The sequence below is a fragment of the Entelurus aequoreus genome, linkage group LG01, assembly GCF_033978785.1.
Source record: "Entelurus aequoreus isolate RoL-2023_Sb linkage group LG01, RoL_Eaeq_v1.1, whole genome shotgun sequence".
In the NCBI taxonomy this organism is placed as follows: domain Eukaryota; kingdom Metazoa; phylum Chordata; class Actinopteri; order Syngnathiformes; family Syngnathidae; genus Entelurus; species Entelurus aequoreus.
The window spans coordinates 70,138,719-70,200,996 of record NC_084731.1 but is presented as its reverse complement, the minus strand read 5'-3'; the positions used below and the strand labels follow the sequence as shown (position 1 = coordinate 70,200,996).

Here is a 62,278-nt window from a genome sequence, read left to right as displayed (position 1 = left end):
CCACTAGGCTGATGAGTGCAACATCAGGCAGTCATGAATGCTAAGCATAACAATAACATACATATACACACAGGGTCCATTGCCAGAGTTAATGTGGTCAACATATTTAAAATAAAAACTAAACGAATGGTTTCTTAACAAAACCTCTACATATAAAGTGCTTTTTTTGATTGATTGATTGATTGAGACTTTTATTTAGTAGATTGCACAGTACAGTACATATTCCGTACAATTGACCACTAAATGGTAACAATACGTTTTTCAACTTGTTTACCGGTAAGTCTGGGTCCACGTTAATCAACATTAAACTGCCTCAAGTTGTTGCTCGGATTAAATAAAATGACACAACTTTTCTTCTACATATAAAAAAAGCAACATTAAACAGTTTCAAGTCAACTCAGCCTCAGATTAACTCCCCCCCCCCCCTCCCCCCACCCACCCCCCAGCCTTTAACCATGGTGACTTTCACTCAATCTTCATGTTTTTTGCCACATTGTCTGCAGAAAGAGCAGACCTGCTTGCAGCAGTGTTTCCCATAAACTGCCAAGATACCTGTGGCGGTGGGGGCGTGGCCATGGGCGTGGCCACCATGACATCATCGAGTAATTTGCGTAATTAACTACAATGATATGATTTTCTCTAAAAAGGCTAAAAAAATGTATACTTACTAATTAATAATAACAGTTTTGTTTTAAACGTCCATCCATCCATCCATTTTACAATATAATTACAACACTTTATGTACATATTTATATACAGATTTGAACAATAAGTTATTCACTGAAATATATTTAATTGTGGTTCTTACAAAAAATATATCTTATAAAAATATAAAAGCTAAAATGTCTCTTAAAGCTCTGCCCCTTTAGTTAGTGTACGGTATACTAAATCATTTAACTTTAGCCTACTACTACAACCATATTATTTACCAGCAACATAAAGTGAAACAGAGGCAGAGGTGTCCTGCCACAGTCAGTAACAAATAAACAGAAAACAGTAGTGGTGGTAGATAGACACAAAGCTTCATCAAACATCTGATCCACTGAACAAAGAGCTCCAAAAATCTTGATCCTACACTTCTCTTTTGTAAAGTAAATCTGAACAGCCGATATGGGCATCTACATCAACTATATGATTTGCCTGAGAAGCTGGACAGGACAAAAAAAGAAAAAAAAAAAATTTTTTTTGTGGCGACCTTAATTATTTCGTGGCGGGCCGCCACAAATAAATGAATGTGTGGGAAACACTGTGCAGTTACAATGTCTCATCCATCCATCCATTTTCTACCGCTTATTGCCTTCGGGGTCAGTGAGTCAAAATCTAGTTTTTAATGCAATATGGTCTTAAATCTGCTGCTATAAAAACACCAACGGCATTTGTTATTACTTTAGCCCTGCTTGACTCGCCAAGGAGAGGCTGCTTGAATGCGGTGTTTGCACCACGCTCGTCTTTCTCTTCGTTGAAGCGATGTTCACTTGGGGGTGGTGACGCTTCAAATGGGTTAGCATGTTTGACGTGTTGCCAGAAGCATACCCTACTGCTGCTGAACAATGTCGGCAAACCTCCGTCCTCCATTGTTGTATCGCACCGCAAAGCCTTAGTGTTCACAAACGGGAGATCTTAACGAGGCAGGAGAGTCTTCCAGCTCTGGCTTTTACATGTTGTAGTCCGGTCGCTGCTAGCATGCCGTGTGTTGTGCCTCGGTGTGCATTGTTTACACAACGTTCGGTACGCTACTTAATATGTCCGTGTGGAAACTCGTTCGGTACACCTCCGAACCGAACCGAAACCCCCGTACCGAAACGGTTCAATACAAATACACGTACCGTTACACCCTTAATATATATGTATATATATATATATGTATGTGTGTATGCAGATATATGTATATGTATATATATGAAAGTGAAATCACAGAAATTGTAAATTCACAGAAAAACAAGAAGTCAACAGACTGCTGTGACTTGGACTTTTCTCTGATCAAGGAAATTGTTGATTTTATAGCTGTTCCCTTCACTTATGTATGTAATATTTCTTTTATGAAAGGTGTTTTCCCAAAGAAAATGAAAACGGCAAAAGTTATTCCCATCTTCAAAAGTGGAGATAAGCATCAGTTCACCAACTATAGGCCTATTTCTATACTCTCACAATTTTCAAAAATCCTTGAAAAATTATTTGTGTCAAGATTAGACAGTTTTATTGATAACCATCACTTGCTAAGTGAACACCAATACGGTTTTCGACCAAACAGGTCCTCTTCCATGGCAGTGATGGAACTAGTTGAGGAGGTAACCACTGCAATTGATAAGAGGGAGTTTGTTGTTGGTGTTTTTATTGACCTGAGCAAGGCCTTTGACACCATCGATCATATATTGCTTTTAAACAAAATGCAGAGGTATGGTTTTAGAGGTCTTGCTCATGATTGGTTGAAGTTATCTTGGTGGCAGAGAACAGTACGTGCATATGAATAATGTAGATTCAGATAAAAAGATTATAACACATGGAGTACCCCAAGGTTCTGTACTGGGACCAAAATTGTTTTTATTGTACATTAATGATATCTGTAAAATCTTTAAAAAACTCAACTGTATTCTCTTTGCTGAGGATACAAGTCTGTACTGTTCTGGGCAAGACCTTGGCCAACTCTTAGGGACTGTAGAGAATGAACTCCACATACTAAAGCAATGGTTTGATGCCAATAAACTATCAATCAACCTAAATAAAACAAAATATATAATTTTTGGAAATAGGAAAAATAACAAACAGTGTCATATAAGAATTGATGATATGGAGATAGAAAGGGTGTATTCAACAACATTTTTGGGTATCCATATAGATGATAAATTAAATTGGAAACTGCACATAAATATACTTAAGACAAAGATGGCAAAAAATATTGCTGTGTTACATAAAATCAAAAACTCCGTAAATCAAAAGGCTCTTATCATGTTATATAATTATTTTGTACTCCCTTATCTTAATTATTGTGTCGAAATCTGGGGTAACAACTACAAATCAAACATCAACTCTATATTCTTACTTCAAAAGAAAGCAATTAGAATTGTAAATTATGCAGATTATCATGACCATACCAATGCTCTGTTTATTAAATTAAAAACATTAAAACTGCACGATCTTGTTGACCTCAACACTGCTATTGTGACGTACAAAGCTCATAACCACATGCTGCCTGGATGTCTACAGGAGAGGTTTAAACCCAGAGAGAATCCCTATGACCTCAGAGGTTCAGCTGTCTTCCAGAAAGCTAAGATAAGAACAAGTTTAAAAAGTAGATGTGTTTCTGTCAGGGGGGTTCAACTTTGGAACAGCTTGGATAATTCCTTAAAATGTTCCAGTTCTATTCACACATTTGAAAAACACTTTAAGACTAATGTCTTGAAAAAATATATCACTCTTGAATCAACACAGTAGTTAATACTATGATCAATGTTAATTCAAATACTAAATGTGGGTTATAAATAATAATGGAAGTACAATTGTTTGTATATAGTATATAAATTGGTACAAAGGTTTAACATGTCTACAAGGATATTTCACATGCCTTTACTGTGTATATAATTGAACTGTGTTTATGTTATGTATAATGTGTATTTATAATATGTTGTACAAAGGACATTTAATAATTTTTCGGAAGTTTATTTTGTACTCGACATTGTTTATAGGGTTAGGCGCAATAAGTGTTCAACTTCAGCCTAAACCCTTTCGGTCTGCAACATTTTCATTTTCAATTTATGAATGTACAACTGTTTGTTTATTTTGTTGACGATTGACCGAAGAATAATAAACTTGAAACTATATATATGTGTGCCTATATCCTCTTGCCAACATGCATTTTCAATATAGATATGTATAAATATACTTTATATGATCTGTTAAAGTAGCCGATATTATTCTTGTTATATTTTTGTTTGAAAAATGTAACTTTGAGCAAGTTGCAAGCAGGCACTTTTTACTGAAGATGGACAGACTCGATAAATGAGTCGGTCCACAGACGTGTTCGTCAACTTAAGTGGGTTTGACTGTACCACCGTCGGGCCTCACACTCGCCTGTTTGCGTGTCTGCAGGTCTTTCCAACGCACATACGCCAGCACGACCCTCCAGCACGTCCAGCACAGGCAGCAGAGGCAGGTAAGGATCTGACACACCTGCCAGAATGATGTGCAAGTCCATACGGAAACACCAGATCTTGATGCTCTAATATCCATCCTCAATAGATCAAGGGTGTCCAAACCAAGGGCCACATACTGAAAAGTCAAAGTATGCAGGGTCCATTTTGATATTTTTTGACGGCGTGGCGAAGTGGGTAGAGTGGCTCTGCCAGCAATCGTAGTGTTGCTGGTTACTGGGGTTCAATCCCCACCTTCTACCTTCCTAGTCACGTCCGTTGTGTCCTTGGGCAAGACACTTCACCCTTTGCCTCTGATGGCTGCTGGTTAGCGCCTTGCATGGCAGCTCCCGCCATCAGTGTGTGAATGTGTGTGTGAATGGGTGAATGTGGAAATACTGTCAAAGCGCTTTGAGTACCTTGAAGGTAGAAAAGCGCTATACAAGTATAACCCATTTATTTAAAGAAATACTAAAAACAGATATTGTGTATTAGTAACTATGTATATTATTACTAATTATTAGTTAAAACATTTCAGCTTTTTCTCATTACATAACCATTTTTTTGCTCTTTTTCTCCCATTTTTACCATTGTTTTTTCCCGTGTAAAAATAGAATAAAAATAATATGATTGTGTAACTGCATAACTCAGTAGTCAAAAATTCTGCCTGTAAGAGATATTAATGTTCAGTTACATATTTAGCAGTGTTTATTATTGTTATTGGATTTTTTCACATTATTAATAAGTTTGTATTTTTTACATTTTTCATTTAATCTAATATTTTATTTGAGGGGTGTCCAAACTTTTTCCATCAAGGGCCACATACTGAAAAGTCAAAGTATGCAGGAGCCAGATTGATATATTTTTTTATTTATAATAATTTAATAGTCAAAAATTCTGCCTGTACGAAAATATTAATGTTTAGTAACACATTTAACCATGTTTTTAATGGTTGTTATACTTTTTCATAATAACGATATATGTTTTTTTTTAATTACCTAAACTTTGTTTATATTTTATGTATATTTTATTTTCATTTTGAGAGCTTCTAGTATTTTAGATTAGGGCTGCTTACTGAAAAGTCAAAAGTATGTAGGGGCGGGATTTATATTTTGTTTTATTTAAACAAATGCTAAAACAGATATTGTCAGCTTTGTATTATTGGTGACTAAGTATATTATTACTAATTATTAATTAGAACATTTCAGCTTTTTCTCATTACATGCCCATTTTTTGCTCTTTTTCTTACATTTTACTTTTGTTTTTCTCCATGTAAAAATATAATAATAATATTAATATGATTGTGTAACTGCATAACGTAGTAGTCAAAAATTCTGCCTGTATGAAAATATTAATGTTCAGTTACACATTAACAATGTTTTTAATGGTTGTTGTATTTTTTCACATTAATTAGTAGTTTGTATTATTTACATTTTTAATTAACTAATAAACATTGTTTATTTTTTAAGTATGTTTTTTATTTTTATTTTGAGAGCTTCTAATATTTTAGATCAGGGGTGTCTAAACTTTTTCCACTTAGGGCCACATTCTGAAAAGGTGACATATGCAGGAGCCAGATTGATATATTTTATTTAAAGAAATACAAAAAACAGATATTGTGTCAGCTATGTATTATTAAGTATATTATTACTAATTATTAGTTAAAACATTTCAGCTTTTTCTCATTACATACCCATTTTTCGCTCTTTTTCTTACATTTGTTTTTCCCGTGTAAAAATAGAATAAAAAAAATAATTATTTGATGGTGTAACTGCATAACTTAGTAGTCAAAAATTCTGCCTGTACGAAAATATTGATATTCAGTTACACATTTACCAGTGTTTTTAATGGTGGTTGTAATTTTTCACATTAATTCACAAGTTAATGATATTTTATTTTTTAATTAACTAACTAAACTTTGTTTGTATTTTAAGTACATTTTATTTTTATTTTGAGAGCTTCTAATATTTTAGATCAGGGGTGTCCAAACTTATTCCAAGGACCGCATACTGAAAAGTCAAGTTTGATGGATCCGTAATGAAAAAAGAAAAAAAAAGTTTAAAACTGATATTATGTACATTTACAGACAAAACTCTGTTTTATAGGTGCCTAAATATATTAATATAAATTATTACTTTAAAAATGTCAGCTTTTTCTCATTACATTCCAATTTCTTACTTTTTTCTTACATTTTACTGTTGTTTTTTAGATAGATATGTTCCTATTTGAAAATACACAACTTTTCAAATTTGAGCAGATACATTAGGTATATTTGCACAATAATAAACATTTAATAAAGTAAAATCCACTTATAGTACATTAACATCGGCATGGGCAGAGAGGGGGATAAGGGAGGGGCTGTGTGTGTGTGTGTGCTTTTGGAAGAGGCGCCTTTCAATTAAGTCCGCTTTGGCATCTTTTTCCAGAAAAGTCATTTCTCATCACAATTAAAAACTTGCTTTGTCATAGGGCTGGGCGATATGGTCTTTTCTTAATATCTCAATATTTTTGGGTCATGTCACGATACACGATATATATCGCGATATTTTGCCTTAGCCTTGAATTAACACTTGATGCATATAATCACACCAGTATGATGATTCTATTTGTCTACATTAAAACATTCTTGTTCATACTGCATTAATATATGCTCATTTTAAACTTTCATGCCGAGAGGGAAATCACAACTAAGTCAATTTAGCAAAACGGTATTTATTAAACCGTTATTAAGCAGTGGCACAAACATTCATGTAATTTCAAAACAGAAAGTGCAAGATTGTCAGAGACATTTTAAAACAAGCTATTAGTGCACTTTTGTGCATGGTGTCACTAAGATGACATATCAAAACAACACTAAATTAAAGTGCACTTTTTTGTACAGAACGCCACTACAATAGTTTAAAACAAAGTGCACTTTTGTGCATGATGTCACACAAGATATTTCAATAAGTGTCAAATAAACATGAGCTGCATAATAGGAAATCAAATAGCAGTGATGCTACTTTTTGTAGCAACGCTTTTGCCGCATAATTGTTCGACATATTCCCGCTTGAAGCCAAACCACCGCCAGACGATGGACCCTGTGCTGTTTTTCTTGGGAATTAATTATTCCTTCATTTGTTACCAGATTCGCACCTTCTCTCTCTCGTATTACCACTCGCAACGCACCGTTAGCATCACAGCTAATGTTACCCATGTAGCTACCTCTCTGCTCGGGGAGGGCGTTTGACGTTGCACGCGTGACGTATGTAAGAAGGTGCACTTGTTTTTTATGTCTCTGTGAGAAAGAGAGACAAGAAAGAGTGGGAAACGCCTGTAGTGTAATGCCCGCAACTCAAAGCAACTGTGCGAGAACATATACTCGAATAGCACAATATAGTAATTTTTTATATCGCACAGAGACAAACCCGCGGTATGTCGAGTATATCGATATATCGCCCAGCCCTGCTTTGTCAATCTATTCAATGTCAGCAAGCACAGACACAAAATGAAGGCATGAAACAGTTCTACACAGAGATGAAAGAGGCATATGTGGCGCCATCTAAAAGTTTGTAAATTGATAGTAAGCAAACAGAGGGGTCGGTAAATGCAGGTAGCACTGTATTTATTTGTGCATAGTCACATGGCTGCTTGTTTTTTGTCATTTAATCTCGTCAAAAAAGGTGTTTTACCTTCTGATTGATTGATTGATATATTTTTATTTGAAATATGCATAAAAACAAGGGCAAGCCTGATCCAATACAGTGCTATAGCCTTAACAGCCATTATAACAAAATGAAAACAATGGAGAGAAAAAAACGAAAACAAATGAGCATTGGACTTTCTTTTTTTCTTTTCTTTTTTTTTTACATATTTGAAAAGGAGTGAGAAGAAGTTTACACTTATTTAATCCCACCCCTTTTCTTTAAATCATAAATTACTCTGAGCTAGAACTACCTGTTCACTCTATGTACAAACATAATTAACTTGTATATACATAAATTATAGATATATACATACATATGCACACTACACACATACATAGCCACACCATTACCACTATCCATCCATTTTCTACCGCTTACCACTAATGATCATGGAAATGGTATCATGCCACCACAGCAACACCACTGCCTCAATGGGCAGCCCCATACTCTTCTGTAACACCTTCAAGTGTGTTTGAGAGGCATTCATCTGGAAACTAAGGAATTTACCTGATTTTCTTTTTCTGTTTGGTTCTTTCCTAAAGTGGTAGCTCTGCAGGGAGAACGGCGTCAGGGGCGGCGGCTGGAGTGCGGGTCAAACAGGAGCCCGGTACGGAAGACAACTATGGCTGTCCTGGTTCGTCCATGAAGGCGGAGCTAGACGCAAACGGCGGGAGGAGCGCCTGCATGGTGAGTAGACTTTGTGGGTGTCAATGTTTGTGTAAGTTTTTTAACCTGTCCTGTCCAGCCACAAATCATCATGTTGATGTAGATGATCATATCTGCTGTACACATTTACTTTACAAAAGAGCCTTGCCTTTTTTGTATTTAAATCTATTAAATAGATTTTTTAAATGATTTGAGCAGGAGGGGATAGAAAGAAGGGGAAAAAAAGAAGACGAGGAGGGAGACAAGACAAAAACGGCAACATCAGCAAATTGCTTGTATTCCATCACATGACTTCTTCCCGGAAGTGAAAAGTGGTGGTGGTCAACCAAATCAAGATGGCTGTTGTGCAGCAAGCAGCGCGTGAGCTATCTGAGTACACAATAGGCTTAAATATTCCTGCAGAAAATGCAACTATGCAATGGAAAAATTCCTATACTTAATTAAGATTTGTGTAATGATATCAAGGATTATACGTCGATGGCGTTCCCAAACATGTGGAACTATTGTGCTCCAAATGTCATTTTACATGATAAAACAGATGAAACTTGTAAAAGCATGGAGGTCTACCACTTCTTTGTGTGTGTCTGGGTCAAGGACATTGGTAGCAAGACTCTTCTGGATAAATATGCATCTTTTTTGCTCGGGTAAGGTTGCATTTCAGGATTTAACTTTGCGTCTACCGCCATGTTTGTTGTTGTTGTTGCACGCGCCTTTTACGAGTAGTGTGTTTTTCCTCTTTATCAAAAAAATAAATAAATACAATAAAATATATATATATATATATATATATATATATATATATATATATATATATATATATATATATATATATATATATATATACACATATATATACATTAATATATACTCAAGCGTTTTTAAAGCCAAAATGGGCTCGGTCAAGGCGCACCGTGCAGAGGAAAAGCACATGGAAGCAACTTGATGAGCTACCGTCACCTGGAAAAGATAAAGCCAGCTAAGCTAAACGTCCTTTTGTGAGTTATTTACATTATTAAAAGTTCAATTGTGAGGTATATTTCCTGCTTTACTGCTTCCCAGAAAGTAAAAGTTAAAAGACAATGTGGATGTTCCCGCACAATTATTTGCACTTAAAAATATTTGTTTGTAGTAATAAATATGATTAGAACATGTTCACATTATGTTTGTGTTCTATTACAGTAAGTGTGTTTATCCTAAACATTGCTGCCACTTCATTTTACACAATATAACATTTTTAAGTCTTTTTAAATTTTTGGACATGTGCCACAATAATCTCCTACCGTGAAATGTGTTTAAAGAAAACTATTTGCTGCCAAAAATCCAAATATTAGCCGCACCGTTTTAATAGCCACATGGTTCAAAGTAGACCTGGAGAATTTATCAATTTTCGATTTCAATTATAGCTTCTCAAGATTATGAACATATAATAATAAAATAAAAAAAACGATTAATGGGCCGCGCAACATACATGCAAATTCCGGATCTTGTGACGGTGAAACAGATGAGGAGCGAATGAGTGGGGGAAAAATGCATGTCTACCAGAAGTTTGGGATGGTTACTACTTTTTATTTGACACAACGCTTGTATGCCTAATCAATAATCACTACACTCAATAGAAAAAGTAAGACATATGATTTCTGCGTAAACACAGTCGCCGTCACATGGAAGCAGCTGATAAATGTAAAATAATATCAGGGCAATGTTTTTTTCTCCTGGTTGAGCTGTAGGATGTTTTAGAGCGACCTCCATTGACTCCATTGTAAGCTGACTTTCATGTAGGAGTTACAATGCATAAAAAAAGGAAAGACATGAGTTCTTGTCTTACATCAGTTCACTTTTTTTCACAATCCATAAGGATTGTGGAAAAAGGTTCTTAAATGTTCTACAGCTCAACCAGGACAAAACCTGTTTCGTTATAGGTCCTGAAGACCTGACGGAGAAACTTTGACCAACATTACAAGATTTTAAACCAACACAATCTATACAAAATGTTTGACTTTTATCCTAACCTAACCTATCCCATAACCCCAGAGGGTTGTTGGGGCACCACAGACAATCTGTTGACCAGATCTCTCCATCCCTCTCTGTCCTCAGCAGCTCTCATTGCCTCAGTGAGTTTCAGGTGAGTCCATTCTCCGATGTTGTCTTCCCATCTTTTCTTTTGTCTCCCTCGTCTCCTGCCACCTTGTACGGTGCCTTGCAGGATGGTTTTTGCAAGGCCTGAGGATCTGGTGATGTGTCCGTACCACCTCAGTTTCCGCTTTATGACCGTGGTGAGCAGGTCATCATGTGGGCCGATGGCTTGGCTGATCTTTTGCCGGACTTCTTAGTTTGTGACATGTTGTGTGTAGGAGATACCCATGAGTCTTCTGTAGCATCTTATCTCCATGTTCTGAATTATTTTCTGCTGCTCTGCTGTAAGGGTCCAGGCGTAGAGGAAGATCGACATTACAAGTGAGCGCTGTAATCTCACCCTGTATGCCAGACTGATGTTTGTGTCTTTCCATATGAGCTTGAGTTTTGCCAGGGCAGCAGTTGTTTGAGCACTTCTGGCAAGGACTTCCCGTTTGGATCCTTCATTGGACACGATTGCACCGAGGTACTTGAAGCTTGACACCGTGTCCAGTGCCTGTCCATTGACTTTGATGTCTGAGCGGATGCCATTGTTGTTGTTGGTCGTCATCATTTTGGGTTTTTCTGCATGGATTTCCATTCCATAGGCTAGGGAGGTGGTATCAAGCCTTTCAACTAGACTGGTAAGTTCTCTTTCTTCTCCAGCTAACCCATCGATATCCTCTGCAAAACGGAGGTTGGTGATTGGTCTGCCTCCAATGCTGACAGTTCCTTCATGATCTGCTAGGGCATCCGTCATGATACACTCCAGAAAGCTGTTGAAGAGAATGGGAGAGAGAAGGCATCCTTGGCGCACTCAATTGTTGTCCTGAACAAGTCTCTGATAGCGCCGTTGTAGAGAGCTGCGCTGGTAGCTTTATTGTACAGATGTTGAATGACTGACAAGGTTAGGACTGATGTTGTATTTCCTCATGGTGACCCACAGTGCAGCATGCCATACCCGGTCAAAGGCTTTCTTAAAGTCTACAAACACATGGTCAATCAATCAATCAATTATATTTTATATAGCGCTTTTCTCTAGTGACTCAAAGCGCTTTACATAGTGAAACCCAATATCTAAGTTACATTTAAACCAGTGTGGGTGGCACTGAGAGCAGGTGGGTAAAGTGTCTTGCCCAAGGACACAACGGCAGTGACTAGGATGGCGGAAGCGGGGATCGAACCTGCAACTCTCAAGTTGCTGGCACGGCCGCTCTACCAACCGAGCTATACCGCCCCGGTAAAGGTGTTGTTGATGCTGCAGGTGTCTCTCACAAATGATTCTCAAGTTGAAAATCTGTTCTGTGGTGCTCCCCCCTGCTCTAAATCCAGCCTGTTCTTCAGCTATGATCAGTTCAGCTTGGGGTTTTAACCTATTTAGTATTATTTTCAGTAGGACTTTGCTGGAATGGCTAATAAGACTGATGGTGCGGTAGTTTTGGCACAGTTGGAGATTGCCTTTTTTCGGAAGTGTGATGATAAGTGACTGGGTCCATGATGTAGGCCACTCACCACTCTGCCAGATTTTGTTGCACAGGATGGTGAGGGTGTCGATCATGGCTTCTCCCCCTGCTTGTACGAGCTCAGCTGGGATGTTGTCCACTCCGGCTGCTTTTCCTTTTTTCAGTGCTCGGATTGCTGCCTCAACTTCTTCACGGAGGATGGGGAGTGTATCTTCATCCTCTGTGGATTGAGGACATGTCAGGATTGTTGGATCTCAGCTTGCCATGTGGTTGTAGAGCTCATAGCAGTATTCTGTCCACCTGTCTAGGATCTTCTGTTCTTCCGCTAGGCTTTCACCGGTCTTGCTCTGGATTGCAGAGACTCTGGTTTGTTTTGCTCTTGTTAGCTCCTTAACAGTTTGACTGTTAAGGAGACTTTTATCCCACATATTAAAAATGTTACAAAAAGAGGTTTCTATCATCTTAAGAACATAGCTAATGTACGCTTGTATTTACTGTCCTTTAGACTACTGTAACGCTCTCTGGCCTTCCCAAAAAGAATATCAGAAGTCTACAATTATTACAAAACTCAGCTGCACGCGTGCTGACGAGGACCAGAGGGCGGGAGCATATTACACCAGTTTTAAAGTTGCTGCATTGGCCTGTCCGCTTCACGGTGGATTTTAAAGTACTATCATTAGTTTTTAAAAGTCTGCCCTGTTATCTATCTGGCCTGCTTTTACCGTATCAACTCTCGCAGATGCTTAGGTCTTTTATCTTTACCAAGTAGCAAAACAAAGACGAAGCAGCACTTAGTAAAAAAGTTCAGTTCCCCCTAAAACACGCAACATACAGTAATGGTCAAAAGTTGACATACACTTGTAAAGAACATAATGTCATGGCTGTCTTGAGTTTCCAATAATTTCAACAACTTTTATTTTTCTGGGATAGAGTGATTGGAGCACAGACTTGTTGGTCACAAAAAACATTCATGAAATGTGGTTCTTTTATGAATTTATTATGGGTCTACTTAAAATGTGAGCTAATCTGCTGGGTCAAAAGTATACATACAGCAATTTTAATATTTGCTTACATGTCCCTTGGCAAGTTTCACTGCAATAAGGCGCTTTTGGTAGCCATCCACAAGCTTCTGGTAGTATTTTTGACCACTCTTGACAAAATTAGTGCAGTTCAGCTAAATGTATTGGTTTTCTGACATGGACTTGTTTCTTCATTATTGTCCACACATTTAAGTCAAGACTTTGGGAAGGCCATTCTAAAACCTTCATTCTAGTCTGATTTAGCCATTTCTTTACCACTTCTGACGTATGTTTGGGGTCATTGTCCTGTTGGAACACCCAACTGCGCCCAAGACCCAACCTCTGGGCTAATGATTTTAGGTCGTCCTGAAGAATTTGGAGGTAATCCTCCTTTTTCATTGTCCCATTTACTCTGTAAAGCACCAGTTCCATTGGCAGCAAAACAGGCCCAGAGCAAAATACTACCACCAACATGGTTGATGGTAGACATGGTGTTTCTGGGATTAAATACCTCACATTTTCTCCTCCAAACATATTGCTGGGTATTGTGGCCAAACAGCTCAATTTTTGTTTCATCTGACATCACATGGTCAAAGACAAGACCTTCTGGAGGAAAGTTCTGTGGTCAACTTTTGACCACGACTGTATCTGACCTGCTTTTACCATATCAACCCTCGCAGATCCTGAGGTATTTTACCTTTACCAAGTAGCAAAACAAAGACTAAGCAGCACTTAGTAAAAAAAAGTTCAGTTCCCCTTAAAACACACAACGTAGATAATGGTTTGTGGAACATGATTGGCAGGATGTCAGCACCTAAACCACCAGGAAAGTTGATTGCTACCTTCCTGTATGGTCACATCTGAAAAGGTGTGACAAAGTCAGTTGTAATAATTAGTTTAATTGTGTATAACATGCTGTAATTGTCCCCACAGATAAGCGGTGCTGAGAACACAGCCAAAGGGGGTGGCATCAAAGCAGAGCCTCTGTCTGAGAACTCTTGTCCTGGGCTTAACCGCTGCGGTGCTGCCCCCTCATCCTCCTCCGCTTTGTGCACACAGCTCACCAACGGCAACGCGGCCAAAAGCAAAGAGGACGACCCCAACGAGGACTGGTGCGCCGTTTGCATCAACGGCGGCGACCTGCTGTGCTGCGACCGCTGTCCCAAAGTGTTCCACATGAAATGTCACGTGCCCACCATCAAGATCTTCCCCAAGTGCGTGCTCCCCCTCACAGGACTCTGGGTGGTCTTCCTGTCTTGACTTAGTTTTTTCTCCCAGGGGGGATTTTCTCTGCACATTCTGCCGGAGCATATCGAGTCCGGAGATAGAGTACTGTGACGACAGCAAGAGAGTCAAAAGTGATAAAGTCCTCAATCTCGAGGACCAGAGGGTGAGTAGCACACACTTCCTCTTTGGGAAAAGTCACATGATACGCACACAAACTGTATGCACAGTTCATGTACAGTGGTACAAAATTGGTCAATCCAATAAATCCCAAACACATTTTATAGAGAATACATAGTTTCAACAGGTCCTTAAAAAGCATTAAAAGTCATTGAGAGACTTGGACTTCCTTTTATTGTCATTCAAATTTGAATGACAGATGAGAACGAAATTTTGTTGCATTAGCTGGTTGTAGTGCAGGTTAAAAGACCAATAAGGTGCAGATATAAATAAATAGATTACTGTACAGATAAATATATTGCACTTTTGCATATGCATCCACGTTTATGGATGTATGTTATATTGTCTTTATATTCCAGCCTGTTAATCCGTTTTTGGGGGGAATTGAGGGGATTATTATGATGCGTTGAAGAGTCTTATGGCCTGAGGGAAGAAGCTGTTACAGAACCTGGAGGTTCTGCTACGCAGGCTGCAGAACCTCTTTACAGAGTCCAGCAGTGAAAACAGTCCTTGGTGGGGGTGGGAGGAGTCTCTACAGATTTTAATTAAATGGATTTTGCAATAATTAATGGAATTAAAATGCATTAAATATGGGCCTCAAAGTAGCAGTGTAATGAAAAAACAAGTAGACTTTATATGCTTAATTGTGTTTGATTGTATCCATTAAACCAGGGGTTCTTAAGCTTTTGGACCCTGTGGCCCGACTTTTCCCACTCAAATATTAACACTGAATTAGTCATCTTACTCTTGATTTTCATCCTATTCAATAAATATATCTAACTTACTCACATTTTGACAGGATACACCTTGTCCAGTGACATGAAACAATGTGTTCATCACAAAGATTATTATCAAGGCTTCGGTCAGGCTGTCAATAAAATTAAAGTGCAAATTGAAATACAGCTTCATCACTCTAGTCATAATTTTTGCACTTAAGAAACCTGTCAATACATGTGATTTTTTTATTATTTAATTGTGTGAATGCTAAACATTCACACTATTAGGATTCTACACCAAAAAATATTTTATTATTATTACATATGGGCAATATACAAACCTCTGCCAGCATGTTTCTTGGTTTGGAAAATGCCCTAATTACCCGGAATTACCAGGCATTTCCCCCCATTGAAAAAGAATGGGCAATATACAAACCTCTCCATTTCTCAACCGATGGAACCATTCCAACATCCACACCCTCCATTCACCTTGAACAGTCAAACTACCATTTTCCATGTTCAAAAAAATTCCAGGAATTCCCTGAACTCCCGTTTTTTCAAAGCCCTATTCTCACCTTTTCCTGGAAAGTTTTCACAGTGCACATTTTTCAACCAAATCCAACCATTCCTCCTTCAAAACATTCCTCTTAGTTGGGACAACAAAAGTTTTTTTTTTTTCATACAAATTCCCTGTTTTCTTGAAAATTCCAGGAATTCCAAAATACCAATTCTCAACTCAAACTGTTACTACGTCAACATTTTTAAATCGGTTCGAAAACTCCCAACACCAACCCATTCATATCATCTAGGACAATTGTGCTAATATCAATTCTTTCTAAATTGTTCGCATTTTTTAAACCCGGTTCTGACCTTTAAAGGCCTACTGAAACCCACTACTACCGACCACGCAGTCTGATAGTTTATATATCAATGATGAAATCTTAACATTGCAACACATGCCAATACGGCCGGGTTAACTTATAAAGTGCAATTTTAATTTTCCCGCTAAACTTCCGGTTGAAAACGTCTTTGTATGATGACGTATGCGAGTGACGTCACTAGTTAAACGGAAGTATTGGTACACCTTTGAATCCAATACAAAAAAGCTCTGTTTTCATCTCAAAATTCCACAGTATTCTGGACATCTGTGTTGGTGAATCTTTTGCAATTTGTTTAATGAACAATGAAGACTGCAAAGAAGAAAGTTGTAGGTGGGATCGGTGTATTAGCGGCTGGCTGTAGCAACACAACCAGGAGGACTTTGACTTGGATAGCAGACGCGCTAGCCGACGCTAGCCAACGCTAGCCGACGCTAGCCGACGCTAGCCGCACGGATGATCGGGTGAAGTCCTTCGTCCTTCCGTCAATCGCTGGAACGCAGGTGAGCACGGGTGTTGATGAGCAGATGAGGGCTGGCTGGCGTAGGTGGAGCGCTAATGTTTTTATCATAGCTCTGTGAGGTCCGGTTGCTAAGTTAGCTTCAATGGCGTCGTTAGCAACAGCATTGTTAATCTTCGCCAAGCTGGAAAGCATTAACCGTGTATTTACATGTCCAGGGTTTAATAGTATTGTTGATTTTTTGTCATTTTTCCAGTCAGGGGTTTATTTCGTCTGTTTATATCTGCATTTGAGCCCGATGCTATCACGTTAGCTCCGTAGCTAAAGTGTTTCACCGATGTTTTGTCGTGGAGATAAAAGTCACTGTGAATGTTCATTTCCTGTTCTCGACTCTCATTTTCAAGAGGATATAGTATCCGAGGTGGTTTAAAATGCAAATCCGTGATCCACAATAGAAAAAGGAAAAAGTGTGGAATCCAATGAACCCTTGTACCTAAGTTACGGTCAGAGCGAAAAAAGATACGTCCTGCACTGGACTATACGTCCTGCACTGCACTATAGTCCTTCACTCTCACTTTCCTCATCCACAAATTGTTCATCCTCGCTCAAATTAATGGGGTAATCGTCGATTTCTCGGTCCGAATCTCTCTCGCTGCTGGTGTAAACAAAAGGGAAATGTGAGCAGCACTCCAGCTTGTGATGTCACGCTACTTCCGGTAGGGGCAAGGCTTTTTTTTATCAGCGACCAAAAGTTGCGAACTTTATCGTCGTTCTCTACTAAATCCTTTCAGCAAAAATATGGCAATATCGCGAAATGATCAAGTATGACACATAGAATGGATCTGCTATCCCCGTTTAAATAAAAAAAATTCATTTCAGTAGGCCTTTAAACCATCCACACACTACTTTTTTGAGATATCAAACGCAAAACATGATTTCCCTTTCCCCAAATTCCCGGTTTTCCCAGAATTTCCCCCCATTGACAATGAATGGGCAATATACAAACTTCTGCCAGCATGTTTCCAGGTTCGGAAAATTCCCTGATTACCCTGAATTCCCAGGAATTTCCCCCCATTGAAAATTAATGGGCAATATACAAACTTCCACATTTCTCAACCGATTCGAACCGTTCCAACATCCACACACTCCACTCACCTTCGACAGTCAAACTACCATTTAACATGTTACAAAAAATTCCAGGAATTCCCAGAACTCCTGGTTTTCCAAAGCCGTTTTCACCTTTTCCTGAAAAGTTTTCACAGTGCACATTTTTCAACCAAATCCAACAATTCCGCCATCAAAACATTCCTCTTAGTTGGGATAACAAAAGTAATTTTTTTTTTTCATACAAATTCCGTGTTTTGTCAAATTCTGGGAATTCCAAAATACCAATTCTCAACTCAAACTGTTACTATGTCAACATTTTTAAACCGATTCGAAAACTTCCAACACCAACCCATTCATATCATCTAGGACAATTGTGCTAATATCAATACTTTTATAAATTCCCGGTTTTCCCGAAATTCCCAAATTTCCAGGAAATTGCCATTCAAATGAATGGACACATTCATAGTTCTACAATGCCCTAAATTCTCAAAATGTTTCGCATTTTTTAAACCTGGTCCTGACCATTAAACCACTCACACACTATACTTTTCCGAGATATCAAACGCAAAACATGATTTCCCTTTCCCCAAATTCCCGGTTTTCCCGGTATTTCTCCAGATTGACAATGAATGAGCAATCTACAAACTTCTCCATATCCCACATTTCTCAACCAATTGGAACCGTTCCAACATCCACTCACTCCATTCACCTTAGACAGTGAAACTGCCTTTTCCATGTTCAAAAAAATTCCAGTAATTCCCAGAACACCCGGTTTTCCAAAGCCCTATGTTCACCTTTTCCTGGAAATTTTCCCAGTCAACATTTTTCAACCAATTCCAACCATTCTGCCTTCAAAACATTCCTCTTAGTTGGGACAACAAAAGTAGTTTTTTTTTCATATAAATTCCCTGTTTTCTTGAAAATTCCAGGAATTCTAAAATACTCAAACTGTTACTACGTCAACATTTTTAAACCGGTTGGAAAACTTCCAACACTAACCCATTAATATCATCTAGGACAATTGTGCTAATATCAATACTTTCATTAATTCCCGGTTTTCAAATTCCCAGGAAATTCCTATTCGAATAAATAAACACATTCATAGTTTTGCAATGTCCTAAATGCTCTACATTTTTCACATTTTATAAACTCTGTTCCTACCTTTAAACCATGCACACGCTCTACTTTTCTGAGATATCGAACGCAAAACATGTTTACCCTTTCCCAAAAGTCCCGGTTTTCCCAGAATTTCTACCCATTAACAATGAATGGGCAATATACAAACTTCTGCCAGCATGCTTCCCGGTTAAAAAAATTCCCTGATTACCTGGAATTACTAGGAATTTCCCCCCCTTGGAAAATGGATGGGCAATATATACAAACCTACATAGCACACATTTCTCAACCGATTGGAACCGTTCCAACATCCACACACTCCACTCACCCTGGACATTCAAGCATTTCAGTTCTGCTCACGCGTATCGACGGTGTGGCTACTGGAATTGCAAATTGTCATTGCTCATGACCTTCTTACATCTGCAGCGGTGTGAGCGCCTCCTGCTGTACATCTTCTGTCACGAGCTCAGCGTGGGCTTCAGGGAGCCCGTCCCCAGCTCTGTGAGTAACACAAACACACAGTTTACTCTGTTCACGTACATACTGAAGGTGTTTTCTCATCCGCTGATTCAGGTGCCAAACTACTACCGAATCATCAAGAACCCCATGGACCTGACTAAGGTGAAGAGAAAGCTGCAGCTGCGCAGCTCCCAGGACTACAGCACCATCCAGGATTTTGTGTCTGACATGCGCTTGGTCTTCAAAAACTGTGCAAAGTACAACGAGGTGAGCGGCATGACTTTCTTTGGCCTGCTCGGGGAATGACGTCGTGTGTGTGTGTGTGTGTGTGTGTGTGTGTGTGTGTGTGTGTGTGTGTGTGTGTGTGTGTGTGTGTGTGTGTGTGTGTGTGTGTGTGTGTGTGTGTGTGTGTGTGTGTGTGTGTGTGTGTGTGTGTGTGTGTGTGTGTGTGTGTGTGTGTGTGTGTGTGTGTGTGTGTGTGTGTGTGTGTGTGTGTGTGTGTGTGTGCGCGTGTGAGCGTGTGAGTGAGCGTGTGCATGACACGCATGACGCAGTGATCAGTAGGAGTGTAACGGGACCCTATGGCGGGTTGATAGGTACCTTGGTTTTAGGGTGGTAGTAAGGAAAACAAACCTAACACATACAACTGCTAAACATTTATGTCAAAAACAACTTCAAAACTCATGTAAACTTACTGTATTTTCCGCACTATAAGGCGCACCTAAAAACCTCCAATTTTGTCAAAAGCTGACAGTGCGCCTTATAATCCGGTGCGCCTTATATATGGACCAATATTGAGCCTCCAACAGGTAAAAGTGTCAATCAATCAATCAATCGCAACTACGGTAAGCAGCCGCCGACTTCATTTTCCCCCGTAGAAGAAGAAGAAGCGCGCGGTGCATGCTGGGATATATGACTGCGCGAAGCGTGCCGTTTCATTTCCATTCGTTTGTTTATGTAAAGACCCCAAAATGGCTCCTATTAAGAGACACTCTTACGACGCAGAGTTTAAACTTAAGACGTCAGAATGCTGGTTTGTAATCTATTAATAAAGTTTGACTGACCTATCTGACTGTTTTGTTGACATTCCCTTTAGCGCAGCTTCATCTAATGGATGCATAACGTAACCCCAGCCTCTACTGTAGCGTCAATTCTACGCGCCTTATAGTGCAGTGCGCCTTATAATGCGGTGCGCCTTATATATGAACAAAGTTTTAAAATATGCCATTCATTAAAGGTGCGCTTTATAATCCGGTGCGCCTTGTAGTGCGGAAAATACGGTATATAAAACTAGCTAAGCACTTTGAGAGCGCATACCACCTCCAGACCTTATCACCCAATAGTTAAAAATCCTGAATCCACACCAAAGTCAGGATCAACCCCCAAAATGTAATCGCTTGTTTCTGACATTTCCTAAAAATGTCAGCAAAATCTTCCCAAAAGTGTTTGAGCTAAGTCGCTAACCAGCACAGACAAATGCAAGTAAATGCCCCTGCCGGAGGTAATTGACAGGAAATGTCACTTCCAAACATAACACAAGAGGGTTCACTCTGGAGATATAACGATAAACTGTATAATGATAAACCGCATACAACTTCCCACGGTTAGTATTGCCATTTTAAATTAATATTAAATAGTGGTTAAAGTGTCCGCCCTGAGATCGGTAGGTTGTGAGTTTGGCCAAGTCATACCAAAGACTATAAAAATGGGACCCATTACCTCCCTGCTTGGCACTCAGCATCAAGAGTTGGAAGTCACCGCTGCTGCCCACTGCTCCCCTCACCTCCCAGGGGGTGAACAAGGGGATGGGTCAAATGCAGAGGACAAATTTCACCACACCTACTGTGTGTATGACAATCATTGGTACTTTAACTTTAACTTTAATGCGCACAAAATTTGTTGAACCCTCGCCTCAGCCGCAGGTACTCGCTGTTCCTCTTGCCTGAACTGTGCACTGAGTTGTAAGACAGGGAGACGATCAGGAGCACGGAAACAAGCTCACTAGTTAGCATAGTTAGCATCATCTAGCTAACTTACTTGTTTTCGCCCGCGTTCGATCTCTTAACCATAAAGTTGACGGCTTTCTACTTTGCTGTGAATCATATTTGGATGATTACAATCCCAACCAGTTGTAGTTGTAGAGTATTTATTAGTAGCTAGCGAGAATATATATTTTTGACGTGACAAATGTAAACAGAGGTCACAGCACAGGAAGTATATTACCTGAGGGGGCGTGGCTACAGGATAGAGTTGCCAACAATTTCTGACTTCTTTGCATGCTTATGATATAATTTGACATTTTTAATGATAATAATGTTAGTAATTTTTCTGTGGCAGATGACATGGGACATATAAGTGTCAAAATGACAGCCAAAAGAGGTTGGTAGTTGAGAATAAATCTAAAGGTAAAATATTGTGTAGAAATGCACCCAATTGCAGGACATGTAGTCTTGATTTTCTATGTTTTCTTTCTTCAGGGCTTGCATGGCAGCACTTTGTACCGATAGACCTTTTCCACTTTTTTTGGTCAATTTTCCTCTTTTTTTTGTAGATTTTCCTCTTTTTTGTCTCAAACGGTGCTCCATGTCTGTACTGGAGAAGCAAATAGCACTAGCTAGCTTATATGCTAACCTGAATACAAGAGACATTAAAGGGGAACTGCACTTTTTGTGGAACGATTTGTTGGAATCGTTCACAATCCTTATGAAAGACATGACAATTTTTTTTTTTAATCCTGAATACTAATTAATGCGATCAAAAGCCCACTTACAATGGAGCCTATCGGAGCCGTTCAGTTCTGCCTATAAAGCCCTTAAAAAACATCCAAACACCTCCATTAGGGTTTTGTATACATGTCAGTATATATGTAATGTAGTAACATTTATAATAACATTTGATATTTACGTATATTTATAATTTCAAAAACGCATCACAAAGTTTGCTCTTTTTTTTGTTCTTCATCACTGATTATTACTCACTGCAGACTTTGAGATCCAACAAACATAATACAACTTCACTTACTGTACAATGTCTGCTGTCATTAGGATGCCGACTGGTAGGATTTTCATATAATCCCGTTTAGATGAAGAATGTCTCATAATCCTCGTGAAGAAACGGGGGGCACAACCAGGCATCTTTTCGTGTCGTTCTGGCCATTTTCGGGTCCTAAGTGGCTGTCAAAGTGTGCCAACTTGTCGGAATAACTACTCAGACTTCTTCTGTCCAGGTGAGAGGCATGATTTATGATCTAGAATAAACTTACAGGGAGCGAGGAAGCAGCAGACACTCGATGATGTAAACATAGGCACACCCGGAAGTGATAATGGCGCCGCTATAAAAAGTTAATCTGCCTTAGCGCTTATAATAACAAAATCACTAATACTTGTTAATATTCAAGTCACCAAATGTAAAAATGGAGTATTGTTGGCGCATTTTAAATGGTTATTTTTATTGGATTTTATGGGCGGAATAGTGGAGCCCCCATTGGCTCAGCTGTAAGCAAACTTCTATTTATGTTTATTTAATATTCAAAATGCATTTTAGAAAATCCATCTGTCGCCATGTCGCTCATAATGATTGTGAAAGATAGGCAAAATTTCACAAAAAAGTGCAGTTCCCCTTTAACCTCTTTCCCCATTAAATAAACATACACCAATATAAACTTCTATAAACACTTACTGTCTGAGCAACTAAGATGTTAGAAAAGAGTGTCGTTCTATACTGCAAGCATTACGACAACAGGAAGTGAAATTGCGTGACGTCACATAAACCGTTTTTTTCTCTTCATTATTTGAAAAACAAGCTTTTATAAATTCAAACGGAATACGATAAACATATTCAAAAACTCAAAAAGAAAAATAATAAGGCTCTTAAGACTCCCAAACAATATTATTATATGACATATTACTAAGTGTATTGCGCAACTATTTATTTATTGTATTACATTTTTTTAAATAAAACCTGGTTATAAGTGTATAAGTACTTTTTGAGCACATTCTGCATTTCTGTGACAACAATGTGTTTAAGTACCTATTGAGCACATTCTACAGTACTGCGATGATAATGTTAAAATACTTATTGAGCTCATTCTACAGTACTGTGACGATAATGTGTTTAAGTAATTTTGAGGACATTCTAAAATACTGTGATGATAATGTGTTTAAGTACTTTTTGAGCACGTTCTACAATACTGTAATGATGTGTACACATACTTTTTGAGCACATTCTACAGAACTGTGACGATAATGTAAAGTACTTTTTGAGCATGTACTACAGTACTGTGACAATAACGCTAATTCTGGTCACTTTAGTGACAATAACGTGATGTCGTTACATCCCTAGTTCACTCTATGCGTAGGTCTCAGCAGCTGACTTCTTTTGTTCTTCACTGAAATTAAATCAAAGGACTCTTGTCAGTCGTTCACTCTCTTTGTCTCTGTGGGTGGAGGCGGGGCTGGTGCATTACCATACACACACACACACAAATAAGAAGAATCTAATCACTTGTTCCTTATCCTGCTTCTGACATTTCCTGAAGGTGTCGAGAGAATCTGACCATAGCTTTTTCACTTGTGTTGCTAACTAACTAAGGGTCCTATTAATGCGCTGAAGTGGGAAAAATAGTGCGCAATTGCGCCCTTGAATGCAATGAACGCCACACTTAATTTAAAAGAGACTCTCAGGCCCCGTTTACTCTAAGCCGGATAAGGTTATCCAGGGTAAATCACACCTAACCTTATCCGTGTCCACACGCAACAATGCCACCGCTTAAGACCCCCGACCCCCTCCGTCCGCCGGCGCAACGTGACCTAGTACGCATGCGCGGAAAATGCGCACGTCATAGTCATCTCCAGTGTTGCTTTGTGTGCAAGTTCTTAAATTTAACTTATCTGAACAATATCCAGTGTTGTGGTATTTCAATTAACTGGAATCCAGTGTGCTGTGGGGCCCTATTGTAGTGAATCACACCTGAGACATCATAAATTAATCAAATCTTTAGTAGACATGTAAACAATGTGATAAAGAACATTTAACATTAATCAAACTAGGGATGTAGATATCTGGTCAGGACACTCCTCACTCTTTTTCCTTCACCTTCATTGTCCATTCCTTTTTGGTGACTTTATATACTCTGGACCTAGACGTTGAGTCTGCGACATACATGGCGGACAATAACTGATACAGTCTGCTTTGCCAGTCCAAAAGCGTTCACTGTTGCCACTCTGATCACAAAGCAAAAATTGTTACGCAACCACAGAGGAAGGGGACATCCTGGGACTAACCGATGCTGGATACAACGATTTCATCCGTGATCAGTGAACTTGGACTATTTATTGGAAATTAATATTTAACGTAGCGTATATCAACTGTCACTAGACCTGGACCGATACTCCATAAGTCAATTCATCGAACGATATGTGAAAATTAACTGTGTACCTTTGCCAGCCAGAGCATCTATTTTTGTTAGGGGCTGTAATAAAAAAAAAAAAATTATTAAAAAAACCTGATTTGTAACCACACGTTGATAAAACTGTGGACCGACTGGCTAGCTAGCTCGCTTAAATGTTAACATAAAAGCAAGGGACACAAACATCCTTTCTTTTGACTTGTGTTGCTAACTAACTACGTTGTCGTTTCCCCAGTAAAGAAACGTCATAACCCAATTTAAACTTGTGTAAACACATAACTTTGTAAACAACTAAGATACAGTATAACATTAAACATGCTGTTTAGAAAAAGGACTCGATTTGACCTTTACCGCAGCAGTTCAGCGTCTCGTGGAAGACATTATAACATTAAACATGCTGTTTAATGTTATACAATGCCCTAAATTCTCAAAAGTGTTTGCATTTTTTAAACCCGATTCCGACCTTTAAACCATCCACACACTATACTCTTCTGAGATATCAAAACAAAACATGATTTCCCTTTCCCCAAATTCCCGGTTTTCCCAGAATTTCTCCCCATTGACAATGAATGGGCAATATACAAACTTCTGCCAGCATGTTTTCCGGTTTGGAAAATTCTCTGATTACCCGGAATTACCAGGACTTTTCCCCCATTGAAAATGAATGGGCAATATACAAACCTCTCCATATCCAACATTTCTCAACCGATTCGAACCGTTCCAACATCCACACACTCCACTCACCTTGGACAGTCAAACTACCATTTTCCATGTTCAAGAAAATTCCAGGAATTCCCTGAACCCCCGGTTTTCCAAAGCTCTATTTTTACCTTTTCCTGGAAAGTTTTCACAGTGCACATTTTTCAACCAAATCCAACCATTACACCTTGAAAACATTCCTCTTAGTTGGGAGAACAAAAGCTAGGTTTTTTTTCATACAAATTCCCCGTTTTCTCAAATTCCAGGAATTCCGAAATAACAATTCTCAACTCAAACTGTTACTATGTCAACATTTCTAAACCGATTCGAAAACTTCCAACACCAACCCATTCATATCATCTAGAACAATAGTGCTAATATCAATACTTTCATTAATTCCCGGTTTCCCCAAAATTCCAGGAAATTCCCATTCAAATTAATTGACACAGTCATAGTTCTACAATGCCCTATATCCTCAAAATTGTTCGCATTTTTTAAACCCGTCACTAGACCAGTTCCAATATTTCATAAGTCAATTCATCGAACGATATGTGAAAATGAACAGTGTACCTTTGCCAGCCTGTGCATCTATTCTTGTTAGGGGCTGCAAGAAGAGCACTTGCGAGTATTCAAATAAAATGATTTTAAAAAAACGTGATTTGTAACCACACGTTGATAAAACTTTGGACCGACTGGCTTTAGCTTGCTAGCTAGCTTAAATGTTAACATGAAAACAAGGGACATTAGTGTCTTTTCCCAGTAAAGAAACATTGATTGATTGATTGAAACTTTTATTAGTAGATTGCACAGTGCAGTACATATTCCGTACAATTGACCACTAAATGGTAGCACCCGAATAAGTTGCCTGGAGGTGTTCTTTTAGTGCGGTTTTGAAGTGGGATAGAGATGCCCTTTCTTTTACACCTGTTGGGAGTGCATTCCATATTGATGTGGCATAGAAAGAGAATGAGTTAAGACCTCTGTTAGATCGGAATCTGGGTTTAACGTGGTTAGTGGAGCGCCCCCTGGTGTTGTGGTTCTGGCGGTCATTTACGTTAAGGAAGTAGTTTGACATGTACTTCGTCACTGACTTTCTTAAGGTTGATGTGGGACCCAAATAGGATGGATTCCGTTTTACTCAAGTGTATGGATAGCTTGTTGTCAGCGAGCCAGGTGCAAATTCTACAGAGTTCAGCACTGAGGATTTTCTCCACCTGTGACTTGTACTTGTCGGATACCAGCAGGGCCGAGTCATCAGCAAACAAGAACAATTCACAGTCGCATGCTGATGACATGTAGTTTATGTATATTAGGAACAGTAAAGGCCCTAATATACTGCCTTGGGGCACTCCACAGCTTACTGAGAGGGGGGACACGGTGCCGTTCACCTCTACCACCTGTTTCCTCCCCTCCAAGTAAGATTGCATCCAGCTCCATGAGGTTTTATCAAATCCGATTGCTCTGATCTTATCCAACAGTATAGCATCATAACCCAATTTACACTTGTGTAAACACATTACTTTCTAAACAACTAAGATACAGTATTACATTATAAACATGCTGTTTTGACACAAAGTGATCGATATAAACTCCCCAGTGTCAAGTTGAAACAGACTATATAGACAGACAGGATATATTTTATGTTCAGCAGGAAGTGACGCAAAAACCAGAAGTTTAAAAAAAAATTAACAAATTAAAATGGAAGAAGATAAACATAATTGAACACACACATACAAATAATATGGCTCTTATAAAGCCAGAACAATATTTCATGTTTACTCTGCCAAGAAAGTACTTTGTGTGTCTATTGACTTAGTTAATTATTTTTTTTAAATACAACTTGGTTAAAGTATTTGATTGTGTGCATAATTTTGGTCACAATAACTTTATTTAGCCATTTTATTTGTTTTGGTTGTGTATATTTGAGCTCTGTAGTCTCGGTAGAGTCCTTGAGGGTTCATAGGAGTTTGCCCAACCAGTCTACATGTGCTTTGTGGACTTGGAGAAGGCATTTGACCAAGGGAAGTCCTGTGGAAAGTGCTCAAGAGAGTACGGGGTATGGGACTCTCCGATTGTGGCGGTCCGCTCCCTGTATGATCGTGTCAGAGCTTGGTCCGCATTGCCGGCCGGCAGTAAGTCGGACCCGTTTTCAGTGAGGGTTGGACTCCGCCAAGGCTGCCCTTTGTCACCAATTCTGTTCATAACTTTTATGGACAGAACTTCTAAGTGCAGTCAGGATGTTGAGGGGATCCGGCTTGGTGGCTGCAGTATTAGGTCTCTGCTTTTTGCAGATTATGTGGTCCTGATGGCTTCAACTGACCAGGATCTTCAGCTCTCACTGGATCGGTTCGCAGCCGAGTGTGAAGCGACTCGGATGAGAATCAGCACCTGCAAGTCCGAGTTCATGGTTCTCGCCCGGAAAAGGGTGGAGTGCCATCTGCGGGTTGGGGAAGAGATCTTGACCCAAATGGAGGAGTTCAAGTACCTCGGGGTCTTGTTCACGAGTGAGGGAAGAATGGATCGTGAGATCGACAGGCGGATCGGTGCGGCGTCTTCAGTAATGCGGACCCTGTATCGATCCGTTGTGGTAAAGAAGGAGCTGAGCCGGAAGGCAAAGCTCTCGATTTACCGGTCGATCTACGTTCCCATCCTCACCTATGGTCATGATATTTGGGTTATGACCGAAAGGACAAGATCACGGGTACAAGCGACTGAAATGAGTTTCCTCCATCTGGTGGCGGGGCTTTTCCTTAGGGTGAGAAGCTCTGTTATTCGGGAGGAGTCGAGAGGAGTCAGATGAGGTGGTTCGGGCATCTAGTCAGGACACCTCCCTGGGGGAGGTACCTATCACATTCCTGACATAATAACGAGATTGGGTCAGGTTATGCTTATTCTCTTTTCCCCACACAAGTTTCTCATTAGCGAGTGGCTTCCAGCAGTAGCGTTCCACAGACCAGGGACACCAAATGAGATGTTTTAATTCCCCAGCCTTCCTATAAATGAACTTTAAGGAATCAATTATTCACACCAGTGAGCTTCAAAGAGTGTAAAGTTTGGCATACTTTTGCAAAGCTCATCTTCCTTTTCACACTGAAGGCAATGACCGCCAAGCATCGCTTAATTTAGAAACTTTTTTTAAAAAATGAAAGCTCCCCCCCCCCCCCCCCCCCAAGGCACAACAACCCTGCCTTTTTTTGAGAAGTCAAAATAAAGGTAATTGGACTAATGGTACCCATTTTTTAGGCCTTTATTTAACCAGGAAAAAATTCCATTGAGATTAAAAAAACAATTTTTCAAGGGAGTCCTGGCAAGAACGTAGGGAGTGAGTGAGTCTTTTGATTTATTTATTTAAATTATTCCACACATTTTAATGTTGGTAAGTGCCGATCTGCACTTACCGAATTCTTTGGACTATCAAGCTCACCGGAATATAAATCACACCCACTACATTTTTGTGAAAAATATGTTTCCATATATTAGTCGCACTGGACTATGAGCCGCAGATATATACATTGTGGAATGAGTTATTTACACAGAAATATTTTATAAATGTTTATTTACATACCTTAATTGTATCATTTACAAAAAGGTAGGGAGCTCACACCACTTTTGTACATCTGCCTGTGTGGGAGACAGCCTTACTCTCTACAAAACTACTTCTTAAGACAGCCTCCATTGTCTTCGCTTCCTTTACTGTAGCAGTGTGGTGCGTTCACTGACACTTGGAAACACGGACTATTACTGTATGTGACCAACTTATTTGGCTGCAAAGATCGATCGAAAAAAGCTTTGATTTCTATTATGTTACCCGTATAATCATTTAAAGAGTGTAACTAATGGAAATAATACAAATAAACCCGGATGGCATGGAACTTGAAGTACGCAAACAGTTTCCACAAAGCCGACGCAATAGAGCACACGTGAGAGCGGTGGCGTGTGGGTGCCGTGAGTGTTTTTATTTATTTATTTCAAAGTGACGATCTGCATTTACCGATTTTCCCAATTATCGAGCTCACAGAGACATAAACCACACTCAGGCTCCAGCAAGGGGGACAAGCGGTAGAAAATGGATGAATATGTTTCCATATATTAGCCGCACTGGACTATAAGCCGCAGATACACTATATTGCCAAAAGTATTTGGCCACCCATTTAAATGATCAGAATCAGGTGTCCTAATCACTTGGCCCGGCCACAGGTGTATGAAATCAAGCACTTAGGCATGGAGACTGTTCCTACAAACATTTGTGATAGAATGAGCCGCTCTCAGGAGCTCAGTGATTTCCAGCGTTGAACTGTCATAGGATGCCACCTGTGCAACAAATCCAGTCATGAAATTTCCTCGGTCCTAAATATTCCAAAGTCAACTTTCGGCTTTATTATAAGAAAATGGAAGAGTTTGGGAACAACAGCAACTCAGCTACGAAGTGGTAGGCCACGTAAACTGACAGGGGGGGGGTCAGCGGATGCTGAAGCGCATAGTGCAAAGACTTTCTGCCACAGCGCTCCAAACTTCATGTGACCTTCCAATTAGCCCACGTACGATACGCAGAGAACTTCATGTAATGGGTTTCCATAGCCAAGCAGCTGCATCTAAGCCATAAATCACCAAAAGCATTGGATGCAGTGGTGTAAAGCACATCACCACTGGACTCTAGGGCAGTGGAGACATGTTCTCTGGAGTGATGAATCACGCTTTTCCATCTGGCAATCTGATGGACGAGTCTGGGTTTGGAGGTTGCCAGTAGAACGGTACATTTCGGACTGCATTGTGCTGAGTGAAATTTGGTAGAAGAGGAATTATGGTGTGGGGTTGTTTTTCAGGAGTTGGGCTTGGCCCCTTAGTTCTAGTTAAAGGAACTTTGAATGCTCCAGGATACCAAACCATTTTGGACAATTCCATGCTCCCAACCTTGTGGGAACAGTTTGGAGCGGGCCCCTTCCTCTTCCAACCTGACTGTGCACAAAACAAGGTCCATAAAGACAATGGATGACAGAGTCTGGTGTGGATGAACTTGACTGGCCTGCACAGAGTCCTGACCTGAGCCCGATAGAACATCTCTGGGATGAATTAGAACGGAGACTGAGAGCCAGGCCTTCTCGACCAACAGCAGTGTGTGACCTCACCAATGCGCTTTTGGAAGAATGGTGGAAAATTCCTATAAACACACTCCGCAACCTTGTAGACAGCCTTTCCAGAAGAGTTGAAGCTGTAATAGCTGCAAAAGGTGGACCCACATCATATTGAAGGAATGGGATGGCACTTCAAGTTCATATGTGAGTCAAGGCAGGTGGCCAAATACTTTTGTCAATATAGTGTATATATGTTGTGAAATTAGTTATTCACAGAAAAATATTTTATAAATGTTTATTTATATACCTTAATTGTATAATTTACAAAAACGTAGGAAGCTTACACCACGTTTGGTACAAGTGAGACCGCTTTACTCTCTACAAAACTACTCCAGACAGCCTTGATTGTTTTTGCTCCACTCACTGCAGCAGTGTGGTGCGTTCAGTGACACTTTGGAAACATTGACTCTGGCGTCTGGAGACTATTACTGTATGTGACACATTTATTTGGCTGCAAAGATTGATCAAAGAAAGCTTAGATTTCTATTCTGTTACCTAATTAATCATTTAAAGAGTGTAACTACCGTATTTTTCTGACTATAAGTCGCTCCGGAGTATACGTCGCACCGGCCGAAAATGCACAATAAAGGAAAAGAACATATATACGTCTCACTGGAGTATAAGTCACATTTTTGGGGGAAATATATTTGATAAAATCCAACACCAAGAATAGACATTTGAAAGGCTATTTAAAATAAAGAATAGTGAACAACAGGCTGAATAAGTGTACGTTATATGACGCATAAATAACCAACTGAGAACGTGCCTGGTATGTTAACGCAACACATCATAGCAAGAGTCATTCAAGTAACTATAACATATAGAACATGCTATACGTTTACCATACAATCTGTCACTCCCGATCGCTAAACCCGAGGAAATCTTCCTCCCCGGTGTCGCCTCTGGTATGTCCTTTCTTTCTGCTGCTCGATTGCCGTTCTCTGCTGCATATTTCACTACGTCCAGCTTGTAATTTGCAGTATATGATTTCCTTTTCGGTGCCATTTTTGTTCAGTCCTTCTCAGTTTTTATAAGTTACCGCCAATGTTGATGTGATCCATTTAAATAGCTACGGCGGTAGCATATAGCAGTTAGTATCCCATGACCCACAATGCACTTCTGCCATGACCCTCCCCCGCCGAATTCTTATTGGTTGACGTGTGAGTGACGATTGCTGACGTGTGTGTGACGATTGCTGCCATTTGCTTCGTCTCTTACGCGAATGAGATAAATAATATTATTTGATATTTACAATAATGTGTTAATAATTTCACACATAAATCGCTCCGGAGTATATGTCGTACCCACGGCCAAACTATGAAACAAACTGCGATTTATAATCCGAAAAATACGGTAATGGAAATAATAAAAATAAACCCGGACAGCATGGAACTTGAAGCACACTATAGACGCTATAGAGCACACATGAGAGCGGTGGCGTGTGGGTGCTGTGAATGTTTTTATTTATTTATTTTAATGAATCCACACATTTCAATGTTGATGGTCTGCATTTACCGAATTTTCCAGATTATCGAGTTTACCGGGATATAAACCACACCCACTAAATTATAGTGGGAAATATGGTTCCATATATTAGACGCACAGATACATACATTGTGAAATGAGTTATTTACACAGAAATATTTTATAAATGTTTATTTACATACCTCATTTGTATCATTTACAGACTTTCCCTCTTTTATTCACAACTTTCTCTTCTCACTTCGTGCAAAGACTCCACCGCCAGACAACCTAACTTGATAGTTGACACCGCTCCCGGATTGGCTGTTAGGGTGTCACTCCCACTGATCACTTCCTGCGTTGCTGGGTTAACAGAGAGCGAGTGTTTTGTTCATGCAACCAACCTTGCTTCCATACGTCAGCTTCCTTCTGACAAAGAAGGGATAGAAAAAAAATGTGAATGTTTTATTGAACACAGTTTTTATTGATACCGATTATGTGTCTAACGCGATATATATTGATACCGTTTTATCGCCCAGCCGTAGCCAGCCCAGAGAGTTGAATTGACAGTTTTTAAGATGATGTCGCTAACATTCTTTAAAACACAAAGAAGCCGAAGGAAGACAAGGTTTTGAGGCGTATTTTCCCCCGAAGCTTCGGTTGAACTCCAAATTTCCAACAGCCTTTCTGCTCCTGTTGTATTAACACCAAAAAGCATGTTTGAAAGGAAGTCACCATTTGTCCCCCTGCCACTTGACTTGTCTGTGTTGTAACACTATTGCCCCTTTTTAGATGTCTCGAATAATCCGGGTTTACGATGACGACAAACCCATTAATACACAGGTAAGACAAATGTCCTCCCTCCCTCTCGCTGAGGCTCTAGGAAACTTTGTTTTGATTTGGTCCAGAACAGAAAGATTCACTGCAATACTAGGAGTACTTCCGTCATACCTAGCTTCATTAATAACTGGCGGAAGGAGCAATCTCCTCATTATGCCATCATTATCGTTAGTTACCATCGATAATGGGAAGGAATGAGCTCCGTTTTAGTACATTTTGAATCAGTCATCTATTTATGCCAGGTGGCCAGTTATCAACAATAACTGGCGGAAGGAGCGATCTCCTCATTATAGTCATCAATATCATTAGTTACCATCGATAATGGGAAGGAATGATCTCCATTTTAGTACATTTTGAATCAGTCATCTATTTATGCCAGGTGGCCGGTTATCGACAATAACTGGCGGATGGAAGGATATCGTTGATTTTGTGGCAAAGCCTGTGCATGAGCTTGCTTGCGCATGAGAAACTTTTAGTGTGTGGAATATTTGGAGTGTATTCTCTTTATCTTTGGATGTGGAAGCTGCCTGTTATCGTTAATAACTGGCACGTGGAATGAATACACTGATGTTGACACATGGTGGAGTAGGGATGTAACGATAATGACAACTCCAGATGGTTCGTGTTACCGTTTTAAATCCAAATGATGGACAAATTGTGGTTAACTGCACTGGCGCCGGCTGGCTAGCTTAGATGCTTACATGAAAACAAGAGACATTAACGTCTTTCCCCATTAAGAAAGGACATACCCCAATCTAAACTTGCATAAACACACTACTGTCTAATACAGGAGCACAAAAAAAATCGATTCACGTTCGAATCGCAATTCTTATTCATCCAAAATGACTCATAATTTAAAAAAATCTGTTTAAAAGAACAAATCCATTTTATAGAATCAATTTTTAAAAAGACTGTTTCAGGCCATCTCCATACAACCAGAAAGAACTTTTCTAACCTTTAACCTGTTTTGAAAATGTTTCATTATAATTACTACACCAAATAATCGTTTTGAATCGATTCTGAATGGAATCGTCAGCCCAGTAATTGGACCAAATCGTTAGGTGCCCAAAGATTCACACCTACTGTCTGAACAACCAAGATATTCAATTGTGCACGTAGAACCTACGAGCCTTCTATACTCCGAGGAACACGAAAGGCAGGTGTTTTTACGCTGCGTTCAAGGACCGCTGGACAGAGTAGGACGCCACAACGCCTGCCAGAAATAATAAATAATAGTAATAAATGTTGTTTGTTTCACGCTTGTCAAATGTTAAAGTGCTACAGTACATAGCAATATTTAAAACAATTACAACTTAGCCATTAAAACAGATAAAAAACTAAAGCATAAGAAAACACAAAACATTCAAAATCGTGGCTTTTCTAACCGTTTAGTGGTAAAAAAAAAAAAAAGTACTTGGCCAAAGTATTTCAGTATTTTTTGAGCACATCCAACGATAGCGCTAAAATTACCAGCGCTAAAATTACCAAAATGTTCATACTGTTACATCGTGCTTTTAGTTGGATTATTTTGAGCCATTCCGTTCCTTTGACTCATCATTAATAACTGATGGGAGGAGCAAGTTCATAAATTCAATGACTCTTAAGGTGTGTTTGGGTGAAGCGACGGACCAAAATAAACTTACGACCATGCTAGTAGTCGTCCTCACCACGCTAACACAGTGGCTGTCCAGCTACTGTTTATTTCTACAAGGTCCCCGGTTTATGTTAAGTGGCTGGCGTAAAGCACAGTTGCATTAATTATACGACCCATGCTCACTTACGATGGTAATGGTAATAACTGCCTAATGTGAGTGCACAATGAATCCCACTGTTCACTATTTTGGTTGGGGCGGTGGTGGGCGTGGCTTATCACATCAAGCAGTAAAGCAACAGCGGCTCGCCTGAAAGCCCTGTGAAGCTTGTGTCGCCTACGCCAGAGGCCATTGGCTATGTGCACAGAGCTCCATGACCACGCCCACCATCTACCCAGCCGACATGAAGAAGGTTTTCCTGCACTGCTGCAGCCGGTTGCCTCGTTTCACCTCAGTGGAGTCTAACTCACAGACCACAACACGCTCCTTGGAGTCTTGTTGTATTTTGAGGACAAAAATTAATTTGTTCCGTTTTGGAAACGTGCTGTAGCGTAACAAAATGTGGAAAATGCTTTGAATACTTAAGTTTTTTAAATTTGAATACGTTAGCAAAAATCTCTAAAGTAAATGTTTTCACATCGTCATTATGATGGGGTATTGTGTGTAGAATTTTGAGGGAAAAAAATAATTTATTCAATTTTAGAAGAAGCGTTGTGAATACTTAGTTTTTAAAATTGTAATAAATTTCCAAAAATCTCTAAAATAAACATTTTTGCTTTGTCAGTATGGGGTGTTGTGTGTAGAATTTTGAGGACAAAAATTAATGTATTTCTATTTGGAATAAGGCTGTAACATAAAATGTGAAAAGCCCTTTGAATACTTAGTTGTTTTTTTAATTTTAATACATTTGCAAAAATATCTTTAAAAAAAAACAAAGCTTTCACATTGTCATTATGGGGTGTTTTGTGTAGAATTTAGAGGACAAAAATGAATGTATTCCATTTTGGAATAAGTCTGTACGATAAAAAAATGTGAAAAGCACTAGGAATACTTTTTTAAAATTCAAATACATATGCAAAAATCTCTAAAATAAACGTTTTCACATTGTCCTTATGGGGTATTTTGTGTAGAATGTATTCCATTTTGGAATAAGACTATAGCATAACAAAAGGTGTGACTACTTTTAGATGCACTGTATGTTAGCTGGGTGCATGTAAAGACAGCAGCTGAATGACAACAATCTGTTCATGGAGCCACAGTGAGGAGGGGGCGTGGTCACAGGTGGTCACAGGTGTGTCGGTGTGCTCTGTGCAGCAAGCTCCTGTGGGCACTGATCCTCACTAATCACATCTCATGTGTCTCTTCAACCCATCCTTCACCCCGCCCTCCTTCCAGGAGGGATCAGAGATGGCCATCTCGGGCAAGGCGGTGGGCCTGTACTTTGAGGAGAAGCTGCAGGAGATCTTCCCCGGACAGAACTTCCCCGTCACGGCTGACGACGACATCCCCGAGACGCAGGAGCGGCAGGCGGACGAAACTGAGGACTCCGAGGACGAGTTTATCCAGCCGCGACGCAAACGATTGAAAACGGACGAGAAGTTGGTCCACATCAAGTGAGGACGGACGAGGCGAGGGGGTGGAGGAAAAGAAAACTGTTTTCCTCACATCCCCCCTTTTGTGACAAAAAGGACAAACAGCCTGGAGTGGTTTACTGGCATTTGTAAAAAAATACTACTAATAAAAAAAGACTCAGCAGTTTCATAAAGCTTTCACAACTTGGCTTGTTGGAAGATTTGAAGTGGATTATTTTACAGCAACAAGGACTTCCTTCTTTTCATCCGTACATGACAGCATTGGCGTCATGACCCAGCGTGTAAGGTACAGTGTTTAGTTTTTAGGACCAGGGGGATCCTGTGGAGTGTGTGACCTGATGAAACAAACACCGTGTGCATAAGAGATGAAAATATTCCTGCAGTGTTCCTCATTGGGTGCATCCTCAAAAAAATGCTGTTTTAAAATATATTAAAAGAAAATATATGTCGTGGAGTCGTATATAACTCAATGTGTGCTATGTCCAGCCAATTGACTGGTATTGTCTAAGATGCTTTTCTTGATTGTTTTCAAGCTGCTGGGCCTCCTTTGAAGTCTCCTTGGTCCCTTCCACTGTAAACTACTACTGTTAGAACATTCAAATGTTTTACAAGTTACATTTTTATCTGGTTCCTGTATATGACTGCCAGATATTTTTTTCTTTTATTTTGCTTTCTTGTATTCGCTGGGCTACTGATTGTTTTCATCTTTAATGGCCCCTCTACATATGACGTGAGAAGAAACAATACAGCACCATAGTTTGAAATGCAATTCATTGGCATTATCCTATTGAAGAGTTCCAGTAAGTCATAAAAGTGTCGCGCTAAACAAAGTTATAGCCATCACTTGACGTTGCCAATGTCAACAGAAATGGCTAACAAAGGTAAGCCATTAATATAAGTAAAAGGCAAAAGTTTATAATGTAATGAACAAGATAGTCATCTAATAACGTGCTAAAGTCTTTTATGGAACCCGGAAGTGATTTTAACACGTGACCATAGTAAAAGTGTATAATGTAAACGAACAAGATAGTCCCCTAATAACGTGCTAAAGTCTTTTATGGAACCAGAAAGTTCTTTTAACACGTGACCATAGTAAAAGTGTATCATGTAATGAACAAGATAGTCATCTAATAATGTGCTAAAGTCTTTTATGGAACCAGGAAGTTATTTGAACATGTGACCATAGTAAAAGTGTGTCTTAAAAGGCAAAAGTGTATAATGTAACGAACAAGATAGTCCCCTAATTACGTGCTGAAGTCTTTCATGGAACCAGAAAGTTATTTTAACACCTGACCATAGTAAAAGTGTATCATGTAATGAACAAGATAGTCATCTAATAACGTGCTAAAGTCTTTTATGGAACCAGGAAGTTATTTTAACGGGTGATCATAGTAAGTGTGTCTTAAAAGGCAAAAGTGTATAATGTATCGAACAACATAGCCATATAATAACGTGCTAAAGTCTTTTATGGAACCCGGAACTGATTTTAACACGTGACCATAGTAAAAGTGTATAATGTAACGAACAAGATAGTCCCCTAATAACGTGCTAAAGTCTTTTATGGAACCAGAAAGTTATTTTAACACATGATCATAGTAAAAGTGTATCATGTAATGAACAAGATAGTCATCTAATAACGTGCTAAAGTCTTTTATGGAACCTGGAAGTTATTTTAACACGTGACCACAGTAAAAGTGTGTCTTAAAAGGCAAAAGTGTATAATGTAACGAACAAGATAGTACCCTAATAACGTGCTAAAGTCTTTTATGGAACCAGAAAGTTATTTTAACACGTGACCATAGTAAAAGTGTGTCTTGTAATGAACAAGATAGTCATCTAATAATGTGCTAAAATCTTTTATGGATCCAGGAAGTTATTTTAACACGTGACCATAGTAAAAGTGTGTCTTAAAGGCAAAAGTGTATAATGTAATGAACAAGATAGTCCCCTAATAACGTGCTAAAGTCTTTTATGGAACCCGGAAGTGATTTTAACACGTGACCATAGTAGACGTGTATCACGTAACGAACAAGATAGTCCCCTAATAACGTGCTAAAGTCTTTTATGGAACCAGGAAGTTATTTTAACGTTGATCATAGTAAGTGTCTTAAAAGGCAAAAGTGTATAATGTAACTAACAACATAGCCATATAATAACGTGCTAAAGTCTTTTATGGAACCAGAAAGTTATTTTAACACGTGACCATAGTAAAAGTGTATCATGTAATGAACAAGATAGTCATCTAATAACGTGCTAAAGTCTTTTATGGAACCCGGAAGTTATTTTAACACGTGACCACAGTAAAAGTGTACAATGTAACGAAAAAGATAGTACCCTAATAACGTGCTAAAGTCTTTTATGGAACCAGGAAGTGATTTTAACAGGTGACCATAGTAAAAGTGTATCATGTGATGAACAAGATAGTCCACTGATAATGTGTTAAAGTCATTTATGGAACCCGGAAGTGATTTTAACACGTGACCATAGTAGACGTGTATCACGTAACGAACAAGATAGTCCCCTAATAACGTGCTAAAGTCTTTTATGGAACCAGGAAGTTATTTTAACGTTGATCATAGTAAGTGTCTTAAAAGGCAAAAGTGTATAATGTAACTAACAACATAGCCATATAATAACGTGCTAAAGTCTTTTATGGAACCAGAAAGTTATTTTAACACGTGACCATAGTAAAAGTGTATCATGTAATGAACAAGATAGTCATCTAATAACGTGCTAAAGTCTTTTATGGAACCCGGAAGTTATTTTAACACGTGACCACAGTAAAAGTGTACAATGTAACGAAAAAGATAGTACCCTAATAACGTGCTAAAGTCTTTTATGGAACCAGGAAGTGATTTTAACAGGTGACCATAGTAAAAGTGTATCATGTGATGAACAAGATAGTCCACTGATAATGTGTTAAAGTCATTTATGGAACCCGGAAGTGATTTTAACACGTGACCATAGTAAACGTGTATCACGTAACGAACAAGATAGTCCCCTAATAACCTGCTAAAGTCTTTTATGGAACCCGGAAGTTATTTTAGCAGATGACCATATTAAAAGTCTGTCTTAAAGGCAAAAGTTTATAATGTAACGAACTAGATAGTCATCTAATAACGTGCTAAAGTCATTTATGGAACCAGGAATTGATTTTAACTCGTGACTTGGAGCGTGAAACCCGGCACGCGCTTACCAGCCCTTATCCTGAGTCAGCAGTCTGTTCGCAGTCAGCTGACAAAGTAGGACATTATCGTTTCCTTCTGACTTTTTTAAGCGGTGTTACGTCGTCTTTCAAAAGGTAAGACTCCCTAATAATTTGCCCGAATTTCTGCTGGTTGTCATTTTGTTTTGATGTAGTTTTTTTTAAAAGCGACAATGCAGTCGTACAACGGAGCACTTTGATGTCGTCAACAAGCTCGCTTCTGGTCCCTGAACGCCACATTCGGAGAGTCAACAAGAGCGCAGAATGTTGCTGTGATTACGCAAACATAATCTACTGTGGTCCCTGAACGCCACATTCGGAGAGTCAACAAGAGCGCAGAATGTTGCTGTGATTACGCAAACGAGCCGCTAATTGTTTGTGTTATTGCTGCCTCTTTCGCAACTGCCTTCGAAAAATGTAAAGCTGGCGACAGCGTTAACTAATGACTGGACTCACGCACACAGATACACGATACATTTTTTTGGCGAGGTTTATTAATGTGTGGTAAGCGCATGTGAAATGTTTGCCCGGTAGCTATATGACATGTGCATAAACATATGTTCCAAACTCTTTTGATGGATTAGGGACTTCAATTACATGTATTCCCAAATGTTTATCATTTATATATACATACAGTAGGAATTATTTTCGAAATCAGACACAATTGGCATATTATTTTTTATTGATGTATTTGTATTGATTAATTATTTCAACTCTTTTACTGAAATATATTTTAATTTATGGATTATTTCAACTCATTTACTGAAATACATTTTTAACGATGGGTTGATTGAACTCATTTACTGAAATATATTTTTATTATGGATTGTTTTAACTCATTTACTGAAATATATTTTTATTGATGGATTATTTCAACTCATTAACTGAAATATTTTTTTATTCATTCATCATTTCAACTAATTTACGGAAATATATTTGTATTTATTGATTATTTCAACTCATTTACGGAAATATATTTTTATTAATGGATTATTTCAACTCATTTACTTAAACATATTTTTGTTTATGGATTGTTTTAACTCATTTACTGAAATATATTTTTGATGGATTATTTCAAGTTATTTACTAAAATATATTTTTATTTGTGGATTTTTACTATTTATTTACCGAAATCTATTTTTATTGATGAATTATTTCAACTGTTTTACTGAAATATATTTTAATTTATGTATTATTTCAACACATTTACTGAAATATATTTTTTATTGATGGATTAATTTAATTTATTTACTAATATATATTTTTATTGATGGATTCATTTAATTTATTTACTGAAATATTTTTTATGTATTATTTTAATTTATTTACTGAAATATATTTTAATTGATGGATTTTTCCAACTCATTTACTGAAATATATTTTTATTGATGGATTAATTCAACTCATTTACTGAAATATGCCGACCTTTTATTTTGAAGGACGCGCCCTTGCGATTGGCCCGCCCTGTGCCACGTGACATAGGCGCTCCAACCAATCATATCCCAGTTAGCTTGTTTATTTACCATCTGCTTTATTTACCATCTCACTGAGGCTTTTGTCCCGTCGAAGTTCGTCCGCCGTCCGAGCTGCTACGCAGGTTCAGAAACGTTCAATACTTTTCATGTTTTGCTTTTGCATGACGCGTTTTTATAGATTCGACAAAGCCACAATTGTTGCCGTCAGTGCTAACTTAAGCTAAGCGAGCTAGCTAGCTTGTTAGCTTCGATAACGCTTCTTTCATTTGTTGTCCTGCTAACCGCGATAATGAACGTAAATCATGTTTGTTTTTCTTTTAGCAGATTATTCATAACGCCTTATCTAATCAGTGGCTTGTCTGAACAAGTCGTGTTGATTTATTACTCTTTGCCCTCCTTTGGTGTTTGTGTCGAATAGAGCAGGGGTGCCCACACTTTTTCTGCAGGCGAGCTAGTTTTTAATTGATCAAGTCGTGGGGATCTACCTCATTCATATATATAATTTATATTTACTTATTTATGAAATATATGTTTTTGTTAACAAGTTAAAGGTGTTTAATGATAATGCAAGCATGTTTAACACATATAGTTAATATTGTTAACAAGTTAAAGATGTTTAAAGATTATACAAGCATGTTTAACACATATAGTTAATATTGTTAACTAGTTAAAGGTGTTTAAAGATAATACAAGCATGTTTAACACATATAGTTAATGTTAACAAGTTTAAGGTGTTTAATAATAATACAAGCATGTTTAATACATAGTTAATATTGTTAACAAGTTAAAGGTGTTTAAAGATAATACAAGCATGTTTAACACATATAGTTAATATTGTTAACAAGTTAAAGGTGTTTAAAGATTATACAAGCATGTTTAACACATAGTTAATATTGTTAACAAGTTAAAGGTGTTTAAAGATAATACAATTATGTTTAACACATATAGTTAATATTGTTTACAAGTTAAAGATGTTTAAAGATTATACAAGCATGTTTAACACATATAGTTAATATTGTTAACAAGTTAAAGGTGTTTAAAGATTATACAAGCATGTTTAACACATAGTTAATATTGTTAACAAGTTAAAGGTGTTTAAAGATAATACAATTATGTTTAACACATATAGTTAATATTGTTTACAAGTTAAAGGTGTTTAAAGATAATACACGCATGTTTAACACATATAGATTCCTTTCTTTCATGAAGACAAGAATATAAGTTGGTGTATTACCTGATTCTAATGACTTGCATTGATAGGAATCAGACAATGGTGCTGATAACGTCCGCATTTTCAAATGGAGGAGAAAAAAAGTCCTCCTTTCTGTCCAATACCACATGAAAGTGGTTGGTTTTTAGCATCTTATTTGTCCCGCTTCCGTACTCTTTTGTATAAACTTTACAAGAAATACATTGGCGTCCAACTCTGTAGCTTGCTAGCTTGTGCACGCCAGCTTTCTGAGACTCTAATTTTGTTAGCGCAGGCAGGATGAAGCAGCGCTTTTATTGTGCAACTGTGCAGTCTGTCTTTGGAGTTTTGACGACAGGTACGGCGCCAGAGTCTGTTGAAATAAAAAGTGTTTCTCGCCTTCCTGTCGGTAATTTTTTCTTAATAATGAGCTGGCAGCAGCCAGCGTCATCTCAGAAGACCTTCGGGTGCCGTGAATGTCAATCAAGTGACGTCATAGTGAAGATTTATGATCGCTCATTTTTAGGACTATTTTTTTGATGCCTGGCTGGCGATCGACTGACACACCCTCCGTGATCGACCGGTAGCTCGCGATCGACGTAATGGGCACCCCTGGAATAGAGCACAGCGAAAATATGATTACGTCATCATGAGTGGAGATTCATTGTACAGTATATATATATATATATACATATATATATATATATATATATACATACATATATATTGATGACGTCATTTAGATGTTAAAATGTTTGATTTATTTATTGGATGTGTTAAAAAACCGTCAACCTTCTCTACTCGGTGTTCAGTCATTACAACTGATTTGTTTTGGTTTCGCAGACCATGTTGGCGCACAGAGCTTTCACACGCGGACCTTCTGTGTTGGCCGCAGGTGGCAACTTCACCACGTTGTGCCCCAATGGCTCCGCGTGGGTGTGGGAAGGTCTCGGCGAGTGCGCTCAGGACGGCAGAGACATGGCCAGCATCTACCTGGGCCTGCTGTCCATCCTCTGCTTCATGATGTCCTCGCTACCGTAAGTGTCCTACTCCCCCTGAACGCCACACAATGTACATTGCGTCATGCCGCGTGTGTGACGTCATCCGCAGGCAGTATTACAGCTCCTGCAAAACGGGCAACATGGACAGCGCCCTCTCCATCTGGTTCCTGCTGCTGTGGCTGGGGGGTGACACTTGCAACTTGGTGGGCTCCTTTTTGGCCGACCAGCTCCCGCTTCAGGTGATTATTTATTTTTAAAATTTTGATTCATGATTTGGAGTGCATGAGAAAGTGCGCAGCAAAACGTAGTTCTCTTCGAAAGGCCTTAGCAATCATGAAGGAGCAAACTGCCGAGTCAGCTTTAAAGCGCATACTAAGGTAGATATGATGCTGTACATTATCTTGTGGAGTTATTAGAAAAACATCAGGATCAGGTTGCCTACAGACACAGCTGTTCATGCTAATGTTTTGATGACCAGGACCTAAGTACAGAAATACAGCTTACTTTGTATGCTTACAACCTAAAATAGAGCCGTTATCTTATAAGTACGCTAACTTGTATTTTCTATGTTTGTATGCTAGCTTTTAAGCAACATGTTGTATGTTTAAACCTAAAAATCATGGATTTTGATGCTTGGTGCCATCTTTTATGTTAGCATGCTAAGGCTCTATGCTAATATCTGTTATATTACAGGCGTGTGATTTTTCCGTCTAAAGTCGGAATTCCGTCTTTTTTAATCTCGGGAAGAAAAAAAAAAAATCTTCCCTTTTTCCGTTTTTTTTTTCGACCCTAAATCAAGATTCGAGACGTAGTTTATATTACGCCGTAGTTGATTGGTCGATATGTTCCTTGTGACCAATCAGGACATCTGTTATGAATGATGACGTTAACGTCATCTTACCGCCATTTTCCATATGTAAACGATGTCGGTTCTCGAGAGAAAGGACGCTTTACGAGTAAAAGAAATTGATAAACATGTCAAAAATAAGTTTCGATGGGACTGGATGGAAAGGGAAATCACTGATACTGTTGGGAAGAAGGAAGTTACGACTTTGTTCTGTGATTTTATTCGGAAAATCGATCGTCCCGGAAAGGTTTTGTGCACGTGGTGTCATGATAATATTGACTATGGATCACGAGGTTTCAAGGCTTTGGAAGTACATGCGAAACGCCAAAAACATATGAAACAACTTGAAGCAAGGAAAACAAACTTTTCACTAGCTGGTACTTTTGGATGTCAACCGAAAGTGACATGGAGAGGAAAGATCCACCCACAACCCACTTCAGTTGCAGACAGGGTTGTTAATAATGAGGTAAGCTAAAAAATATTTGCTTGCGAAATACGCATGTTTGTTTTAAATATTAACCAATTATTGCTTTGCGAAATATAAATGGGTTTTTCTAAAAATAAAAAGCCACGTGAAAATATATTATGGAATTACAGAAATTCAAAGAGTCGCATTATTGAATCCAGTTAACAATTTATTTGAAATAAATTTGCATACAATACTATTTTGTAATATTAAGTTCTTATGTAGTCTCTTGAAACTATTGTCAGTGGTGTAACAATCTTGAAGGTAAATATTTTCACACTTGTTTCATGCAATATGTCAGTGTCCTCACATTATTATTTCCTATTTTCAAATATGAGTAAACAATAGTAAACATGTTTAATTATTTTCATAAATTTATATCCTATTTTGGCGAAAAGAATGAAATGTTTACATTTGGTATTTTGTTATATTTATCCAAAAATCCAAAAAAGAAGCTACAACAGCAGAGACCAAAAGGAAAATGCAGGCTGCTCAGAAATTTGCAAGGAAGGCTCATGTTGGGGCTCTCCGAGAAAGCTAATGTGTGAAGTGAACTGAAGTAATGTGGTAATACTGTAAATAAACTGTAGATAATATCACTGATCAATGTGACACCTGTGGATGTGAAATGAACACAATATGTAAATATTAGCGACTAAATACTGTTGGGACTGAACCATATACAGTGATTCATTATTATAATTGGGTTATGTATGTTATATTAATGATGTTTTCATGTCTTTAAACACTAAAATATTTTCTTCAAATGGTGCTGTCTTTGTTAATTTTAGCATGTTAAATTGGTGAAAAACCAGGAGCTTCGGGGGGCGTTGCCCCCCTTGTCCCTCCACCCGCCCTGGACCTGGCTGGGGGCCTTCATCCCCCAGACCCCCGGAAATTTTTTCAGTCTTTTTCATTGTGGTCAAATCACATGCCTGTATTAGCATGTTAATGTTTTTATGCAAGCTTTTTAGCTAAGTTTTGTATGTTTCAACCTAAATTTAATGAATTTTGATACTTGGAAGTACGTTAAAGTCTCTTATATTAGCATGTTACTGTTTTATGTTAGCTTTTTAGCTAAGTTTTGTATGTTTCAACCTAAATTTAATGAATTTTGATACTTGGAAGTACGTTAAAGTCTCTTATATTAGCATGTTACTGTTTTATGTTAGCTTTTCTGCTAATTTTGGATGTTTACACCTACAAATAGTTCATTTTGGTATTTCTCCGTTCACATTTTAGTATGTACACATTAGCACGCTAACATTTTATTCTAGCTTTTTGGCAAAATTTGTATGTTTAAACCTAAAAATCGTGGATTTTGATGCTTGGCGCCCTCATGAAAGTATGCTATTATTTTTTTTATATTATCATGCTAATGTATTATGCAAGCTTTTTAGTTATTGTTGTATGTTTGAAACTAAAAATCATGAATTTAGATACTTGGCGCCAGCTTGGAAGTAGGTTAAAGTCTCTTATATTAGCCTGTCAGTGTTTTATGTTAGCTAATTTTGTATATTTACACCTACAAATAGTACATTTTGGTATTTCCTCTTATCTGGTCACATGGTAGCATGTTAACATTGGTATGCTAATGTTTTATGCAAGCTTTTTAGCTATTGTTGTTTGTTTAAACATAAAAATAATAGATTTTGATGCTCGGCGCCATCTTAAATGTATGCCAACGTTAACATACTAACGTTTTATGCTAATATTGTTTATATTAGCATGCTAGCATTTTACACAAGCTTTTTAGCTATCATAAATATTGTATTTGGCCAAGTATTTTTAACACACAAAGAATTTGACTTGGTAGACTGTGCTCACGTGTTCAATGTGAAAAATAAATATTGACAGTTAACTGAAATTACAATCAAGTGCTAAAATTACTAATATGTGCAAGGCTAATAAATAATAGTGCAGTGGTGAATCGAGCAACGCAAAAATATGATTAGGTGAGCATGAGTTAGTACTTTCCCAAACGTTTATGAAAAAACTCCACATTATTATTATTTCATTCAATTTCAGGTCCATCTGTCCATATAAAGTTTTTTGTTTTTATATTTTAGGCCCTTTTTGTCAAAACCCTATTTTATTGCAAAATATGAAATATTTTCTCAAAATTTTTTTTAAAAGTGGAATATTTGATGTTATTTAAAGCCTATAATACATCAATAATGCATAACATTGATTTTGATTCTTTATTATTTTTGAGCAATCATTTAAAAAAATAAAATCCCACCAAAAAATATTTATTACTGTCAACATTGAAGTCTCCAGTTCAACTTCAGATCCGTCAATTTTAAATTTGTATAAAAAACAAACAATGCTTTAAATTGTTTTATGCATTTTTTTATTTTTAGGTTTTTGTTTAGTTTTTTGTAAATTTTATTTAGGAATTTTTTTTCATGTCAAACAGACAAAATATGCTTTTTTTTCTTCAAAATGTTTTCCATAGTGTGAAGAACTTTAAATATGTCAATAATTCATAACAAGATTGATTTTGATTCATTATTCTTTTTTGAACAATGACATTTAAAAACAACTTTTGTGTTGTTAGTCAACATTACACATTTTTCTTGTTACATTTCACCTCCTTGCTCTCTTGTTCCACTTTGTATGTTTTATTGTGTACTAGTATTTACACATCAGCAGGGGCCACACCTTGTATTGTTGTCGTTGATGAGTGATGATGAATGTGTGAAAGTAATGGATGATGTTGTAATGAGTGATGATGAATATATGAAAGTAATGGATGATGTTGATGAGTGTGTGAAAGTAATGACTTTGTGTTCCAATCAGACCTACACTGCGGTCTACTACGTGCTGGCAGACCTGATGATGCTGGCCATGTACTTGTACTACAAGACCAGGAACAAAATGGAGGAAAGTGAGTTTTCTCCTACTATTTAACGCTAACACTGAGTTCCTTTCAAGTGTGTAAGAGTGACGATGGTTGACTCATCAATCACATGACTCTTTTGAAGTCCCACTTTCACACCTTACCATAGTTGTTTTGCTTTATCTTGTTCTTTTTTGTCTACATTTATGGACTATTTCACCTTAGTTTTACCTGAATGTTACTTGTGGATTATTTTACCTAATTTTATTCTGACTGTTGTTATTTATGGATTATTTTACCTCATTTTATTCTGAATGTTATTTATAGATTATTTTACCTCATTTTATTCTGACTGTTGTTATTAATGGATTATTTTACCTCATTTTATTCTGAATGTTATTTATAGATTATTTTACCTAATTTTATTCTGAATGTTGTTATTTATGGATTATTTTACCTAATTTTATTCTGAATGTTATTTATAGATTATTTTACCTTATTTTTCAATGAGTTACTTGTGGATTATTTCCCCTTTTTTTCACTGAATGTTGTTATTATTTATAGATTATTTAACCTAATTTTATTCTGAATGTTGTTGTTTATGGATTACTTCACCTCTTTTTTAACTGAATGTTGTTATTTATGGATTATTTTAACTCATTTTATTCTGCATTGTATTATTTGTGGATTATTTTACCCAATTTTAATCTGAATAATATTTATAGATTATTGCACCTCATTTTTTGCTGAATTATTTTATCATTTATAGATTATATTACCACATTTTTTTCTGTGTGTTATTTATGGATTATTTTAACTTCATTTAATGGAATTATATTATTATTTTTTTTGGTCGGGTCGCGGGGGGCAGCAGCCTAAGCAGGGAAGCCCAGACTTCCCTCTCCCCAGCCACTTCGTCCATCTCCTCCCGGGGGATCCCGAGGCGTTGGAGGGGGGACCCACGTTGCCAGGCGCTCGCCATCGTGCCCCACCTCCGGGCCTGGCTCTAGAGGGGGGCCCCGGTGACCCGGGTCCGGGCGAGGGAAATCTGGGTCTTTCGATTGTATTTTTCATAGAGGTCTTCGAGCTGCTCTTTGTCTGATCCCTCACCTAGGACCAGTTTGTCTTGGGAGACCCTACTAGGGGGCATAAAACCCCCGGACAACATAGCTCCTAGGATCATTGGGACACGCAAACTCCTCTACCACGATAAGGTGGCAGCTCAGAGAGGAGTGAAAGTTATTATTTATTTATGGGTAATTCCACTGAGTTATATGATTATATAACTCAGAAAGTTATTATTTATGGATAATTTCACTGAGTTATATGATTATGTATATATTATTTTGATGCTGTGTAGGATGAAAGAGTCAGCATAACTTTAGGGGAAGTAATCGTTCTGCTGTGGTCGTTGTCTGGTGTGTACTCCAGACACAGGAAGTGGATGTCATGACATCATCACATGTCACGCTTCACGGCTGACCTTTGGGTGTGTTATTTTCTGACGCTGAACATTGTCTCCAGGCAGGAGAGTGTTCCACCTGGTGGGCGTGGCCTGCGTCCTGGGCTTCACGACAGGCTTCACCGACCTCCCAGGGTGGGGCGCCGCCCGACAGGAAGTGATGTCATCCCAGTACACAGGGCGCACGTTGCTGTCCAACACTAATCTTGCTGCTGTCAGGGTCAGACCCCCCTTTTTTTTTAAAAACTTTTTTATCTTTAAAAACAACTCTTAAGTTTCAACCAGAAATGAAATACTTTTCAACGTCACATGTTGCTAAATTTAATAGAATTATCTTACACTTTGATTATCTTACACTTTGATCCACTTTAAAAACTCCACAAGTTTATTATGGGCAAAAAAAGGGATTTATTTTCATCTAATTGTATCATTGTTTAAAATGTAAAATGTTTTTATTAAAAAAAAAAAATATATATATTAAAATGTAAAAACAAATATTTATTTTTAACAAATTGTATCAGTTTGAAATTTAAGAAACGTTTTTAAAATATTTTTTATTAAAGTGTAATTATTTATTTTGATAAAATTTTGTCATTGTTTGAAATAGAAAATGTTTTTAATTTAAAAAATAAATAAAATGTAATAAAATATGTTGATCAATTTGTATCATTGTTTGAAATGAAAAAATGTTTTTAATTAAAAATATATATATTCAAATGTAATAAGATATTTATGTTGATCAAATAGTATAATTGTTTAAAATGAAAATGTTTTATTTATTTAAAAAAAATAAAATGTCATTTATTTTGATCTAACTGTATCATTGTTTGAAATTAAAAAATGTCTTTAATTAAAAATATATATTCAAATGTATAAACATATTTATGTTGATCAAATTGTATCATCGTTTGAAATTAAAAATGTTTTTAATGATTTTTTTTTAATTAAAATGTAATTTATTTGTATCACATTTTGTCATTTTGAAATTTTAAACATTTTAATTAAATATATAAAAATGTAATAAAATATTTGATCGAATTGTATCATTGCTTGTAATTAAATGTTTTTATAAAATGTTTTTTATTAATTTTATAATATATTTTTAATATAATTTAAATAAAACATTTTTTTAATTAAAAAAAAATTAAATGTAGGAAAATACTTTATGTATCATTAATTGAAATGTAAAAAATTTTTTTAAATTAAAAAGTAATGATTTATTTTGATCAAATTTTGTCATTGTTTGACATTTAAAAAAAAGTTTAATTTAGTTTTTAATTACATTTATTTAAATTACAGTACAATAAAAATGATCAGCACAACCATCCCAATAGTTTGACAATGCATGCACATATTTAGCTAATATTTACTTATTTCTCCAAGTTCTCCGCACATTTTGGCCAAAATGTGCTTTTACTGCCATCCAGTTTTGCCTTCAAAGTCTGGATTATATAAAACAAGTAAAACATCAATACGTAGTTTTCCAAGACATTTTTAAAACGGTCATAAAATCACAACAATTCAAATGTTTTTTGATGAAAAAAGCCTTAAAATATGGCAATTTTTTTTCAAAAGCCTCTGCAAATTATAGGAAAATCTAGGAAATCCGGGAATTTTTTAAATAATTGTTGAAAGAGAGCACGCAATTCCTGAACAGGCTGAATAGTTTTAAATTGGATGAAAAATATAGGAGTTGTGGAACTTTGAAAAATGTCCCATTCATTTCAGTGGGAATTTCATGGAATTTCGGGAAAGAGGGAATTTTTATGAAAATGCAAAAAAAATGTGTATGTTGTAAATGAGTTGAAATGGTTGGTGTTGGAATTTTTCAAATCGCTCGAGCCCGAATGCAGCTGAGATAGGCTCTAGCACCCCCCCGCGTCCCCGAAAGGGACAAGCGGTAGAATATGGATGGATGGAAAAAAAGAAAAAAAAGAATGTGGATGGATGTTGAAGTAGTAACATTTTGAATTGAAAAATGGTATTATGTAATTTCGGGAAAACCGGAAAAAAAATTCCAGTTAAAAAAAAATTAGTGTTTTGTCCTTAGGAATATTTTGACGGTGGGAACGGTTGAAGTGGGTTGAAAAATGTGGAAGGAGTAGTCGACAGAAAAAAGGGTTTGAATAAACGGGAATTCCTGAAATTTTTTGAACTTGAAAAAATGATAGTTTGAATTTCCAGAATGGTGTAATGTGTTGAAGGTGGAATGGTTTGATTGGTTGAAAAATGTGGAAATGGTGGAAGTTTGAAAAATGGCCAATTCATTTTGAATGGGGGAAAATGTCCTGGAAAACCTGGAATTCTGGGAAATCTGGGAATTTCTCAAGGGAAAGCCCACGATTCCCAAATAGGCTGAACAATTTGAAGTCGGAATAGTTTGAATCGGGTGAAAGTGTGTGTATATATATATTTTATTAATAATTTTTCCTCCATGCGGGTATATGTCTTCCTTTAGCAACCAAAAGGAGGTTTAGTAACCTTTTTATTAAAATGTTGTGTTGAAATTATTATACAAAATAATACACTATGGAATCGATATGAATGGATGAAATGAATCGTCATTCTAAGACTCAAATTGAATCGTGATTTTGCTCAAAGATTCCCACCTCTAGTTTTATACACTTTTTAAATACATTTTTTAAATTATGATTTAAAAAGCTAATAAATGGAGTTGTTTATTGTTCAAATTCTATTGTCTTCTTTTTCTTTCAGTCCTTCACGCCCAAAGAGATCGTCGGTTTCTCTATTGGCTCCGTGTCGTCCGTGCTCTACTTGTTCTCCAGACTCCCTCAGATGTACACCAATGTAAGCATTATCATTAGCATTAGCTCTGCTAGCACTAGTCTGTTCCAGGGTCAAGCTGTGGCCATGACAAACAACTGAACATTATTCACTTATTATTAATACAAGTGTAAAAATAAGTCAAACATTGTTTGTAAGGCAGTGTATTGTTGGTGTAAACACACTTAAGTGTTATTCGTATTAATACAAGTGTAAAAATAAGTCAACTTTGTTATTACTGCAGTGTATTGTTGGTATTATTCTCATTAATACAAGTGTAAAAATAAGTCAAACATGGTGTAAACACACTTAAGTGTTATTATTACACTTGTATTTATAAGAATGTTAAAGATTGTTTTTAATGCAGTATATTGTTGGTGTAAACACACTTAAGTGTTATTATTACACTTGTATTAATAAGAATAAGTTAAACATTGTTTTTAATGCAGTGTATTGTTGGTGTAAACACACTTAAGTGTTATTCGTATTAATACAAGGGTAAAAATAAGTCAACTTTGTTATTACTGCAGTGTATTGTTGCTATTATTCTCATTAATACAAGTGTTTGTAATGCAGTGTATTGTTGGTGTAAACACACTTAAGTGTTATTCTTTATTAATACAAGTGTACAAATAAGTCAAACGTTGTTTTTTATGCAGTATATTGTTGGTGTAAACACACTTAAGTGTTATTATTACACTTGTATTAATAAGAATAAGTTAAACATTGTTTTTAATGCAGTGTATTGTTTTTGTAAACACACTTAAGTGTTATAATAAATACAAGTGTAAAAACAAGTCAAACATTGTTTTTAATGCAGCTTATTGTTGGTGTAAACACACTTAAGTGTTTTTATAAATACAAGTGTAAAAATAAGTCAAACATTGTTTTTAAAGCAGTGTATTGTTGGTGTAAACACACTTAAGTGTTATTCTTATTATACAAGTGTAAAAAAGGGTAAACTTTGTTATTACTGCAGTGTATTGTTGGTGTAAACACACTTAAGTGTTATTATTACCCTTGTATTAATAAGAATAAGTTAAACATTGTTTTTAATGCAGTGTATTGTTTTTGTAAACACACTTTTGTGTTGTTCTTATTAATACAAGTGTAAAAATAAGTCAAACATTTAAAGCAGTGTATTGTTGGTGTAAACACACTTAAGTGTTATTCTTATTATACAAGTGTAAAAAAGGGTCAACTTTGTTATTACTGCAGTGTATTGTTGGTGTAAACACACTTAAGTGTTATTATTACCCTTGTATTAATAAGAATAAGTCAAACATTGTTTTTAATGCAGTGTATTGTGGTGTAAACACACTTGTGTTATTCTTATTAATACAAGTGTAAAAATAAGTCAAACATTGTTTTTAATGCAGTGTATTGTAGTGTAAACACACTTGTGTTATTCTTATTATTACAAATATAAAAATAAGTCAAACATTGTAATGCAATGTATTGTTGGTGTAAACACACTTAAGTGTTATTATAAATACAAGTGTAAAAATAAGTTAACTTTATTACTGCAGTGTATTGTTGGTGTAAACACACTTAAGTGTTATTCTTATAAATACAAGTGTAAAAATAACTCAAACATTATTTTTAATGCAGTGTATTGGTGGTGTAAACACATTTGAGTCGTATTATTATTAATACAAGTGTAAAAATAAGTCAACTTTATTACTGCAGTGTATTGTTGGTGTAAACACACTTAAGTGTTATTCTTATAAAATATGTTGTCGTCCTCCCAGTTTCAGAGAAAGTCCACAGAGGGCGTGTCCTACTTCCTGTTTGCTCTGGTCATCCTGGGGAACACCACCTACGGTCTGAGTGTGCTGCTGAAGAACCCAGACCAGGGCCAAGGAGAGAACAGTTACGTCATCCATCACCTGCCTTGGCTGGTTGGCAGCCTGGGGACTTTGTCTTTGGACTTGTGTGTATCCTTCTTCTACAAGGTCAAGTAAAGGTGACACTAAACAAATGTTTACTTCAATAACGTGACAAAAGATCCACCAACACGTGCTTAATGAAGGGAATAAAAACATCTGACCGCTTAAAAATATAGTAAATAGGCTACAAATAACTAAAATAAAATAAAAAAGGTTGAGAAAAACAACTAAAATAAAAGAGGCTGATAAAAACTAAATAAAATAGGCTAATAAAATAAATAAAATGGGCGGATAAAAACAAACAAAATAAAATAGCCTAATAAAACAAATTAAAAAGAAATCAGACTGATAATTAAAATAAAATAGGCTGATGAAAACAATTACAATAAAATGGGCTGATACAAAGAAAAGAAAAAAAGCCTACAAAAACAACCAAAATATAAAACAGGCTGATAAAAACAACTAAAATATAAAAGCCTGATTAAAACTACAATACAAAAAAATAGCCTGATAAAAAATTGTAATAAAATAGCCTGATAAAAACAACTGAAATAATAGCCTGACAAAAACAATTAAAATAAATATAGCCTAATGAAAACAAAATAAGCTGATTAAATGAAATAAAATGGACTGATAAACAATTAAAATAAAATAGCCTACTAAAAATGAAAGCCTGATAAAAACAACCAAAATATAATAAAACAGGCTGATAAACAAATATAAAGCCTGATTAAAACTAATAGCCTGATACATTAAAAAAAAAAAAATAGCCTGATACATTTTTTTTAAATAGCCTGATAAAAACAACCAAAATATAATAAAACAGGCTGATAAACACAATTACAATACAATAGGCTGATAAAAACCAACTACAATAAAATGAAATAAGGTGTTAAAAACAACTAAAATGAAATATGATAAAAACAACTAAAATAAAATAGCCTGATAAAAACAACTACAATAAAATAGCCTGATAAAAACAAAAAAACTAAAATAAAATAGGCTGATACACAACTAAAATAAAATGGCCTAATAAAAATGATTAGAATAAAATAGGCTGATAAAAACCACCAAAACATAAAAGCCTGATTAAAACTAAAAAATAAAATAAAATAGCTTCATAAAAACAACAGCTTAATAAAAACGACAAAAATAAAACGGCCTGATTAAAAACGACAAATAAAATAGGCTGATTAAAAACGACAAAAATAAAATAGGCTGATAAAAACAACTAAAATAAATAAAACAGCCTAATTTAAAACTATATATATATATTAGAGATGCGCGGTTTGCGGACACAACCGCGGAGTCCGCGGATAGTCCGCGGGTCGGGCGGATGCATGACGAAAAAAATAGATTTTAATTAGATTCGGGCGGGTGGCAGTTGAACCAATTCTCTCGAATGTCTGCTGATTTTCACCCAATCAACAATAATAAGGGCGTGCCGTGTTGGTACTGCCTCTATCACCCTCTACAACATGTACAGCCAGCGTGCTAGCCCAGCCACATGTTGTACGCAGCATCTGCTTGAACACGTAAGTGACAGCAAGGCATACTTGGTCCACAGCCATACAGGTTACACTGACGGTGAGCGTATAAAACAACTTTAACTCTCTTAATATGTGCCACACTGTGAACCCACATCAAACAAGAATGACAAACACATTTCGGGAGAACATCCGCACCGTGAGACAACATAAACACAACAGAACAAATACCCAGAACACCTTGCAGTCCTAACTCTTCCTGGCTGAAATATACACCCCCGCTACCACCAAACCCCGCCCACCTCAACCGATGCACGGAGGGGGGGGTGATGATGTGTGGGGGCGCAGTGTAGGGGGGGCGGGGTTTGGTGGTAGCGGGGGTGTATATTTCAGCCAGGAAGAGTTAGGACTGCAAGGTGTTCTGGGTATTTGTTCTGTTGTGTTTATGTTGTCTCACGGTGCGGATGTTCTCCCGAAATGTGTTTGTCATTCTTGTTTGGTGTGGGTTCACAGTGTGGCACATATTAAGAGTGTTAAAGTTGTTTTATACGGCCACCGTCAGTGTAACCTGTATGGCTGTGGACCAAGTATGTCTTGCTGTCACTTACGTGTGCAAGCAGAAACCGCACACAACATGTGACTGGGCTGACACGCTGTCTGTACATGTTGTAGAGGGTAATAAAGGCAGTACCATCACAGCACGCCCTAATTATGGCTATTAGGTTGCGACCCCTGGTCTATATTATATATAACAACGAGCGGGCGGCGGGCGGTTGTGGCTTTGATAAAATGTTAGTTCGGTTGGATGGCGGGTGGATGACGACTTTTATGATGCGGATTAAATAATTGCCTATCCGCGCATCTCTAATATATATATATATATATATATATATATATATATATATATATATATATATATATATATTATAATTTAAGACATTACCAAAAAGTATTTTAAATTTTTTTTTAAATAAATCCTGTCTTCCTGTTTGTACAGATGGGCATCGAACCTGGTACTTTTTTTGACACTGTTTGAACCAGGCATGATTCAGACAAAATTTAGTGGTGCCATGTTTGGGTAGTTTGGTTGCAGTGACGTCACGTCCTGTTGTAAACTCCTCTAACGAGACATGTAGCCATGAACACTATATTCATGATCATCTCTGTAAAATTTATCTTTTGAATTCACACGGGCTAAAAGCTGCGATTGCAAAATGCACTTTGATCAACTCTGTCATTAACGTCTTTCCACATTAACAAATGACATACCGTATTTTACGGACTATAAAGCACACCAGTATATAAGCCACACCCACTACATATTTTTGAAGAAAAACATTCCCATGTATTATTAGCACTGGACTATAAGCCGCAGATATATACTGCAGGTTGTGAAATGAGTTATTTACACAGAAATGTTTATTTACATACCTTAATTGTTTCCCAACGGTGTCTGTAAATTGGCAGTAAAACAGCTGATCAAACAAAATAGAAGTCATGGACTAACTAAACAGACTCAATAACTCCACGGTGACGTTTTGGTGAATTTACTGAAGAGTTTGTGAAACTGAAACAAAACAAAAAGAATACTAAAGACACTCGTAAATGTGTTAGCATATTAGCTAATGCTAACAACGCTAGCTTGATTGCATTACGATAGCACGTACAAATATGCATGAAAACACGACACAGACATCACACATGGGACGCTTTAGTAAGTAAGACTTGTTGTAGTTATATTGTAAAACTTACAAACGTTTGTAGCGACAAATGAGGAATTCATACGAGTAGAAACGCTATGGAACGGCACTTGTACTTCCGGTTGAAAGCTCAGTCTAAACAGAAGGGCAATGTAGCATTTCTCCATCCCTAGCAGGCCTGGTGCGACACCTGCTCTTTTTCTTCTGTTGTCGTACGACATCCTAAACTCCGCCCCTCAGATCTCCTTCCAGTTCTTCCTCTACCGTAAAGCTGCAGTGAGGCTGCATGCTGACCACTCTGATGGGGAGCCTGAGACCACGCCTCTAATAGGGAGCTAAGCCCCTCCCACCTTCAGATCAAATGACAGCAAATGGACTTTTAATGTTCTACTTGTATTTATTGACTTGTGCTTTTATCTTGAAAGGTGCAGACGACATTGTTGGCATTCCAAGATGACTTTTAAAAGGGAGTCGGGGGGAAAAAAGGTGTTAAATCTCTTATAAGGAAAAAAAAAAAACATTTTTAGGTTGCAAAACCAAAAGTTGCTGCTGCATGGATGATATTGTAACTTTATTTTTATGATGTGAATGTAACCTATTTTTATTGATAAGTGATCATCACTCAATGGTGCTTTTAATTTGTTATTTTTAGATGCATTTCAAGTTTTGTTTTAAGATGCTTTTAGACACATATTTGCACAGGTGATAGATGGTAACCATGGTAATTACACACTATTTACAGTTTCACTCCTCATCTCACTCTTTTTGCACACTTTTATTGGTCAGTGTTCTAAATAAACCATTGAATTCTGCTTGCTCTTGGTTTCACTTTCAATTTTAACTCAATTGTATTGTTTGAAATATATTTATGGATTATTTTACTTCATTTATCCATCCATCCATCTTCTTCCGCTTATCCGAGATCGGGTCGCCGGGGTAGCAGCCTAAGCAGGGAAGCCCAGACTTCCCTCTCCCCAGCCACTTCGTCCAGCTCTTCCCGGGGGATCGCGAGGCGTTCCCAGGCCAGCCGGGAGACATAGTCTTCCCCGTGGCCTCCTACCGGTTGGACATGCCCTAAACACCTCCCTAGGGAGGCGTTCGGGTGGCATCCTGACCAGATGCCCAAACCACCTCATTTGGCTCCTCTCGATGTGGAGGAGCAGCGGCTTTACTTTGAGCTCCCCCCGGATGGCAGAGCTTCTCACCCTATCTCTAAGGGAGAGCCCCGCCACCCGGCGGAGGAAACTCATTTCAGCCGCTTGTACCCGTGATCTTGTCCTTTCGGTCATAACCCAAACATCATGACCATAGGTGAGGATGGGAACGTAGATCGACCGGTAAATTGAGAGCTTTGCCTTCCGGCTCAGCTCCTTCTTCACCACAACGGATTGATACAGCGTCCGCATTACTGAAGACGCCGCACCGATCCGCCTGTCGATCTCACGATCCACTTTTCCCTCACTCGTGAACAAGACTCCGAGGTACTTAAACTCCTCCACTTGGGGCAGGGTCTCCTCCCCAACCCGGAGATGGCACTCCAACCTTTTCCGGGCGAGAACCGTGGACTCAGACTTGGAGGTGCTGATTCTCATCCCAGTCGCTTCACACTCAGCTGCGAACCGATCCAGCGAGAGCTGAAGATCCTGGCCAGATGAAGCCATGAGGACCACATCATCTGCAAAAAGCAGAGACCTAATCCAGCAGCCACCAAACCGGATCCCCTCAACGCCTCAATTCATTTACTGAAATATATTTGTACTTATTGATTATTTCAACTCATTTACTGGAATTTATTTCTTTTGATGAATTATTTCAACTCTTACTGAAATATATTTTTATTGATAAGATTATTTTAACTAATTTACTGAATTCTATTTAAATTTGGATTATTTCAACTGATTTACTGAAATATATTTTAATTTATGGATTATTTCAACTGATTTACTGAAATATATTTTTATTGATGGATTATTTCAACACGTTTACTAAATTTTGTATTTATTGATTATTTCAACTCATTTACGGAATTTTTTATTTAAAAAAATAAAAAATTCCGTAAATGAGTTGAAATAATCAATAAATACAAAATTTAGTAAACGTGTCCATTAAAAAATGGATTATTTAAACTCATTTACTGAAATATATTTTAATTATTTCAACTAATTTACTAAAATATATTGTTACTGATGGATTATTTTAACTCATTTACTGAAAAATATTGTTACTGATGGATTATTTTAACTCATTTACTGAAATATATTGTTACTGATGGATTATTTTAACTCATTTACTGAAATATATATTTATTGATGGATTATTTCAATTTATTTACTAAAACATATTTTTAATGGATTATTTCAACTCATTTACTGAAATGTTTTTTTATTGATGGATTATTTCAACTCATTTACAGAAATATATTTTTATTGATGATTATTTCAACTCATTAAATGAAATATATTTTTTATTTGTGGATTTTTTAAAATTTGTATACCGAACTATATTTTTATTGATGGATTATTTCAACTCATTTAGTGAAATATATTTTTTTATGGATTATTTCAACTCATTTACTGAAATACATTTTTATTGATTGATTATTTCAACTCATTTAGTGAAAAATATTTTAATTTATGTATTATTTCAACTCATTTACTTAAATATAATTTAATTTATAGATTAACTAATTTACTGAACTATATTTTTAATTGATGGATTATTTAAACTCTTGAAATATATTTTTACTGATGGATTATATTAACTAATTTACTGAAATATATTTTTATTTATGGATTTAAACTCAGTTACTGAAATATTTTTTTTATTTATGGTCTAATTCAACTCATTTACCGAAATATATTTTTATTGGATTATTTCAACTCATTTACTAAAAACTATATTTTTTTATGGATTATTTCAACTCATACTGAAATATATTTTTATTGATGGATTATTTTAAGTTATTTACTAAAATATTTTTATTTATCGATTACTTCGAATGATTTACTGAAATATATTTTTATTTATGGATAATTTCAAGTCATTCACTGAAATATATTTTTATTTATGGATTATTTAAACTCATGTAATGAAAGATATTTTTAATTTGTGGATTTTTTTTTTTTTACCGAAATATATTGATGGATTATTTCAACTCATTTACTGAAGTATATTTTTATCGATGATTATTTAAACTCATTTACTGAAATATATTTTTATTGATGGATTATTTAAACTCATTTACTGAAATATATTTGTTTATGGATTATTTCACCTCATTTTTAACTGGAAATTTTTATTTATGGATTATTTTACCTCATTATTTATTGAAAGTTAATTATGGATTATTTCACCTCATTTTTACAGAGTTATTATTTATGGTTTATTTTACCTAATTTTTACTGGTATTATTTTGGATTATTTTACCTCATTATTTATTGAAAGTTAATTATGGATTATTTCACCTCATTTTTTACAAAGTTATTATTTATGGATTATTTTACCTAATTTTAACTGGTATTATTTATGGATTGTTTTACCTCATTTTAACTGGAAATTGTTATTTATGGATTATTTTACCTCATTTTAACTGAAAATGATTATTTATGGATTACTTCACCTCATTTTTTTACAGAGTTATTTATGAATTATTTTTACCTCATTTTTATCTGTTATTATTTATAGATGATTTAAACTCATTTTTTACTGAACGTTACGGATTAATTTCTTATTTTTAACTGGAAATTGTTATTTATGGATTATTTGACCTCATTTTTAACTGAAGTTGTCATTTATGGTTTTTTTTTACCTCATTTTAACTGAAAGTTGTTATTTCTGGATTATTTCAACTCATTATTTACTGAAAGTTGTTATTTATGGCATATTTTACCTAATTTTAACTGGAAGTTATTTATGATTTATTTTTACATCCTTTTTAACTGGAAATTATGTATGGATTATTTTACCTCATTTTTTTTACTGAGTTATTTATGGATTAATTTTACCTCATTTTTAACTGTTATTATTTATGGATTACGTCACCTCATTTTTTTACTGAATTTTTTTTTTAATGGATTATTTTTACCTCATTTTTAACTATTATTTATGGATTAATTCACCTAATTTTTTACTGAAAATTGTTTATGGATTATTTTTACTCCATTTTTAACTGTTATTATTAATGGATTACTTCACTTCCAATCAATCAATGTTTATTTATATAGCCCTAAATCACAAGTGTCTCAAAGGGCTGTACAAGCCACAACGACATCCTCGGTACAGAGCCCACATACGGGCAAGGAAAACTCACCCCAGTGGGACGTCAATGTGAATGACTATGAGAAACCTTGGAGAGGACCGCATATGTGGGTAACCCCCCCCCCCCTCCCTCCCCACTTCATTTTTTACTAAACGTTATTTATGGATTAATTTCTAATTTTTAACTGGAAGTTGTTATTTATGGATTATTTTACCTAATGTTTTACTGAGCTATTTGTGGATTATTTTTACCTCATTTTTAAATTTATTTCAACTCATTTTTTACTGAAATTTTTTATTTATGGATTATTTTATCAAATTTCACACAAAATGTTATTATTCATGGATTATTTTACCTCATTTTTAACTGGTATTATTTTTGGATTATTTCAACTCACTTTATACTGAAAATTGTTATTTATGGATTATTTTATCAAATTTCACACAGTGTTATTCATGGATTATTTTACCTAATTTTTAACTGGAATTATTTATGGATTCATTGTTATGTATAAAAGGAGGGAGTTGTGACGGCACAGAACCACAAGGGGGTGATGTTGCGCTATGAGTGAGACAGACACACACACACACAGACACACACACACACACACACACACACACACACACACACACACAAAATAATATATATAATAGTGAAATAATACTAATAAATAAACTATATAATGGTGTGTGACAAAATCCAAGAGTGTGTGTGTGTGTGTGTGTGTGTGTGTGTGAGGCTGTGTGTGTGATTAGCTGTAGTGTGTTACCTAGTGTTGTGTTGGATGAGAGGAGGGACAAAGCAGAAAGGCAGTCCGTGAGCAGGCGGAGATAGTCAGGGAGAATGGCGAGGCGTCAGAGGTCCGTGTCAAGGCGGAGGTCAAGGATTAAAGGCCTACTGAAACCCACTACTACCGACCACGCAGTCTGATAGTTTATATATCAATGATGAAATCTTAACATTGCAACACATGCCAATACGGCCGGGTTAACTTATAAAGTGCAATTTTAAATTTCCCGCTAAACTTCCGGTTGAAAACGCCTTTGGATGATGACGTATGCGTGTGACGTAACCAGTGAAACAGGAGTATCGGTACCCCATTGAATCCAATACAAAATAGCTCTGTTTTCATCTCATAATTCCACAGTATTCTGGACATCTGTGTTGGGGAATCTTTTGCAATTTGTTTAATGCACAATGGAGACTGCAAAGAAGAAAGTTGTAGGTGGCATCGGTGTATTAGCGGCGGACTACAGCATCACAACCAGGAAGACAGAGATGGATAGCAGACGCGTTAGCCGGCGAACTCACCTTAACTTCCTCCGTCTCGCCGACCGCATCTGTGATCGGGTGAAGTCCTTCGTCGCACCGTCGATCGCTGGAACGCAGGTGAGCACGGGTGTTGAGCAGATGAGGGCTGGCTGGCGTAGGTGGATAGCTAATGTTTTTAGCATAGCTCTGTGAGGTACAGTTGTTAAGTTAGTTTCAATGGCGTCGTTAGCAACAACATTGTTAACCTTCGCCAGGCTGGAAAGCATTAACCGTGTATTTACATGTCCCTGGTTTAATAGTATTGTTGATCTTCTATCTATCCTTCCAGTCAGGGATTTATTTATTTTGTTTCTATATGCAGTTAAGCACGATGCTATCACGTTAGCTCCGTAGCTAAAGTGTTTCGTCGATGTATTGTCTTGGAGATAAAAGTCACTGTGAATGTCCATTTCGCGTTCTCGACTC

At 36.9% G+C, this 62,278-nt stretch overlaps 2 protein-coding genes across 3 annotated transcripts; both read left to right on the top strand.

Annotated features, from left to right (window-relative positions):
• Positions 1-3,996: 3,996 nt before the first annotated feature.
• On the top strand, positions 3,997-36,692 carry LOC133648334 (E3 ubiquitin-protein ligase TRIM33-like). Its single transcript, XM_062044368.1, has 9 exons — positions 3,997-4,030; positions 4,087-4,150; positions 8,356-8,500; positions 14,007-14,287; positions 14,352-14,463; positions 19,181-19,255; positions 19,328-19,480; positions 32,705-32,755; positions 35,740-36,692. The coding sequence occupies exons 1-9, from the start codon at positions 3,997-3,999 to the stop codon at positions 35,959-35,961; spliced, it is 1,137 nt and encodes a 378-aa protein (XP_061900352.1). The 3' UTR covers positions 35,962-36,692.
• Positions 36,693-38,512: 1,820 nt separating this feature from the next.
• LOC133656391 (lysosomal amino acid transporter 1 homolog) lies at positions 38,513-56,782 on the top strand. 2 transcript variants are annotated; one of them, XM_062057483.1, is made up of 8 exons: positions 38,513-39,237; positions 42,649-42,842; positions 42,916-43,045; positions 46,922-47,009; positions 48,486-48,643; positions 51,139-51,231; positions 52,959-53,144; positions 56,524-56,782. In XM_062057483.1, the coding sequence occupies exons 2-8, from the start codon at positions 42,652-42,654 to the stop codon at positions 56,620-56,622; spliced, it is 945 nt and encodes a 314-aa protein (XP_061913467.1). In that variant the 5' UTR covers positions 38,513-39,237; positions 42,649-42,651; the 3' UTR covers positions 56,623-56,782. The 2 variants fall into 2 exon arrangements, with proteins under 2 accessions (XP_061913467.1, XP_061913463.1); XM_062057479.1 differs by lacking the exon at positions 38,513-39,237 and adding an exon at positions 40,607-40,738.
• Positions 56,783-62,278: the final 5,496 nt, after the last annotated feature.

Bases quoted from the DNA above. Each gene is read 5' to 3' on its own strand.
- LOC133648334 (XM_062044368.1), top strand. From the start codon at position 3,997: ATGAGTCGGTCCACAGACGTGTTCGTCAACTTAA. The intron at 4,151-8,355 runs GTAAGGATCTGA...TCTTTCCTAAAG, and splicing joins AGCACAGGCAGCAGAGGCAG to TGGTAGCTCTGCAGGGAGAA. The intron at 8,501-14,006 runs GTGAGTAGACTT...TTGTCCCCACAG, and splicing joins GCGGGAGGAGCGCCTGCATG to ATAAGCGGTGCTGAGAACAC.
- LOC133656391 (XM_062057483.1), top strand. From the start codon at position 42,652: ATGTTGGCGCACAGAGCTTTCACACGCGGACCTTCTGTGTTGGCCGCA. The intron at 43,046-46,921 runs GTGATTATTTAT...TGTTCCAATCAG, and splicing joins CCGACCAGCTCCCGCTTCAG to ACCTACACTGCGGTCTACTA. The intron at 53,145-56,523 runs GTATCCTTCTTC...TCCGCCCCTCAG, and splicing joins CTTTGTCTTTGGACTTGTGT to ATCTCCTTCCAGTTCTTCCT.